Genomic DNA, 72,089 nt, shown 5'->3' on the forward strand with positions numbered 1-72,089 from the left:
ACGTCGAACTCATCACCTGTGATGGTTCTAACATTGTACTCACCGCCGATCATGGAGATTTGGGACGCCATGGATTTGGGAGGAGGGTTAGGATTAGTGGAACTAACGTAATGTGAAAGGACGGGATGACTAGGAGCGGTTTATCGATTATAAAAATGTCAAGTGGGGGGGCGTGCGAATGGCAGGGTAGTGGCTTGCCTGGTGGATAAATGGATTCATGCACAGTACTATGGGGGCCCAATTAGATGTCATGTCTACTCAACGCCCAATTAAATGGCTTTCGATGTCATGTCAAGCGTCGAGAAAATTACAGGTGATATGAAGCTTTCCATTCTCCCATGATACGGGCTTCCGAGAGCCCTTGGATCTGAGATCGAACGGTTGCATGGCGTGATTCTAGACCTATGGGTGAATATCCTATCCTGGAGGGTTATTCTGCAAATTTTCAGCAACTTAGTATGCGACCGTTCGATCTCAGATCCAAGGGCTGCCAGCAGCCCCTATCATGGTCGCGCCTACCACGGCCGTCGCCTCGCTCGCGCGGCCGCACCCTTGGAGATTTAACACGCTGCATTGTCCAGCGTTCAAAGGCCTACAAGGTTCATGATGGAGAGCTCTACAAGAAAAGCGCCACTGGAGTCCTTCAACGATGTATATCCGAGGAAGAGGGGCGGCAGCTCTTGGCTGAAATTCATGCCGGACTCGGCGGTCACCATGCCGCAGCTCGGGCCCTTGTTAGCAAGGCCTTCCGTATAGGGTTTTATTGGCTGACGGCCCGAGCAGATGGACAGGACCTTGTCCAACGTTGCCTCGGATGCCAACTCTTTGCCAACCAAAGCCATATGCCCCCCACCGCCTTACAAGCAATCCCCATCACTTGGACTTTTGCGGTCTGGGGACTCGATATGGTTGGACCCCTTAAAGGGGGAAGCCATAAGAAAAAATATCTGCTGGTTATGGTGGACAAATTCACTAAGTGGATAGAGGCTAAGCTGGTCAAAACGGCTGAGTCCGACCCAGTGATAGACTTCATATCCGGTGTTGTGCACCATTATGGTGTCCCACACATCATCATCACTGACAACCGCTCCAATTTCATAGCCGATGAGGTAAAATCCTGGTGTACTAATCTGGGTATTAAACTCGATTACACATCCTCTACCACCCACAAACCAACGGTCAAGTCGAACGAGCCAACGGTCTTATTATGAGCGGCATCAAGCCCAGACTAGTGCGGTCTTTGAAAGAATCACACAAGCACTGGGTTGAGGAGCTCGACTCTGTACAATGGGGGCTGCGGACCACGCCCAACTGTACTACCGGATACACACCTTTCTTCATGGTGTATGGCGCAGGGGCCGTATTGCCCTGCGATATTATTCATGACTCACCTCGAGTGCGTATGTACGAAGAGAGAGAAGCCGAGCTTGATCGGCAGGACAGCCTAGATGCCTTGGAGGAGGAACGCGATGTCGCAAAAGCTTGTTCAACATTTTACCAATGGCAGGCTCGAAGATATCAAAGCAGAGAAGTACGGGCCAAGACTTACAACGTTGGCGAACTCATTCTATGCCTGCCGGCGAAGAAAAAGGACAAACTCAAGCCCAAATGGGAGGGTTCCTTCATAATTGATGAAGTTCTCACCAGAGGAGCGTACCGTCTTCGCGATGCATCAGACAATCGCCCTGAGCCGACCCCTGGAACGCGGCCAGACTCCGAAGATTCTATGCCTAGCGCCAAACCCCTTGTTCGTTTCCTCCTCCCCTGTAGTTTCCATTATTTTTTCTCTCTTTTTCGATTACTTTCTTATTTCTCGCTTTAAAGCTTTGGTACGGCTAGACCGCACACCATTGACACATACATCTTTAAATATGTACGCCACTTGTACCTGGGGGCTTCTTGGACGGAGGTTGTTGTCATTCCTTGAGCATCAAGCTCCTCACATATGAGTTTTTCCATATGTACCTTTTCTTTGCCACTATATGCATCGATATGACTTAAGTTTTGGCCAAGCTGGGTTGCCTGGCTCCTGTGCTTATGCCCTACGTTCCCGTTAGTTTGGCTAGGGCATAAAGGGAGCACCTCTGCGATTTTTACTGCCGAGTCATCCGGATGTGTACCTCAGACTGGGTGAAGCCAAAAGCTAGCGTTCTTAAGGGAATATTCGGTTGGTGAATTAAAAATGTTTTTTAAACTCACTCCATTGTGCACCCCCAGAAGTTATACAAGCTGTGGTGCTCACATCACAATTCGTACATGTGCATTAAATGCATGCACACCGAGGGAAAGGAACCCTTAACGGAACTATTCTCTCTGGAAGATGTTTCTTACGATATCAATGTAATATAACATAGCTAGCTGGATACAACTTGTCTGTTCAAGCAACTATGACCCCTACGCCTAGTTTTCCAGGCATACCCTGGCCTACTCGGCCGCGACGGTATTCAGAAACACTCCGCACCTTAGGGTCCGGAGGTTGAAACGAAAAGGTCTGCCATGACAAATGATATACAATTCAGCTAGATGAGGAAAGTACATAGTCACTTGGACTTGAACACCTCTTCCTCTACACCTTCCAACAGGCAGTCTAACTTACAATCCTGTTGGGAATATTTGGTGGCCACCTCTACTCGATCATATACTAAACTAACGGGAATTTCTTCCCCATTTGACCCTAATGGTCCAACCCGGGCCATGTGATTTGGATCCAGCTTGGTATATCGCGTTTTCACCATGGCCCAGGCCTCTCGCGCGCCCTCTCGGCAGGCCGATATCTTCCATAGTCGGATATGCCGCCGCGCTCCCTTGAAAATCTCTACAAGCTCCTCCATACTTCCTGGAGGGGAGGCGGATGGCCATAATGCCTTGGCAATGCTCCCCATGGCCAGCCGGGCATGCTCGTACACTTGCGATAGTCTTTGCAGCAAATCACTCAATGATCCGGACACCTCCTCTTCAGGATAGCCTGTCAATATACCTGCAAACATGACTATATCAGTCCCATTTATCTCTGAACTACTTTAACAATAGTTCGGACACATACTGAATATGCCGCCCCGCAGCTTCTTGTTCTCCTTCACGGAATCGGCTAGCTGGACTCAAACATCTTTCAATTCTTCACCCAATGTAGTGTTGGAATCCTGTAGCTTGTTTTCTCGTCTCTAATGCGGGTCAGCACACGCTCGCCTGCGGCGTGTTGCCTTTTCGCCTCTTTTTCTCCCTCTTGGGCGATCTTCAACTTCTCTTCAAGTTGATCAGACGACCCTATTATGCGATCACCAGCAGAATTAGCACAGTTGGTATACAATTATTGTTCCTCAGTGGAGGGGAACATTACCAGAAGACGACTTCTTGACGTTTTCCAGTTCAGCAGTAGCAGCATTTAGCTGCACCCGACACTGCTCCAACTCTTGGGCTAGCAAGCAATTCTTCTCTGTAAGGACCTGGTTGTACAACGATCCTTAAATCAGTTGTGCCAACTGCATTCAGTCTCGAGGGCTACGGGCATATGGTTATCCTTTTTTGACAAAGAAAATTTACCTGCACATCTGTCAGATATTGCTTCGTGGCTCTTCTAAGCCCATGTCGAGCAGCTCGGATGTATGCGTTGCCCGAGCTAAAGGCATTAAAAGCCTCCTCCAAGAACTTGGGGTCTCGCAAGACAGCCCTGCAGCGTCGATGGTTCATGGCGCTCTCTACCTACGAGTTGGTGATAGACATATTTTCCGAACCCTCGGCCGAAGGGCAGCCCGGCGCTATTCCTGCACCAGCCCCAGTCTCCCCGATTGGATTTAAATCTCGGTTGTTGGGAACACCACCGACCGGATCCCCGGACACAGTTCGGCGAACCTTCTTCCTGTAACCAAACAAACACACGAGTCACGGTCGAATGCGACTGCTGAAAAACATGTTTATCCGTACCTCCTCAATGAAGGCATGGATGTGTCTTCACCCGCCTTCCTCTTCGAAGGCTTGCCCGGCGCAGGAGCCGATCTCTTGGAAATCGCCAAATGTCTCCCCTGTGAAGCACGATACAGTGCGGTGGGTGAGGCAGAATAAGAGCACTCTTTTAGAGAAGGTGTTTCTTAATTATTTACATGTGAAGCAGGAAGAAGGCCAGGGTAGTCGGTGGTGATGTCCACTTCTGTGCCATCATAGCTTGTCTGGTAAAACACTCCCCCTGATGTCTACTACACAACCTTCTTCTTGTAGAAGTTGTTGGGCCTCCAAGTGCAGAGGTTTGTAGGACAGTAGAAAATTTCCCTCAAGTGGATGACCTAAGGTTTATCAATCCGTAGGAGGCGTAGGATGAAGATGGTCTCTCTCAAGCAACCCTGCAACCAAATAACAAAGAGTCTCTTATGTCCCCAACACACCCAATACAATGGTAAATTGTATAGGTGCACTAGTTCGGCGAAGAGATGGTGATACAAGTGGTATATGGATGGTAGACAAGGTTTTTGTAATCTGAAAATATAAAAACAGCAAGGTAAGTAATGATAAAAGTGAGCGTAAACGGTATTGCAATGTGTTGAAACAAGGCCTAGGGTTCATACTTTCGCTAGTGCAAGTTCCCTCAACAATAATAACATGATTGGATCACATAACTATCCCTCAACATGCAACAAAGAGTCACTCCAAAGTCACTAATAGCGGAGAACAAACGAAGAGATTATGGTAGGGTACGAAACCACCTCAAAGTTATTCTTTCCAATCAATCTGTTGGGCTATTCCTATAAGTGTCACAAACAGCCCTAGAGTTCGTACTAGAATAACACCTTAAGACACAAATCAACCAACACCCTAATGTCACCTAGATACCCAATGTCACCTCAAGTATCCGTGGGTATGATTATACGATATGCGTCACACAATCTCAGATTCATCTATTCAACCAACACATAGGACCTCAAAGAGTGTCCCAAAGTTTCTACCGGAGAATCACGACGAAAACGTGTGCCAACCCATATGCATAGGTTCATGGGCGGAACCCGTAAGTTGATCACCAAAACATACATCAAGTGAATCACGTGGTATCCCATTGTCACCACAGATACGCACCGCAAGGCATATATCAAGTGTTCTCAAATCTTTAAAGACTCAATCCGATAAGATAACTTCAAAGGGGAAACTCAATCCATTACAAGAGAGTAGAGGGGGGAAGAAACATCATAGGATCCAAATATAATAGCAAAGCTCGCGATACATCAAGATCGTATCACCTCAAGAACACGAGAGAGAGAGAGAGAGATCAAACACATAGCTACTGGTACGTACCCTCAGCCCCGAGGGAGAACTACTCCCTCCTCGTCATGGAGAGCACCAGGATGATGAAGATGGCCACCGGAGAGGGATTCCCCCTCCAGCAGGGTGCCGGAACGGGTCTAGATTGGCTTTCGGTGGCTACGGAGGCTTCTGGCGACAGAAATCCCGATCTATTGTGCTCTGGAAGTTTTAGGGTATATGGAGATATATAGGCGGAAGAAGTACGTCAGGGGGGCCACGAGGGGCCCACGAGGGTGGAGGGCGCACCCTAGGGGGGTGGGCACGCCCCCCTACCTCATGGCCTCCTCGAAGCATCCCTTACGTGCACTTCAAGTCTTATGGGCTTCTTTCCTTCCAAAAATGAGTTCCGTGAAGTTTCAGGTCAATTGGACTCCGTTTGATTTTCCTTTTCTTCGAAACCCTAAAACAAGGTAAAAACAGAAACTGGCACTGGGCTCTGGGTTAATAGGTTAGTCCCAAAAATGATATAAAAGTGTATAATAAAGTCCATAAACATCCAAAATAGTAGATAATATAGCATGGAGCAATCAAAAATTATAGATACGTTGGAGACGTATCAGCATCCCCAAGCTTATTTCCTGCTCGTCCTCGAGTAGGTAAATGATAAAAACAGAATTTTTGATGCGGAGTGCTACTTGGCCTAATTTCAATGTAATTCTTATTAATTGTGGCATGAATATTCAGATCCATAAGATTCAAGACAAAAGTTTAATATTGACATAAAAATAATAATACTTCAAGCATACTAACTAAGCAATCATGTCTTCTCAAAATAACATGGCCAAAGAAAGTTATCCCTACAAAATCATATAGTCTGGCTATGCTCCATATTCACCACACAAAATATTTAAATCATTCACAACCCCGATGACAAGCCAAGTAATTGTTTCATACTTTTGATGTTCTCAAACTTTTTCAATCTTCACGCGATATATGAGCATGAGCCATGGATATAGCACTATAGGTGGAATAGAATGGTGGTTGTGGAGAAGACAAAAAGGAGAAGATAGTATCACATCAACTAGGCATATCAACGGGCTATGGAGATGCCCATCAATGGATATCAATGTGAGTGAGTAGGGATTGCCATGCAACGGATGCACTGGAGCTATAAGTGTATGAAAGCTCAAAAAGAAACTAAGTGGGTGTGCATCCAACTTGCTTGCTCATGAAGACCTAGGGCATTTTGAGGAAGCCCATCATCGGAATATACAAGCCAAGTTCTATAATGAAAAATTCCCACTAGTAAATGAAAGTGATAACATGAGAGACTCTATACTATGAAGATCATGGTGCTACTTTGAAGCACAAGTATGGTAAAAGGATAGTAACATTGTCCCTTCTCTATTTTTCTCTCATTTTTTTCCTTTTTTTCTTTGGGCCTTTTCTATTTTTTATGGCCTCTTTTCTTTCTCTCTTTTTTTTATTTTTTTTATTTTTCATCCGGAGCCTCATCCCGACTTGTTGGGGAATCATAGTCTCCATCATCCTTTCCTCACTGGGACAATGCTCTAATAATGATGATCATCACACTTTTATTTTTCTTACAACTCAACAATTACAACTCGATACTTAGAACAAGATATGACTCTATATGAATGCCTCCGGCGGTGTACCGGGATATGCAATGACTCATGAGTGACAATTATGAAAGAATTATGAACGGTGTCTTTGCCACAAATTCTATGTCAACTACATGATCATGCTAAGCAATATGACAATGATGGAGTGTGTCATAGTAAACGGAACGGTGGAAAGTTGCATGGAAATATAACTTGGAATGGCTATGGAAATGCCATAATAGGTAGGTATGGTGGCTGTTTTGAGGAAGGTATAAGGTGGGTGTATGATACCGGCGAAAGGTGCGCGATATTAGAGAGGCTAGCAAAGGTGGAAGGGTGAGAGTGCGTATAATCCATGGACTCAACATTAGTCATAAAGAACTCATATACTTATTGCAAAAATCTAGAAGTTATCAAAGCAAAGTATTACGTGCATGCTTCTAGTGGGATAGATTGGTAGGAAAAGACCATCGCTCGTCCCCGACCGCCACTCATAAGGAAGACAATCAATAAATAAATCATGCTCTGACTTCATCACATAACGGTTCACCATACGTGCATGCTACGGGAATCACAAGCTTCAACACAAGTATTTCTCAAATTCACAACTACTCAACTAGCATGACTTTAATATCACCACCTCCATATCTCAAAACAATTATCAAGTATCAAACTTCTCATAGTATTCAACATACTCATAAGAGAATTTTTATTATTAATCTTGCATACCAATCATATTAGGATTTTAAGCAAATTACCATGTTATTTAAGACTCTCAAAATAATCTAAGTGAAGCATGAGAGTTCATCTATTTCTTCAGAATAAAACCACCACCGTGCTCTAAAAAGATATAAGTGAAGCACTAGAGCAAATGACAAACTACTCCAAAAGATATAAGTGAAGATCAATGAGTAGTCGAATAATTATGCAACTATGTGAAGACTCTCTAACATTTAATAATTTCAGATCTTGGTATTTTATTCAAACATCAAGAAAAATTAAATAAAATAACATGACACTCCAAGCAAAACACATATCATGTGGCGAATAAAAATATAGCCCCAAGTAAAGTTACCGATGAACGAAGACGAAAGAGGGGATGCCTTCCGGGGCATCCCCAAGCTTAGGCTCTTGGATATCCTTGAATATTACCTTGGGGTGTCTTGGGCATCCCCAAGCTTAGGCTCTTGCCACTCCTTATTCCATAGTCCATCGAATCCTTACCCAAAACTTGAAAAGTTCACAACACAAAACTTAACAGAAAACTCGTAAGCTCTGTTAGTATAAGAAAATAAATCACCACTTCAAGGTACTGTAATGAACTCATTCTTTATTTATATTGGTGTTAAACCTACTGTATTCCAACTTCTCTATGGTTTATAAACTCTTTTACTAGCCATAGATTCATCAAAATAAGTAAACAACACATGAAAAACATAATCTGTCAAAAACAGAACCGTCTATAGTAATCTGGATCAAACATATACTTCTGGAACCCATAAAATTCTCAAATAAATTGCTGGACCTGAGGAATTTATCTATTAATCATCTGCAAAATAATTAACTAAATATCACTCTCCAAATAAAAATGGCAGCATTTCTCGTGAGCGCTAAAGTTTCTGTTTTCTACAGCATGATCGCAAAGACTTTCCCCAAGTCTTCCCAAAGGTTCTACTTGGTACAAACACTAATTAAAGACATAAAACCACATATAAACAGAGGCTAGATGAATTATTTATTACTAAACAGGAGAAAAAAACAAGGAATAAAAATAAAGTTGGATTGCCTCCCAACAAGCGCTATCGTTTAACGCCCCTAGCTAGGCATGATGATTTCAACGATACTCATATAAAAGATAAGAATTGAAATATAAAGAGAGAATCATGAAGAATATGACTAGCACATTTAAGTTTAACCCACTTCCTATGCATAGGGATTTTGTGAGCAAGCAACTTATGGGAACAAGAATCAACTTGCATAGGAAGGTAAAACAAGCATAACTTCAAAATTTTAAGCACATAGAGAGGAAACTTGATATTGTTGCAATTCCTACAAGCATATATTCCTCCCTCATAATAATTTTCAGTAGCATCATGAATGAATTCAACAATATAACTAGCACCTAAAGCATTCTTTTCATGATCTTCAAGCATAAAAAGTTTACTACTCTCCACAGAAGCAAAATTATTCTCATTAATAGTAGTGGGAGCAAACTCAACTGAGTAATTATCATGGGATTGAAAATTGAAATCAAGATGACAAGTTTCATTGTTATTATTATTCTTTAAAGCATACGTGTCATCACAATAATCATCATAGATAGGAGCCATGCTTTCATCATAATAAATTTGCTCATCAAAACTTGGGGGACAAAAAATATCATCTTCATCAAACATAGCTTCCCCAAGCTTGTGGCTTTGCATATCATTAGCATCATGGATATTCAAGGAATTCATACTAACAACATTGCAATCATGCTCATCATTCCAATATTTAGTGCCAAACATTTTATAGATTTCTTCTTCTAGCACTTGAGCACAATTATCCTTTCCATCATACTCACGAAAGATATTAAAAAGGTGAACCGTATGAGAAAAACTCAATTCCATTTTTTTTAATTTTCTTTTATAAACTAAACTAGTGATAAAACAAGAAACTAAAAGACTCGATTGCAAGATCTAAAAATATACCTTCAAGCACTCACCTCCCCGGCAACGGCGCCAGAAAAGAGCTTGATGTCTACTACACAACCTTCTTCTTGTAGACGTTGTTGGGCTCCAAGTGCAGAGGTTTGTAGGATAGTGGCAAATTTCCCTCAAGTGGATGACCTAAGGTTTATCAATCCATAGGAGGCGTAGGATGAAGATGGTCTCTCTCAAGCAACCCTGCAACCAAATAACAAAGAGTCTCTTGTGTCCCCAACACACCCAATACAATGGTAAATTGTATAGGTGCACTAGTTCGGCGAAGAGATGGTGATACAAGTGGTATATGGATGGTAGATGAAGGTTTTTGTAATCTAAAAAAATAAAAACAGCAACGTAACTAATGATAAAAGTGAGCGTAAACGGTATTGCAATGTGTTGAAACAAGGCCTAGGGTTCATACTTTCGCTAGTGCAAGTTCCCTCAACAATAATAACATGATTGGATCACATAACTATCCCTCAACATGCAACAAAGAGTCACTCCAAAGTCACTAATAGCGGAGAACAAACGAAGAGATTATGGTAGGGTACGAAACCACCTCAAAGTTATTCTTTCCAATCAATCTGTTGGGCTATTCCTATAAGTGTCACAAACAGCCCTAGAGTTCGTACTAGAATAACACCTTAAGACACAAATCAACCAAAACCCTAATGTCACCTAGATACTCCAATGTCACCTCAAGTATCCGTGGGTATGATTATACGATATGCGTCACACAATCTCAGATTCATCTATTCAACCAACACATAGGACCTCAAAGAGTGTCCCAAAGTTTCTACCGGAGAATCACGACGAAAATGTGTGCCAACCCATATGCATAGGTTCATGGGCGGAACCCGCAAGTTGATCACCAAAACATACATCAAGTGAATCACGTGGTATCCCATTGTCACCACAGATACGCACGGCAAGGCATACATCAAGTGTTCTCAAATCTTTAAAGACTCAATCCGATAAGATAACTTCAAAGGGGAAACTCAATCCATTACAAGAGAGTAGAGGGGGGAAGAAACATCATAGGATCCAAATATAATAGCAAATCTCGCGATACATCAAGATCGTATCACCTCAAGAACACGAGAGAGAGAGAGAGAGATCAAACACATAGCTACTGGTACGTACCCTCAACCCCGAGGGAGAACTACTCCCTCCTCGTCATGGAGAGCACCGGGATGATGAAGATGGCCACCGGAGAGGGATTCCCCCTCCAGCAGGGTGCCGGAACGGGTCTAGATTGGCTTTCGGTGGCTACGGAGACTTCTGGCGGCGGAACTCCCGATCTATTGTGCTCTCTGGAAGTTTTAGGGTATATGGAGATATATAGGCAGAAGAAGTATGTCAGGGGGGGCACGAGGGGCCCACGAGGGTGGAGGGCGCGCCCCCTACCTCGTGGCCTCCTCGAAGCATCCCTTACGTGCACTTCAAGTCTTATGGGCTTCTTTCCTTCCAAAAATGAGTTCCGTGAAGTTTCAGGTCAATTGGACTCCGTTTGATTTTCCTTTTCTTCGAAACCCTAAAACAAGGTAAAAACAGAAACTGGCAGTGGGCTCTGGGTTAATAGGTTAGTCCCAAAAATGATATAAAAGTGTATAGTAAAGCCCATAAACATCCAAAACAGTAGATAATATAGCATGGAGCAATAAAAAATTATAGATACGTTGGAGACGTATCACCCCCCACAAGCACCATGAATATATCCGGATCCTCTTCAAACCCAGGATCTAGCTCCCGATTGTGGATCTCCGGCTGTGGGGCAGGACTATGAAGTCCTTCGGTGACCTTCCGCCAGTGCTGTCATAACAAACAGACTTGAAATTTATCAAAAGTAATACAAAAGGGGAATGCGTGGAATAGAGAGGTCGAAGCTTACCCAACTGGGAGGATCATACATGGAATACCCATCTCTGCACTTAATGCGAAGAAACTCCTCTTCCTCCCCTTTAAACAGCTCGACCAATATTTTGGCCAGGGCGGCGGGGGTATCCGGACCCTTCCGGCCATAGCGGGAGGCATCATCCTCTCTATTGTAGTGCCACATGGGCAGCCCTCTGTATTGTAGCGGCTGAACCCCTCGCACTATGGAGGTCGCCATTCCCCCGATTATTGTGAGTCCGGACTGAGCGAGCGTCTTTATCTTGCTCATAAGCTGGCAAACTTCTGCGTTGTCATCCTCTTCAAGACTCCGGGGACGCCAACTGTGGTGTTTCTTCAGCGGAACGCTCGCAAATTCAGGAAGACCCTTTCGAACTGGGTCGGGGAGCGCGACGTCCTTAATATAGAACCATTCGGAAGGCCATTCTTCGGATGCCTTCCTTGCAGTGCTGGACAGATATCCAGTATCGGTGATACGCCATACTTCGGCTCCGCCCACTTCAAATATTGACCCCTCGTGATTACATGGGACAAGATAGAACAACTTCCTCCACAGCTTGAAATGAGCCTCGATACCCAGGAATAGTTCGCATAAAGCGATGTAACCCGCAATGTACAGAATGGAGGCATGGGTGAAGTTGTGTAGCTGGAGGCCATAGTATTCCAAGAGCCCTCAGAGGAACAGATGAATGGGAAACCCAACGCCCCTTAGGAGGTAGGGGACGAAACATACTCGCTCTCCCCCGGATGGATTGGGGAAGTCCTCTGCCTGAGTCTCACCGTCGAAGGAATCTAGCCCCGCTCGAACAAAAACTAGATCTGCGGGGGGAAGAAATCCCATGCGTCTGCAGCTTCGTCAATTGACTGTGGGACACTGAACACCTCTCCCACTGGCCTTTCTCTGGGCCGAAATGGGTGGAGGAGCTGGGGGCACTAGCCATGCTGGAATGGTTTCTCCTAAGCAGTTTCCGGGGATTTCCTCTGTGTGGTGCCGAATGGATCTAGGATCCAATCTCTTTAATAGGTGCTCTTCCTTGCATGGACGGGGTGTTATCTGCAAAAATACACTGACCTTCCACCTTCGCTTGACACGTGGGAGGTGAAGTTATTTAATGCGCAGAAGCCGAGGGGAGCGACATTGAACAGATGGCCGAATACATCACTTGGAGATCATTAAAGGAGGAACCCGCCTTGCAATGCCGAAGACAATTTGTGTGCCGAACACCTTGCTATTGAAGACTGGTTCGGGGGCTACTGAGGGAGTCCTGGACTAAGGGGTCCTCGAGCGTCCGGCCTGTTATCCATGGGCCGGACTGATGGGCTGTGAAGACATGAAGGCCGAAGACTGTATCCGTGTCTGGATTGGACTCTTCTTGGCATGGAAGGCAAGCTTGGCGATCGACTATGAAGATTCCTTCTTATGTAACCGACTCTATGTAAACCCTAGATCCTCCATGTGTCTATATAAACCGGAGTGGTTAGTCCGGAAAGGATATACTCATTACCATAGTCATACAGGTTAGACTTCTAGGGTTTAGCCATTACGATCTCAAGGTAGATCAACTCTTGTAACACTCATATTCATCAAGATCAATCAAGCAGGACGTAGGGTATTACCTCCATAGAGAGGGCCCGAACCTGGGTAAACATCGTGTCCCCCGTCTCCTATTACCATCGATCCTAGACGCATAGTTCGGGACCCCCTACCCGAGATCCGCCGGTTTTGACACCGATAGGGATCTCCGAGCGTTGCGAGCTCGGTGATGAGACCTTGCAGCAGATAGGCGAAGCCATTGACTTGTTCACCGGCCTTGAACCGGATCTCCTCGTACTGGAGGTGCAAGGTCTGGGCCTTTGACTCCCGTACGCGCTCCACGCCGATGTGCAGAGTCTTGATGGTGTCCCATGCTTCCTTGGCCGTCTTCTTGGCGCTAAGGGTGAGCACCATCTCCGGTGGGACGGAGCGCAAGATCGCCTCCATCGCCATCCGGTCCTCCTCATACTCGACATTGCTGGTTTCCGCGGCTTTCTACATATGTCGCGCCTCCATGATGACTTTCATCAGGACGGACCAACTGGGGTAGTTGGTCCGCGTGAGGAGAGGGGAGGAGGCACTGGACATGCCCACGTCTCGCACAGAGCGTGGCGCACCCAACTCACCTCCTAGCCTGCCTCACAGCGCGAGCGCGTCGGCTGCACGGGCCTCCTCAGCCGAGCTCTGCTCGGCAGTCTTGGAACCATCATCGGCGATACCTCCTTTCGGCATATGCTTCGGCATAACCTTGGGTTCTGATGCCAATTGTTAGACCAAACTATTAGTAAATAGCTCTCACTTGTACACTTAACAGAGGAGAACTAGCTAGATGTTTCAGTTACACACAAGCTGCTTCCGCACACACACATGAAGTGAGGAGCTCACATACTAGCACTAGTAGATGAAACTGGCTTGTTGTTTTGCTATTGCTCGAAGGAGTGATATACAACGGAGGTGCATATGCCCTTTTATAGGGATGCTTGCAAACTTGAGGTTGTACTACACGAGCTGTAGTACTAGTTCAGCTCAGCCTTTTTGACTAGATAAATTCTAATACTAGTTCTCCACCTTAGGCTTTTGACTGGAGAAAGACTACTACTACTCATCGTCCACTACTCAGCTCCTTTCTAAACAGAGAAAGCCTAGTATTACTTAGCTACTTTCCATGCAACCATGCATGCGTTGAAGACGGGGTGAAGCCCACATCCGCTTGTAAGGTTGAACTTTGGTTAAGGAGCTTCCAGGCAGCGGCAAGAACAACAACACCATCTGAATCCCTTGCAATAGCTCCCCAGCCTCCTCCTCCATCACCAGTATTGTAGGCTGCATCCATGTTTATTTTTATAAACTCGCGGAGCGGCGCCGACCACCTGGGATTGGGCTTTGTTTGATTTGCCGTTTTTGTACCCAAGAACTCTTGCCATTCAACAACCGGAATACCAACATGCGCCTGGAAAGAAACACCTCATAGTCTCGTTTTCTTATGATTCATTTTGTTCCTCTCCGACCACCAAGACCACAAGGTGCACAAGACCCGCAACTTCTTTCCTTCTGGAAGCTTAAATATGGCCTAAAGCATTTCCAATGGTGATTGGCATATGAGAAGCTGTTGGCGGATCTACTCCAAACCCCCACATCTCCATACTTTTTTAACCTCCTTGCATCGCAGAAACAAATGAGCACCATCTTCTGGTAAGCGTTGGCAGATCACACACTTAGTATCCAAATCAACACCCATACGCTCCACATTCCGCGGGAGGGGATGACTATTATGTGCAAGACGCCACAAGAACCGATACACTCTACCAGGACACTGAATCGCCCATAAACTCTTCTAGAAACTCGCCACTTCTTCAGAGCCCGATGAGGTAGCCCCCCTTTGCTGCACACGTTGTCTTGACTGCATATCCACGTACAGCCGATAAGCAGATCGTACAGAAAACAATCCCTTTGGGTCGAAGTACCAGGCCATGAAATCATCATCGTGTTCATAAATTGGGATACTTAAAATGGTTGCTGCATCCACCCAACAGAAAGTCTGATGAACAAGCTGGCCATCCCATGTATTTGTAATAGGATCCAGTGAAGGAAATATGCCCTAGAGGCAATAATAAAGTTATTATTTATTTCCTTATATCATGATAAATTTTTATTATTCATGCTAGAATTGTATTAACTGGAAACATAATACATGTGTGAATACATAGACAAACAGAGTGTCACTAGTATGCCTCTACTTGACTAGCTCGTTAATCGAAGATGGTTATGTTTCCTAACCATGAACAAAAGAGTTGTTATTTGATTAACGGGATCACATCATTAGGAGAATGATGTGATTGACATGACCCATTCCATTAGCTTAGCACCCGATCATTTAGTATGTTGCTATTGCTTTCTTCATGACTTATACATGTTCCTATGACTATGAGATTATGCAACTCCCGTTTGCCGGAGGAACACTTTGTGTGCTACCAAACGTCACAACGTAACTGGGTGATTATAAAGGAGCTCTACAGGTGTCTCCAAAGGTACATGTTGGGTTGGCGTATTTCGAGATTAGGATTTGTCACTCCGATTGTCGGAGAGGTATCTCTGGGCCCTCTCGGTAATGCACATCACATAAGCCTTGCAAGCATTGCAACTAATGAGTTAGTTGCGAGATGATGTATTACGAAACGAGTAAAGAGACTTGCCGGTAACGAGATTGAACTAGGTATTGAGATACCGACGATCGAATCTCGGGCAAGTAACATACCGATGACAAAGGGAACAAAGTATGTTGTTATGCGGTCTGACCGATAAAGATCTTCGTAGAATATGTGGGAGCCAATATGAGCATCCAGGTTCCGCTATTGGTTATTGACCGGAGACATGTCTCGGTCATGTCTAGATTGTTCTCGAACCCGTAGGGTCCGCACGCTTAACGTTACAATGACAGTTTCATTATGAGTTTATATATTTTGATGTACCGAAGTTTGTTCAGAGTCCCGGATGTGATCACGGACATGACGAGGAGTCTCGAAATGGTCGAGACATAAAGATTGATATATTGGACGGCTATATTCGGACACCGGAAGTGTTCCGGGTGATTTCGGAGAAAACCGGAGTGCCGGAGGGTTACCGGAACCCCCCCCCCCCCCCCGGGAAGAAGTAATGGGCCTTATGGGCCCTAGTGGAGAGAGAGGGGCGGCCAGGGTGGGCCGTGCGCCCCCTCCCCCTCTGGTCCGAATTGGACTAGGAGAGGGAGGGCAGCGCCCCCCTTTCCTTCTCCCTCTCCCCCTTCCTTTCCCCCTCCTACTAGGAGTAGGAAAGAGGGGAGTCCTACTCCTACTAGGAGGAGGACTCCTCCTCCTTGGCGCGCCCTAGGGCCGGCCGGCCTCCCCCCTTGCTCCTTTATATACGGGGGCAAGGGGGCACCTCTAGACACACAAGTTGATCCTCGTGATCATTTTCTTAGCCGTGTGCGGTGCCCCCTTCCACATACTCCTCGATAATTTTGTAGCGGTGCTTAGGCGAAGCCCTGCGACGGTAGAACATCAAGATCGTCACCACGCCGTCGTGCTGACGGAACTCTTCCCCGACACTTTGCTGGATCGGAGTCCGGGGATCGTCATCGAGCTGAACGTGTGCTAAAACTCGGAGGTGCCGTAGTTTCGGTGCTTGATCGGTTGGGCCGTGAAAACGTACGACTACATCAACCGCGTTGTCATAACGCTTCCGCTGTCGGTCTACGAGGGTACGTAGATTACACTCTTCCCTCTCATTGCTATGCATCACCATGATCTTGCGTGTGCGTAGGAAATTTTTTGAAATTACTACACTTCCCAACATCCAGAAGCCTAGACACCTTTGTCAGAATATTGGCACCTTGCAATGTCCTAGGCAGCCGTGTGTCATTGGAAGGCAGCCAAGGGTCCGACCGGATATTGATATGCTCACCCGAGCCCACCCTCCATATCATGCCTGGCCGGACAACCTCTACTCCTTGAAGCAGACTTCTCCATACGTAACTCATGCTGGGCTGGCTTGTAGCCTTTAGGACATCACCCTCTGGAAAATATTTGGCTTGTAAGACACGTGCACAAAGTGAGTTCGGAACTTGGATGATATGCCAAATCTGACGACGATCTGCTCTCTGCTCGACCGATGTTAATAGTACGTACTTCTATGTCGCATGTTGTTAACTTTGAGCATATGGCGAACCAACTTGTGGTTGGATGTTGGTTAGAGGGACAATGGTATCCCAGAGTTCAAGTCCTGGTGTTCGCATTATTCCTAAATTTATTTTAGGATTTCCGGCGATGAGCTTTTAGTGGGAGGAGACGTCCCCGTCGACGACGAGGCGCTCATGGTAACTTCGTAAATCTTAAGATGCTATGCCGGCGGGGTGGTTACCACTCGATTGAGATGGGATATTCGTGAACACTTTGGGACCAAAACTTCTATATGTTTTTTCAAGAAGGTTTTTCTTCTAAATTCCTTTTTTCATTTAAAAAATTCCAAAAATCATGATTTCTTACACCTTTGAAAAAACGATAATCCCTATTTTTAAGAGAGGATTTTTTTTCTAACTTGCCATGTGCATTGTTTATTTATAGGTAGGATAACATTTTATTTATTTTCATTATTGTATGTATTGTATCATTTTTATTATAGGTCACATGGAAGTTTTATTATCATTAAGAGATTGGCATTTTAGTACTCCCTTCGTATCAAAATATAAGACGTTTTTTGACACTTATTATATTTTGCTACAGAGGGAGTAAGTATTAAGATGACATTTTTTATCATCAAGAGTATAACAGTTTATTATTAAGAGCAGAACCTTTTTATTATAATAACATGACATTTTTCTTGTTAGAAAGATGGCATAGTTATTATTAACTGGACAACAACTTTATTACTAGGGGCATGATATTTTCATTATTTGTTGTCAAGGCATTTTTATTCTTAGGAGGATGTCAGATTAATTATTAATAGAATGGCAATTTTATTATATAGGGCGTGGCATTTTTATTATGTTGACATGACATTTTTATTATTAGGAGGGTGGTAGTTTAATTATTAACAGGATGTCAGTTTTATTATATAGAGCATGACATTTTCATTATTGTTCACATGGCATTTTTATTATTGGGAGGGTGGCAGTTTTATTTTATTGGCATGGCAAAAGAAATTATATTGACATGGCATTTGTTATGTGAATTATTGCACGGTGGAGCAACTCAAGCAAAAAAAATACATCATGGCATTTTGTGTTTCGGTCCATGGCAGTTTTTACAAAGCAGCAGGACATTTTATAAATTTATGCGTATTTTTTTGTTCATGGCAACTTTTATCTAGAAGATAGCAGTTTAAAGTTCATGGCATTATTTATTTGGACGATGGCAATTTTAAAGTTTAAGATGGAAATTTTTGAACCAAAAAATGTTTCTTTTGACCGGTAAAAAAAAGTTAACTGAGCCTTTTGGATTAGTCGGGGGGTCGCTCTGGCCTACCCCTTGCGGACGACCAGTATCCGTCGCTAGGAGACTGTTCACCCTGGCGACTGATTTCGTTCTATTGGCCCTGCATAACATATTTGATGCTCGTGTCAAAACGATGTGGCTTCACTGAAACTCTGTGAGCACTATATTTGAACACAGGTCGTTTCGATAGTGCATAGAGTCGCTAGCCACTGCGCCACAGTTGACTTCGTCTTTACATACGAGGCGCATGCTACTTGAGGTAAAAGACCTCAATTTTTTTTCTCCGTTCTTTTCCCTTTTCCCTTTTTTCGTTTCTTTGGTTCTTTGTTTGGTTTTCATTTTGTTCTCTGGTTTCCTTTTTTTCGTCATTATACTTCGTTTTTTCTGTTGTTTTTATTTCCGTTTCTCTTTGTTTTCTTTTCATGGTTTTTATCATTTTTCTTTCCTTTTTCTTTTCCTTCTTCTATTCTCAAGTTTTATCATTTATCATTTTTTTTGTTTTGCTTTTTTTCTTGTTTTTTCATTATACATTTTTTTCGTATATGTCAACAACATTTTTCTAATACATATTCAACATTTTTCCATTACAAATTTAACTTTTTTAATACATAATAAAAAAATTATATACAAAATTAAAAAAAATCAAATGCTTAATTAACATTTTCAAATACAAGATTAACATTTTTAATGCATAATCAACATTTTTATTATCAACACTTTGTTTTTTTTCAAATGCTGGATTAAAATATTAAATACAAGATTAACATTAATACATGGTCGAAATTTTTTCTATGAATATTTTAAAAAAATAAATGCTTTATCAACATTTTTTTAAATGCAAAATTAAGAGTTTTTTGAATGAATGGTCAACTTTTTTTCTATACACGTTTAACATTTTTCAAATGCTTGATTAACATTTTCGAAACCCTGCTCAACATCTATTTCAAATGCTTGATTACAACTTTTATATACAATGATCAATTTTGTTTACTTTTTTAATGCATGGTCAACATTTTCTCTATACACATTTAATATTTCCCAATGCTTGGTTAACATTTGTGAAATACTTGTTCAACATTCTTGTGAGAGCCTGACTTAGCAGGAATGATATACTACTCACATCAAAAAGGAATTACTTCTTTGCCGGGAGCCCATTTGAAAATTCTAGAATGGGTGACCGATCGAAAAGTTGGCAATATTTTTATTTACATTATCAACATATTTCATCATTATTTTCATACATGATCAACTTTTTTTATACGCATTCAACATTTTTAAATGCATGATTGACATTTTTCAAAACATTATGTAAAGTATATTATGGAAATATATATGTTAATAATATTTGAAATTTTAACAAAAGTAAAAAAAAGGAATAAAAACGAAATATAAAGAGAGAGAAATAGAAAACAAAATTAGGGAGTGTACTACCGCGAACTGGGCTGGCCCATATATTTGAGCGTCAGCTAGTCAGAAGCTCGACTCGCTGAACGCGAGACATAGCCGCGCCCCTGAATCTCGGCCTCTGGAGCCTCGTTCTGGGCCAACCCCCGGTCGCGAGGCTGCTTCTTCCCTTTTCTGTTTTTGTATTTCTATTTCTTATATCTTTTGTTTTATTTTTCTTTTTCCTTTTTTTCTTTCCTTTTTATGTTTTTTTTGTTTCTGTTTCTATTTATTTTCCATTTTTTCTTTTTCTTTCCTTTTTCATGTATTATACAAAGTTCATTGCATGTTTATATACCAAAATGGTCATCGTATATTTAAGGAAATATTCACCCCATACTAAAAACATGCTCAACATATTTCGAAGATGGTTGTTGTGTATTTTTATGTTGTGCAGCATATATCAAAAAAAATCAATGTGTATTTAAATATTATTCAGCATATATCACAAAATGTTGAATGTCTATTTAAATATAGTTCAGTGTATATCACAAAAAATGTTCTGTGTGCATTTTGAAAATAGTTCAGGGTATGTTTCCAAAATTTTCAGCATATATAAAAAATCAATAAATGTTTGGAATTTCAGAAAAAAAATGTTCATGTTTTTCAGTTTTTTGTTCACTTTTTTTAAAAAGAATCACGTTTAAAAGTTTGTTTGAATTCGAATTTTGTCCATGAGTTTTTAAACATTATTTATGATGTCCGTGAGCTTTCATGAAAGAATAGCATGGATTATTCAGAAAATTTCAAAATAAATTCAGTTCTGCCTCTGCAATTGGTACTTCAAGTCTAGCGCTGCGAATGAACCGCTAGAACTCATAAGGTCTAGTAGTTAGGAACACGTGATAACAAGCGGGACTTCGTCAGTTCGATCTCGCTCATGCAACACTTCGTGGTGATTTTTTTTCCGCGCCTCCAGTTCGTTAGCTTCAAATAGGCCACCCATTCGCGCACTATAAAAAATATGTCAACTTGTGACCACCACTATTGGTCACTGAATGGTCACAAATTTCTATTTGTGACCTTTTGTGACCAAAAACATAAGGTCAAAAGCTGGCCGTCATAAACTGACATTAGCGACCTTTCTTCTGGAATGGTCGTAAACGTTTACGACCAAAATACGTCTACTATGGCGTTTTGGTCACTAGCAACCTCCCCAGGCCACGTAGGCATCCAGCGTGGCAATCTGATGTGGCACAAGATTCAGCCCGGTCCGATTAGGTGTTTTACATGGGCCGAGCCCAATAATTCAACCTATTTGTGTTTTTTTCTATCAATTTTTGGTCAGATTCATGGGCCAAGCCCTACAATTCAGCCTTTTTTATTTTCTGGGCTTAGGCCATTTTGCATTCCGTTTCATTCAGGCTTTTGTTTTTGTTTTTCATAAATGCACAATATTCCAGTCCACTATTGTTTGGGCCATAGCCTTTTTAGAGCCCAAATATTATTTGATCCAATAGAACATTCAGTCTTTTTCAATCACAGATTTCAATTTTACACATTTCAATAGCAAACAATCAATAATTCTCAAAATGATCAAATCCAGAAATCACTCAATGAAACTCACAACAGCACATACACATCTGCACGATCCATCAAGTGTACATATAATCGGAAACAAATACACAGGCACCAAAACATGGTGGCAACATCAACTAAAACTACTGTGCACATCCCCAAGCATTGCTGATCCAGCACCAGCCCCAGCCCAAGGTGTACCGGCCCCAGGCAGTCGCATATTTTTGCTTGTCTGGTCATGGTCCTTCTCCTGCGCATCCAATTCAGAAGCACACTCATAGTAAGTTTGACATAGAAGTAGCAATTTGAATGAGAAGCAGCAACAACAATTTGATTTGAAGGAGGAGCAACAACAACGGCAAGTACTTTCTTCTCATTAGGATAGCAACAAGAGCAGTTTGGCATAGTAGGAGCAACAGCAGTTTGATGATAGCAGCAGTACCTGATATCAGCAAAAGTAGTTTGAAATATCCTTGGGCGGCCGAAGATGGTGAAATGATGATCTGATTGTTCTTAGACAATGGTATCAAAAGATAGGCTTTTAGAGTAAAAAAATTGGCTCCAATCAGCCTGCATACAACAAGTAATAAAATTATTAGGAGAGAGTATACAGTTACCAACAGCATGCATAAAACAACTTTGATGATGTAATTTTTACTAAAAATGACAGCCAGGTTTCAAGTATATCCCCATCATTAACATCATACAATTCTAAATGTAAACGAGATGGCATTTGTATAGACCTAGAATCTCATATGTTGCCAGAGCTAGAAAAAATGAGATATTCACTAGCAAATGAAAACAGGGACCTGCTGGAAACATCACACTACGAATGAGATATGGTGCATATTTTGCCAGACAGAGATGGCATATGTATAGACCTAGAATTAATCACAAGGGATAGGGAGGGAATTAGTCATGTATATTATTCCCTCATGTATATTTTTACTAGTACTGCTAGGTTGCTAGCTAGCTGCACGTATACATCTAGTAGTAAGCAGTCACAAGTCACAACACATATCTCATTCCCCTGTTCCACTTCAGGAACTAGTACAGCAACATAGGATGATATTGGATGGTACCATCTTATCTTACAACAAGAAAAACAACAACACATCTAGCAAGAATGGATTGACAATCAGCTAGTTGCTGGTCCATCATTTTATAGTATGGTGCAAGATGGCTATCATCAATTGAAAAAATCAAGATTGAAGAATTCAAATCGCATTGCGGTTCAAATTCCAAATTGTTTGGTTGCTACTAGGAGTTAATCAACCATCAACTAACACTTAACAGTACAACAATTTGACCTTAAACAGCAGCCAATATGAGTAGAATATTAGGATTATTAGGAAACGGCAAAAACATGCAGAGAAACTATGAATAGAAATGAGTTACAGAAGACAGTATGCATTACAACTTGCTGGTTTCTTGACTGAAACTACTGCTGTAGGGCTGCCATGTTGACTGATACATCAAAGTTCATAGCACCATTAAGAGCCGGTTGATTTGGATCCCTTCTCTGCAAGTGGGCATTCTGTTGTTGCAATAGCCGAAGTCTCATCAGGTGTTCCCTTGACTTCATCTAGTGCACCACAAAGAATTCCATAAATACAAAAGCATATACAATGAGCAGCACACGTGACTTGACATCCATTAAACTTGATACACAGAATGCAGATATCACATTCACATTTCATAGATACGAAAAAAATACAGTAGCATTCGCATCAGTAAATTACACATAGTATCCATGTTACGGCCTAATTAAGTGTAAGTGCACTTAGACAGCTAGTCACACTACAGGTCAGTTTTACTTTGCCAGATTATGTATGCCACATTCCACTTTAAAATAGTTAATGCATCCTGTAGGGGTTAATGCTCATTTAACAAAATATCAACACGAAGCACTCATTCAAGTGCACCAAATTAATAGTACCATAATCTGTATGGTTAATGTTCAAACACAGATAGGAAATCATATTGCCAAATGCATGCGCATATACCACTGATATCTTTGCAGCAGCATTTGCCTGCCATTTTACACATTAAATTTGATTAAGCATGTGAAGCAGTTAGACATGCTTCTCCATTTTCACAACACTGAGAATGGTAGCAGAAAACAAAATCGACCAGGTTACAGACAGGCAGCAAAGTAAGCAAGCGAGCAAGCAAAGTTTCTAGCGAATCCAGTGGCCGAATAGCCGAGCCAAGCAGCCAAAAGTACAAGATAAGAGCACGCAAACTTCTCTCTGGAAGAACACAAAAAACTTAGATCGGCGTCGACCACAACGGAAACCATGGGCGTCTAGCACCTAAGCGGCCACCGATAACTAGTGGACGCACGCAGGAGGAGAAGCGACGGGCATCCATCCACACGAGAACATCCCTGCTACGCGCTATAGTTTTGCACATATAAGTGAAGATAAAGAAAATCAATGCCTTCAGCGGCTTATCTGATTGAGCTTGCATGGATCATATATGGCGACTGCACATAGTATGCACAGACTACGCGCTATAGTATGCACAGACTACTGCTTTATGCAAAAAGCACCGGTCATAATGGCGACTGCACATATGTCAACTACTTTATGCAATGCCCCACGCCGTTTCTCAAATTGTACTTATCTAACAGCAATGCCCCATAGTCGTTTCAAACTCATCATACATAGTGATGCATGTGGGTATTCAGGAACAATCAGGAAGTGTAGCAATGATGGGCTACAACAGGTTCAGTTTGATAGTTCGTACATTCACTTTTGTTAACGACCTCCAAATTAATCTCAATCATGTCTGAATATGTGCAGTGCAGATGAACGTGCACTAACAGTGCAGAAGATACAGTCTAACAACGACACGATTTGGCTTCATACCTTTTTGTCCACCTAGGGGCCTGTGGATAGACTCTGCCCGACCTCGTCGGGGATGTATCCGGGCAACGGCGCACTCCACCTTGTGCCATATCAGTGCCAACTCCGGCTCTGCTGTTCGCCAGCAAGACCATACGAACCGGATCTAGGTGCTCATGGTTGTCGGCGAACTCCTCTCGTAGTGGGAACCTAGAAAAGGATGGCCTTGCCGGCGACCAAGCCCCGGAAGTTAGCATGGAAAACAAATGGTCAAATTAATTTGCAGATATGAGGGCACTAACCTGTAAATAGCATTGAGAAGGAACACCATGCCAGCATCATCCATTTTTCACCAACGACCTCCAGAACAGCACGAGCTCTGCCGCCGGAGATTTGAGGGCCCCGGATACATCCCCCTCCGCCCACGCACACGGCGACGGCGGCGGAGGAGCGCGAGCGCGGGAACTTCCACCCGGACCAGGCGCCTTCCTCGGGTGCTGCTGCTGCTCCCCCGTCGTCGTGGTCGTTGCCGTAGGCGCCATTGTGCTGATGTGCTCCCCCGTCGTCGTGGTCGTTGTCGTAGGCGCCAGCTACAGCTCCGTCCAGCCGCAACTCTGAGTCGCGGAACGGAGTAGAAGAGGACGGGGCTCGCGGGATCCGCGGTGGCGAACGGTTGCGGCTGGCTAGGGCTAGGCCGTAGATCCGGTCGAGGCCGCCTCTTCCATCGTTGGAGACGAAGTAGCTGCGTGGAAGGAGAGGTAGGGCGTGGCCGTCTGGGTGGAGAGGCAGGGGGCGAGGTGCGGGCGGTGGAACCCTAGGACGACGACGGCCTAGGTGGGTGGATGGATCCCGGAGCGAAACGGAGCGGAGCGGGTGGGGGCGGCCAGGGGCGAGGGGAGGGGGATGGCGGAGACGGGGGCGACGCGAGGTGGGCTGTGGTAGTCGATGGGATCTGAGATCGAGGGCGCCGTCGGTAGAGGGGATCTGAGATGGGGACGAGGGAGGAGGGGGACGAGGCCGTCGGTTGGGTGGGCAGCGACGTGGGCGAGCGGGGTGTGGATGGATGTGGGATCGAACGGATGGATGTGGATGGATGGATGTGGATCGAATGGATGGATGGATGGGCGCCATGTCATCGATCCGTGTCACAGCTAGTTCTACCAATAAGAATAAAGCACATGCAATTTTGTTTTCCTTCTTCATTTCTCAAGTGCAAAGTTGGGTCTTTTGTGGATAAACTACTAGATACTTGTTGCAAAAAGGCACAACCCCATTTTTCAAAAATATTAGACCACATTTTATGTGGAATTAACCAAATGGTTGTGTGCCAAAAGGTTTCGGTCCAGCTCTTATAAAAAGACAAATTTTCATCGATTCAATAGGAAATGAGTCAAATTTGAACTACACATGCCACATAGTTTACTCTTTAATTTTTCCAAAATTTATTTTTGGGTACATAAGTATCTATTTAATTAGAGAAACGCCAAAAGTTTTCCAAGATTCAACCACTAGCTTGGAACGGTCATGTCCGTCGTTTTGACTGCATTAACGGGCATGAATAATTCAAAAGAAAATTGAAAAATTGAAAAACCTTTGCATTGTGTCATTATATATTCATCTTGTAATGGAAAAACGATGTTGCCTAAGGTTTTTTTCATTTTCTTTGGACGAAAAAACTATTTTCCATTTTTCGAGTGCCCAAAAGGACGTTTTTTGTGAAGGGCCTCCCAAATAATTGTTGCAAAATTGGACCAAATCATTTTTCTAAAATACTATGCCATATTTAATGCACAATTGACCAAATCATTGGGTGTAAAAAGTTTTGATTCATCTCTCGTGAAAAAGACAAATTTACGCCGATTCAGCTGGAAGTGGGTCAAATTTGAACTGTAGCTGCCTCATAGTTTACTATTTATTTTTTCCAAAAATCATTTCTAGGTACATAAGTATCTATTTAATCAGAGAAACACCAAAAAAATCCATGATTCAACCACTAGCTAGGAACGGTCATTCCCGTCGTTTTGACCGCATTTTGAAACGGGCATAAAAATTCAAAAAAAATCAAAAAATTTGGAAACCTTCGCATTGTGTCATCATATGTGGCCAAGTTCCCAGGAAAAATAATAAACTTGTAATATGGCAATTATTTTTAAAAAGTGTTCTCAGAAACGAGTTATCACGTGTGGAGATCGATGACTTTCAAGCCAAATGATCAATCTTATGGCCACATTCATGGCATAGTTTTTTCAAATGATCTCATATTGCTTACAAGGGTGCATATTGGAATGGAAAACAATGTTGCCTAAGGAAGTTTTCATTTTCTTTGGACGGAAAAACCATTTTCCATTTTTCGAGTGCCCGAAAGGAGGTTTTTTTGTGAAGGACCTCCCAAATAATTGTTGCAAAATTGGACCAAATCATTTTTATAAAATACTAGGCCATATTTAATGCACAATTGACCAAATGGTTGGGTGTAAAAAATTTTGATCCACCTCTCGTGAAAAAGACAAATTCCTGCCGATTCAGTAGGAAGCGGGTCAAATTTGAACTGCAGCTGCCTCATAGTTTGCTCTTTATTTTTTCCAAAAATCATTTCCAGGTACATAAGTATCTATTTAATCAGAGAAACACCAAAAAAAATTCAAGATTCAACCACTAGCTAGGAACGGTCATTCCCGTCGTTTTGACCACATTTTGAAACGGGCATAAAAAGTTCAAAAAATTCAAAAAATTGGGAAACCTTCGCATTGTGTCATTATATATGGCCAAGTTCCCAGGAAAAATAATAAACTTGTAATATGGCAATTCTTTTAAAAAAGTGTTCTCAGAAATGAGCTATCATGCGTGAAGATTCATGGCTTTCAAGCCAAATGATCAATCTTATGGCCACATTCATGGCATAGTTTGTTCAAATGATCTCATATTGTGCACAAGGGTGCATCTTGGAATTCCAAACAATGTTGCCTAAGGAAGTTTTCATTTTCTTTGCACGAAAAATTCATTTTCCATTTTTCTGAGTGCCCAAAATGAGTTTTTTTGTGAAGGACCTACCATATATTTGTTGCAAAATTGGACCTATCAATTTTATAAAATACTAGGCCATATATAATGCACAATTGACAAAATGGTTGAGTGTCAAAAGTTTTGATCCACCTCTGGTGAAAAAGACAAATTCCCGCCGATTCAGTAGGAAGCGGGTCAAATTTGAACTGCAGCTGCCTCATAATTTGCTATTTATTTTGTCCAAAAATCATTTCTAGTTACATAATTACCTATTTAATCATAAATACATGGTTTGGTGGCGATACGTCGAGGTTTGGGCGGTGGCCGAGGCCCCCAACTCTAGAGCACGTAAACTCGCATGCCCGCCGCGTGGTCACCGCGTGACCGTGGCGTTGCCATGTGTTCTGGGCAGCCTAGGCATGTCTAGTTGGTTGGGCACTCCCCAGGTAGGTGATAGGAAGAAAATCACAACATAATATTCTCACGAGGAGACCAATCGATGCTCAAACATGAATAAGCAGCCAAGTGTTTGATTAGCGGTACGGGAAATGTACATGGCCAATGGGCGTGAGTTTTGGCTGATAATGATCATCTACTAAGGAGAATGTATTCACAAATTTTTAGCTCAAAAGGAGTATCCTAGGTGGTACTTGCTTTGCAAAGTACCACACTGGACAAAAATATGAATATTGAAGATGGGCTCAAAATAATGAATGGATTGAGCTGAAATTTAGTGGAGCATGGTTATTTGGGCATAGGAAAGCATTGTAGAAAATTGATACCATTTGAACATGCCAAAGTAGTACTTCCTTCACAATGCTCTTCTATGGACAAAAACTTGGGAAAACTAGTGAGATAGATTGGATGAATTAAATGAGCTAAAAATTGGTGTAGGTAAGTTACATAGGTATGGTCATGCGCTAGTAAATTTTCAGATCATTTGGGTAAGCCTAGCTAGTACTTACTTCATAAAGCTTCTCTCGAGGTAGAAACTTTGAAAATTTCCTGAGAAAGATTTACTAGGAAAATTGAGCTGAATATTATCATGTGGCAATGATTTTGGTATGGAAGCGTGCCCGAAAAGTTTGAGGGTAATAGGAGGGGTCTATATAACACTTGCTTTGCAACGTGCCAATTTGGCCATAAAATATAAATTGAACCTGGGCTCACATAGATGATTTGACTGAGCTGCAATTTGGAGGAGGGTGATAATTTGGGCATATGAAGGAACTGTATAAATTTCATGTCATTTCGAGATATAAAAAAGGTACTTCCTTCACAATGCTTCTAGGTGGACAAAAACTTTGGAAATTTGCCGAGGAAGATTTGCTAGGCAAATGGAGCTGAATTTTTTCATGCGGTAATGATTTGGATAGAAAAGAGTGCCCAAAAATTCCTAGGGCAATCAAGAATATATAAATAGCACTTCCTTCATAAAGTGTTGTTGTGAACAGAATAGGAAAATGAATATTGTTGAATTAGTTTTGAACTAGGAAAGGAAGGACTTTTACATATTTGATGAATATATGACCCAAAGAATTTATGAGATTTTTTGGGAATTTTGGGAATGACAGAAATATAGGTTGCTTCACAACCTAGGGCAAAAACTGCCACATGGACATGAAACATAGGCAAAACTGATGAGGTGGCGCCTAGTCATAGCAACCCACCACAATTTATAAGGTTATGACCATCTATATTGGTCATGATCAGCTAGAAATAAGGCATCGGACTAGTGTTGTCTGCTTTATGACCATTTTGTGTAAGGAAATTACAACCTTTCTGACCAAAATGGTCGCAATGGTTTAGGGTTTGGAGCCCCCCGAACAACTTTTGACCAATTGATCTAAAATGGTCATAGATTTATGACCAATTCTTCCAGGGTCACTGACAGAAGGTCATAAGTTGACATATTTTTTATAATGACGGCTGCCTTCAGCGAAGGCTCGACAATTTGCCACCTGCGGGCGGTAAATAGAAGGTCTTCCTGGCGATCAAACGCAAGTTATCGGGGTCCAAAATTTGGTAGATTTTTGGCTGTCAGTTAAAAGTGGTAGTTCTGGAAACACAAACCACCTCGAGCACCTTTTGAGTCCAGCGACCAATTTGCGCGCAATGGACAAGTAAATGACCACATATGACTTCTACTCTTAACGAATCGCACAATGTTGTTTGTATACACGCTCATAGACTAACCCTGAACACATCACAATGTTGTTTGACCTAGTGATATGCAAGTTCTATTCTTTTGTGCGAGAAGTGCAAGTGATCTCAGAGGACTTGCAGAGATGCGGCAATGTGAACACGCTGGAGGATTACGGAGGTACATAGTTGCACGCCAATTTAAAATCTCAAATGGTAAGTGCCACGCGTGTGACACCAAGTAATCCCACCCTAATGTTTTTTACAACTAAAGTTGTCATCTGAAAAGAAAAAAAACAAACCGCAAAAAAAACCTAAAACTCGCCATCCGAAAAGAAAGTTGCCATGCCAACTAATTTGCCATCCTCGCATCATTAAACTTGTCATAAAAAATGTTAGTTGTCATGTGTTTGTGCCACACATGTGGCACTTATCAAGGTCATAAAATCTCAAATGAACGCTACTAGTAGCTTATAACTGTTGGAGATGCCATGGTTTGACTACTGCCATGCACGCCATGAACGCTATCTATATATATGCACGCCATATAAGTATTGTTGTTTGTACGCTCATACCCTAACGCTGAACTGTCCTTAACCTCCATTAGCGACCTTGTGATGTGCAAGTTCCGTTGTTTTGTGCGAGAAGTGCATGCGATCTCATAGTTGACTTGAAGAGATATGGCAACGTGAACAAGCTGGAGGATTACGGAGGTACAGAGTCGCGAGCCAATTTAAAAATTATCGCTGCCAGTAATCTATTCCACCGTCCGAGGCTAGTTCCACCTCCATGCACGCCATGAACGCAACACTATCGTAAAACTGCTGGAGATGTCCTGCCATGGTTGACAGTTGCCTGGTTTGAGTTAGTATAACTGACAGCGCAGCGAGGACGTCTGTACGCGTTGCATGTTGAGGCTTCCCCACCCCACCTCTCTCTCCGTATATATACTACCGTAGGAGCGACCGCTCCGTAGTAGGAGTACGTGGCTAGCGAGTAGTCAGAATGGGCTCTTGTGGTGGGATGGTGGTCTCTCGTGGATGGCCTTGCGTCCTGCTCCTGCTGGCTTGTTGCTGGCTGTGCGAGGCCGGCGCGGGGTTGGCCCCGGCGCTATACGTGCTCGGCGATTCGCAGGCGGACGCCGGGACCAACAACCACCTGGTGACGGTGCTCAGGGCGGACCACCCGCACAACGGCGTCGACTACCCGGGCTGCAAGGCCACCGGCAGGTTCAGCAACGGCAAGAACTTCGTCGACTTCCTCGGTGCGTACATATGCCTTCCACTGTTGATGTCAAGTCTCTTTTTTCTTCAGACTTCTAAACTGAGCATTGCTTCGAGGAGAGTGAACCTGTAACTTTTGCATTTTTTATGGGCATCGGCCAGCCGGCGAGATGATCATGAAGTGGTGAGGGTAGTCGTGCGTGGATGATCTTTAATGTTGTACTCCCTGTCCCTCAACATGGCATTGCTGATTAGTTGACCAAAGTTAATTTTATACTAGTACTTGAATTTGTTGAAATATATTGCCCATCTTTCTTCATCAGTTTGGATTTTTAAATAAGTTAGTTGAAGCATGAATTTAATATGGTATTGAAGTTAAGAGGTCTTGACTTCAAGACCTTGCCAATGCAGTATTAAATAAAACGATTCTGCTGCCTACATCAATCCCACATCTAAAGACTAAAATAGTCTAGACATGAGGGGGGTGTTGAAATATATTGCTCATCTTCCTCCATCAGTTCGGACTTTTGGATGAGTTAGTTGGAGCATGAATTCAATAGAATTAATTAAAACGACGATTCTCTCAACTAGCACTGACCAAGATGTTAAAAGGAGGGTTTCCTGATATTTTCTGATAGCAGAATAATGCCTTGTTATGCCATAATACAATGCAATACAATACTCAGTTATTTGTTCGATGCATACATGTATCCTCTTCCAGCAAAAAGAAAAAGCATATACTTAGACCCTGTTCGGAAACCCATCCACTCCGGAAATCTTGGGAGCGAGGAAAGTGCAGCTCTCCGATTTTCAACTACAGCTCTGTCCGATCCGGGAGCTGAGTTGCAGAGGGGAGCGATTCCGAACACCGCCTTACTAGACATGTATGCACTCTGTTTTTCTTGATTATGCTATGCTTACTATTCCTGCCATTGCAGCTGAACATCTGAAGCTACCGAGCAGCCCTCCTCCATACCTGTCCATCTGCAACACCCCAAGCAGCAATTCCATATATCTGACTGGTGTCAACTTCGCTTCAGGAGGTGCAGGGGTATTAAATCAAACAAATCAGGTAAAATGGAGATACTACGTCGTACGCACTAGCACTACTGGATGACTAATTGCGCTGATTTTAACACTTTAACTTCTTCCATATGTCATGTTTCTTAATTATATATGCATGCCATGCATGCGTCTACGTACATACAGGGTCAGTGCATCAGCTTCGACCACCAAATCGATCACCAATTCTCCAAGGTGAATGCATCACTGGTGCAGCAGCTCGGCCAGGCTCAGGCTTCGGCACACCTGAGCAGATCGATCTTCGCCGTTGCAATCGGTGGCAACGACATACTCAATTACGTCCGTCCAAGTCTTGTGAACCAGGTGCTAAGCCCTTGTCCTCCAACTCAGTCTCCTGATGAGTTCGTCTCCTCGTTGGCTCTCTCGCTGAAAGACCAGCTGCAGGTATGGAAGCTTTTTGGTTCATCTATATCTATATCTATATCTATATCTATTAATAAAGTAAGGTATGTTTCTTCAAATTTTTCATCCGTTCACCGTCGAAATATATTAGAAGTTCTTTCTATTCAAGGTGGTACTAAATTTTGAGGCGTTCGACCGCTAGAAAATAAAAAGTGCTTCCATCTAAAATTTCGTCGCTTGGGCCAGAGGCCCATAGCTTGCGCACAGCCTTTCTGAGGAAAAGGAAAAATTAATGCTATGGTGCTATCGAACTCACGACCTCATGGGTACGTACCGTATGACGGAATTTTCTATTTGCCGCTCTTTGCGGCAAGTAGTCGACCGGACGCACAGACAGATTGACGAGCGCGTTAGGATGGGCTGGTCCGTTCAAACGTTAAAGCGAACGGTTTTGGGAATCTTCTAGGTAGTTCCCAGCCGGTTTTTCTGGTTTTGGGAATCTTTTAGAAGGTTCATGAACCGGTTTTTCTATTTCCCCCTTTACCCCTTTTTGTTTCTTTTCTTTTACTGTTTCTTTTTCTTTTTCGTTTTAATGTTCTTTTTTCTTTTTCTGTTTTCTTTTTATCTTTTTTCGTTTTTTATGTTTCTTTTTTCCTGTTTTCTGTTTTTTTTTATTTTTTCTCTTTTCAAAGTTATATTATTTTTTTTCAATTTTTTTGTGTTGCTCACCCCTTTACCCCTTTTTGTTTCTTTTCTTTTACTGTTTCTTTTTCTTTTTCGTTTTAATGTTCTTTTTTCTTTTTCTGTTTTCTTTTTATCTTTTTTCGTTTTTTATGTTTCTTTTTTCCTGTTTTCTGTTTCTTTTTCATTTTTTTCTCTTTTCAAAGTTATATTATTATTTTTCAATTTTTTTGTGTTGCTCACCCCTTTATCCCTTTTTGTTTCTTTTCTTTTACTGTTTCTTTTTCTTTTTTGTTTTAATGTTCTTTTTTATTTTTATTTTTTCTTTTTATCTTTTTTCGTTTTTTATGTTTCTTTTTTTCCTGTTTTCTGTTTCTTTTTCATTTTTTGTTTTTCTCTTTTCAAAGTTATATTATTTTTTTTCATTTTTTTTTGTGTTGCTCACAATTGTTCAAAACTTCACAAAATGTTCTCATTTTTCAAATTTTGTTCATGCTTTCAAAAAATTGTTCAAAACTTCACAAAATGTTCTTATTTTCAAATTTTGTTCATCCTTTCAAAAAAATTGTTCAAAACTTCACAAAATGTTCTCCTTTTCAATTTTTGTTCCTGACTTGAAAAAATGTTCATGCTTTCAAAAAATTATTCAAAGTTAAATAAATGTTCTCATCTTCAAATTTTGTTTCTCTTTTCTTTTTTTAGTTTCTTTTTCTTTTTTCTGTTTTTTCACAATTTCACAACTTTGCAAAATTTGTTCGCAAATTAAGAAAAATGTTCGTTTTTTCAATTTTTGTTCCTGAGTTTCAGTAAATGTTCCTTTTCAAATTTTGTTTGCATTTTTTCAGAAAATGTTCGTGTTTGAAATTTTTGTCCGTGAGTTTCGTAAAATGTTCCCATTTCAAAAATTTGTTCACATATTTCAAATTTTGTTCGGGAGTTTTAAAGAATGTTCACATATTTCATACGAACTTAACTTTTTCTCTCAAACATAACGTTCGCGTACAAAATTTTGTTCTCTAAATTCAAAAAATGTTCGGGATTTTAAAAAGTGTTCATTTTATCAAAACTTTGTTCAAGTTTTTAGTTGTTCTTCTAGCATTCAGCAAACGTGAACAATTTTTGAATTTTTAAATTTTTTGAACATATCCAATGTTTAAGGTTTCTAGGTGGGGGTGTTAGATATGTAGTAGATGATCTTTTAAAGTACCCGCGTTACATATGACCGAAGGAGGTAGTTAGCTCGCCTGGTTAGCGACAAGAGTATACTAGCTCCAGATGCAGGGGTCGACCCCCCACTCCGCGTTATAATTTTATAGGTGATCATTTTGTTGTTTCATCGCGACGATGGGCCGGCCCATTCGGGGGGCTGTACCTGTGCGGCGCGTGCGAATCGGACGCAAAGAGCGGCGCATAGGAGATCCCCCGTATGACCAAGCCAACTGCGCTAGCTTTGTCCTATGTCCAAAAAAGAAGCAGGCCATCCTCTTTATTTCTGCCCAATCCGTCTAGCCCAGTTGGGCCTCCACGTGCGCACCAGCCCCCAATCAAATTATTTTTTGTCGGTCTATTCAAATCAATTAATAAAGGATAATTTGTTTTGTTGGGATTTTCTCAAAAAAAAATCGTCCGTCCATCATCAAGTGATAAATAAGATTTGTTTTTATGGGCCTTTTTTCGGACAGAACGGGGTGTTCATGGGCCACCCATGGAGCACTAAAATAATGGTTGTGTGAGAATTAAACTCACGATCTTCCCTGTTGTACAGATAGCTGCAACCAACTAGGCTAACATATGGATATTAATTTGTCCCACCTCGCGGCTTTAAAGTGATTGAATTTCTATCAATTTATATACTTTGTAAGTTACATGAAATATCGGCAAGATGAGAACTGGTGAAAAGGAATTGCAGGTCCTCTTGGAGGCATTAAAAGAAGGATGTATTTTGGCAATTAAAAGAAATTATGTAGGCTGCCTTGGTGGGGGTGTATTAAAGGAAACATGAATAATTAAAAGGATTTTTTTTGCGGAATAACATAAAAGGAATTGGGTGGCCTTCTTAGGAAGGAAGGATGGATTTCAAGGACATTCACATGGCAAGGATTGGACGTGTTGGTGGGGTGTATTATAAAGGAAGGATCAACAGTTAAAAGGAATTGGTTGGGTGTATTAAAGGAAGGATCAACAATTATAAAAAGGAAAGCTCACAAAAAATAATAATAATAAAGAATTATGTGGGGATGGATTCACGTGACAGGAATTGGAGGATCCGGCTTGCCTGCTCCCTCCCCATGCTCCCATCCGTGCTCCCACTTCATCCTACGGCTGTCTTTTTTTTCTTTTTTCTGCCGAATCTAATCATCTCCCCCCTGATTTTAAGAGGGTGGGGCCGGGCCTTACTTTATTCCAATAAAATCAAGCCACATAGACGGGAGCATGGATGGGCACACGACGGGGGAGCAGGCAAGTCTCGTCCGGAATTGGACATGCTCAGGAGTTTCTTAAAAAACGTGCATGATATGGCTAAAGGAAATGTGAAAGGAAGGATGACAACGATGGGAGGAATCCCACGAGAACATGCACGTTCAGCTTCATTGTAATTGCAATTGTAGCAGCCCAGCCCATGTAAGTGGGCTAGGATGACCAAGGTTAACCAAGGATGCCCAGCAAAAAAAGTTTATAACAATATAAAACACATCTTCGTTTTCAAAAAAACGAAAATCCAACAAATTTTGTCGACACAGGCACTATGATCGATCCATCTTCTCTTGAGTGCACTTGCATGTTTTCTTAAGAAAAAAGGTGCGCTTGCATGTTGGCATGTTTTTTTTGCGGGGAGTGCGTGTTGGCATGTTGGCCATCTCCTACGTTTCTTTGTCGTGTACTTAGCAACCATGGGACAACTCTTATTTCTTTTGTTTTTGGTTTTTCTTACCTTTTTTTGCATGATGTTTAGTTATCCAACATATTTAATCACTTCGACTCATAGCTCGCTCCCCCTCTTGTCACTCCTACTGCATGGATTTGCTCTTGCCTCCCTTTTCTTGTGAGGAAATAAATCACGTCTAGGGTTCCTGTCTGCCAACACCAACACTCCTTCCCGCCGTCTGCCGCCTTCCGCAACGAAGTGCTGGAACCGTGACGTGCACATACATATGAACGAGGTGTGCCTGCAACTATCATATTCTATATTTGAATTATAGGTGATCATTTTGTTGTTTCGTCGCGACGATGGGCCGGCCCATTCGGGGGGCTGTACCTGTGCGGCGCGTGCAAATCGGACGCAAAGAGCGGCACATAGGAGATCCCCCGTATGACCAAGCCAACTGCGCTAGCTTTGTCCTATGTCCAAAAAAGAAGCAGGCCATCCTCTTTATTTCTGCTCAATCCGTCTAGCCCAGTTGGGCCTCCACGTGCGCACCAGCCCCCAATCAAATTATTTTTTCGTCGGTCTATTCAATTCAATTAATAAAGGATAATTTGTTTTGTTGGGATTTTCTCAAAAAAAAATCGTCCGTCCATCATCAAGTGATAAATAAGATTTGTTTTTATGGGCCTTTTTTCGGACAAAACGGGGTGTTCATGGGCCACCCATGGAGCACTAAAAAAATGGTTGTGTGAGAATTAAACTCACGATCTTCCCTGTTGTACAGATAGCTGCAACCAACTAGGCTAACATATGGATATTAATTTGTCCCACCTCGCGGCTTTAAAGTGATTGAATTTCTATCAATTTATATACTTTGTAAGTTACATGAAATATCGGCAAGATGAGAACTGGTGAAAAGGAATTGCAGGTCCTCTTGGAGGCATTAAAGGAAGGATGTATTTTGGCAATTAAAAGAAATTATGTAGGCTGCCTTGGTGGGGGTGTATTAAAGGAAACATGAATAATTAAAAGGATTTTTTTTGCGGAATAACATAAAAGGAATTGGGTGGCCTTCTTAGGAAGGAAGGATGGATTTCAAGGACATTCACATGGCAAGGATTGGACGTGTTGGTGGGGTGTATTATAAAGGAAGGATCAACAGTTAAAAGAAATTGGTTGGGTGTATTAAAGGAAGGATCAACAATTATAAAAAGGTAAGCTCACAAAAAATAATAATTATAAAGAATTATGTGGGGATGGATTCACGTGACAGGAATTGGAGGATCCGGCTTGCCTGCTCCCTCCCCATGCTCCCATCCGTGCTCCCACTTCATCCTACGGCTGTCTTTTTTTTCTTTTTTCTGCCGAATCTAATCATCTCCCCCCTGATTTTAAGAGGGTGGGGCCGGGCCTTACTTTATTCCAATAAAATCAAGCCACATAGACGGGAGCATGGATGGGCACACGACGGGGGAGCAGGCAAGTCTCGTCCGAAATTGGACATGCTCAGGAGTTTCTTAAAAAACGTGCATGATATGGCTAAAGGAAATGTGAAAGGAAGGATGACAACGATGGGAGGAATCCCACGAGAACATGCACGTCCAGCTTCATTGTAATTGCAATTGTAGCAGCCCAGCCCATGTAAGTGGGCTAGGATGACCAAGGTTAACCAAGGATGCCCAGCAAAAAAAGTTTATAACAATATAAAACACATCTTCGTTTTCAAAAAAACGAAAATCCAACAAATTTTGTCGACACAGGCACTGTGATCGATCCATCTTCTCTTGAGTGCACTTGCATGTTTTCTTAAGAAAAAAGGTGCGCTTGCATGTTGGCATGTTTTTTTTTGCGGGGAGTGCGTGTTGGCATGTTGGCCATCTCCTACGTTTCTTTGTCGTGTACTTAGCAACCATGGGACAACTCTTATTTCTTTTGTTTTTGGTTTTTCTTACCTTTTTTTGCATGATGTTTAGTTATCCAACATATTTAATCACTTCGACTCATAGCTCGCTCCCCCTCTTGTCACTCCTACTGCATGGATTTGCTCTTGCCTCCCTTTTCTTGCGAGGAAATAAATCACGTCTAGGGTTCCTGTCTGCCAACACCAACACTCCTTCCCGCCGTCTGCCGCCTTCCGCAACGAAGTGCTGGAACCGTGACGTGCGCATACATATGAACGAGGTGTGCCTGCAACTATCATATTCTATATTTGAATTATACGCCAATTCAAATGTGAAGGAGACAGGTACTATGTGAGGACCCAAACTTTGAACTTTAGATCGATTGAGAGAGGAAAAACAATGCACAAGTGGCCTTCGTTTAAAACGATGTGGTCGAAAGCAACGTGCGACTTGAAGGACGTGATCGATTGAAGATTTTGCTATCAGTCTATGGATAATATGGGGTCATAGAAGTATGAAATTCTTGAAAACCAGAAGACCAAGTTTTTTGATGCGGAATTGACACTTAAGAAGAGAAGGCCCGACAACTGATAACATCCATCGCAGACGCATCAAATGTTACATTTGCAAAGATGCAACAAAGAAAGAAACAAGCGGGACAAGCACGTATTGCATTCTCTATACTAAGGGTGTGTTTGGTTCGGGAACGAAGTGGAATGTAATGTCATGGTTCCGTACCACCGGAACGGGTTGGTTCTATTCCGGTGTTTGGTGAAGGGAATTAGGAGAAATGGAATGGTTCCATCTCAGCGTTTGGTTGCATAGCACGGAATAGATTCTTTCACGTAATGCATTTGGTTTATCTCAAATCTTTGCATAGAAATGGTGGGACTCTCACATATGTATATACATTGTCACAATTATAGCTCTTTACATTTTGTCATTTTCTGTCAAGTACATGTAAAAAATTGGTCAAAAGACAAAATGCAATCAATCAGGGAAGAAAAGCATTGACAAAATGCATTTGGTTTATCTCAAATCTACAGGCATGAACAAAATAAAAAAATTCTCACTGCAAGCATCAGGAACAGGTTGAGTTTGGCATGAACGCATCTAGCAGAACTGAACGCATCCATTAATACTGAACGCCGTCTGCTCCTTTCCTCTCTGGGCGCTGCCCAGGCAAGCTGATGCTGCCGCCGACCAGGTGTGGCTGCTGCTGGCTGGCTTCTAATACTCGCGCCGAAGTAGCCTGGCTCGCCGCCCAGCTTCAAGACCGTCGCCCCGCAGCCGCTCGTCCGCCGCCCCGCAGCTGATTGAGGAGAAGACGAGGGAGAGGGTGGCGTGGAGGAAGGACAGTCAGCGGTGCAGATGAAGGAGAGGAGCTTCCGGTGGCGCGGATCGACGAAGGAGAGAGACGAGGGGGAGGCGGCGCACCAGAGAGAGAGGAGAGGGCGAGAGGGGATGTGGTTGCGGGAGAGAGACGAGGGGGAGACGGTTCCGCGTCGTACGCTCGAATTCGAGGTCTCGCCTCGTTCCGGATCTGAGCCGAATATTCGGTTCGCTGGAACGAGTGGGTCACCGTTCCATGCACATATTAAACGCGAGAATCAAGTCCAGGAACGGGTCCGATCTGTGATATTCCGATCCATGACAAAAACCAAACACACCCTAAGCTTTGCAAAAAAGATAAACACCTACTTTGGGACACCTTTTGTTTCAAGCACCTTTTGTTTCAACTTGACACAATAAAGCAGGCAAGTGGGCCTTTTGTTTCAACTTGACACAGTGAAGCTGGCAAGTGGGGATATAATGGGCCACCGTGTTAAAATAGAGAACGTGGCTCTGAGGAAGGGAGGTGTTGAGGCATGTCTACTAGACTAGGACATGTGATTTTCTCCTCCCATTGCAACGCACGGGCATGCTTGCTAGTCCTTACTTACATCACATAAGCTTGTTCTTGATATGTGCTTCATTCGTTCCATAATATAAAATTATTTTTACACTAGTGTAGTGCCAAAAATGCTTGTATATAATGAGACGAAAGGGAGTACATCTTTCCTCTTGCATTAATTTGCACCGACGCATGAGCACATGAGTATGTAATCTGGATTACAACCTACATGAATGATGAATTGCAGAGGCTGTACAAACTCGGGATGCGCAGGATGTTCATCATCGGGGCAGCGCCACTGGGGTGCTGCCCGGTGCTGCGGGGGAAGGACGAGTGCGACGCACTAGCAAACTACATGTCAGCTCAATACAACATCAAGGTGGCTTCCCTCCTGCGCGACAAGTACCCAGATATGCTCTACTCCTTGTTCGACCCATCCATTGCATTGCTCGATTACTTCCAGCGACCAGAAGCAAACGGTACAACAGATCCACGACCCACTGGCCACTAATCTGGCAACTGCTAATCATTCACCTATTAATTTGATATGTACTGTAGCTTAATTTGATGTTACGGTGATATATACTGTAGGTTACGCTGTGGTGGATGCAGCGTGCTGCGGGCTAGGAGGGAAGAAAAACGCCATGTTTAGCTGCACTCCGGCCAGCTCCCTCTGCAACAACCGGACCAACCATGTTTTCTGGGACTTTGTGCACCCCACGGAGATCACCGCGCAGAAGCTCACGGCAATTGCCTTCCACGGATCAGCACCCTTCGTGACCCCCAGAAATGTTGGGCAGCTATGTCCTATGTGACACTGCCATGTAGGCAATGCTGCACCGATTGCACAGTCACTGTTGTTTTATGCAAACTACTGGGTTGCGACCTGCTATTATGTTCCTAGTAAATTTTCTTATCTTTTCAACTACAAATATGCTAGTTTAGAAGATTTATAATATATGTATAACCCTTTATGGTAATGGTTGTGTGCATCATTTAATGCAGAGCCAGGGGTAAACCCTCGTTTTCCAAAGAAAAATTAACTCTTCATGCTTCTGTTCACTATATACATACATGGGATAGATTAGTACGTTACGAGGAGCCTAGGTTACATAACAGAATACTACGACACTACTTGATGTTGGGCAAATAAGTCGCGGCGGCGAGCCGGTCGAGTCCGACGCGTGTATGGGCGCGTGCTGGGCATGACGGGCGCGTCGGATCCGCGAGTGTGCGTAGGTGTGTAGTGCGTGTGTGTTCTGTTGGCGGGATCGGGGGAGCGTCGGAGTCGGTCATGCATGAGCGGGCGCTCACGACCAGGGCATGTACGTGCATGCGTGGGGCGTGGATGGCGCGGGCTGGAACGGCCGCTGGGCGTGGACTGGGACGTGGCTACATGCCCGGCGAGTCCCAGGGTATAATACCCCGTGCGTTGTAACAGATGGATGAACGAGTTTGTTGCTCGAGGGAATAGAATACAAGGCCGTACGTGCGGCTGCAGCGTTCGTGCGCCGGGAAGAAATTCTGTTGTGTCTCCCTGCTCCTTCTTCTTCTATACTCCTCTTCGTCTACCTCCAGTCCGGTGAGCTGAGTGAGAGAGAGCTCCGGTGAGTGCTAGGGCAAGAGCTGCGCCAACATTTGGTATTCAAAGCCTCGTTGCGAAGGTGATCGCCGGCGATGTCGCTCATCCCGTACGTCGGCGGATCGGGCAGCTCACTGCCGCAGCTGGTGCCGATGCTCACCGGTGAGAACTACACCGCATGGGTAATCAAAATCGAGGCCAATCTCGATGCGGCTGGGCTGTGGAAGGCGGTGGTGGTGCCGGAGGACGCGGCGGCGGCGGTGATCGCCAAGAAGGACAAGCCGGCGCGGGCTTACCTACTCGGGGCGCTCGCGGAGGATCTGCTGCTCCAGGTGGCGTCGAAGAAGACGGCGACGGAGGTGTGGAGCAGCCTCAAGGCGAGGTTCGTCGGGGCGGACCGAGTCCGGGCGGCGCGGCTGGGCACTCTCCGAGGGGAGTTTGAGATGCTGCGCATGGCGGAGGGCGACACGCTGGATGGGTTCGCCGGCAAGCTCGGCGGCATGGCGGCGCACTACGCGGGACTCGGGTCGACGCTGGACGACGCCATGATGGTGAAGAAGCTCCTTGATTCTGTGCCGGATCGCTTGTACGCGGCGGTGGCCGGAATCGAGCAGTTTTGCGACGTCTCCATCATGCCGTTCGAGGACACGCTCGGTCGCCTGAAGGCCTTCGACGAGCGGCTGCGACGACGTGGACAGGCGGGCGGCAAGCGGGCGGACAGCCAGCTCATGTACACGGCGGCGCAGTGGCGAGCACGGGAGCGGCAGCGCGGTGGTCCTCGGGACGACGACGACAGGCGGAGCATGGCGTCGGGCTACGGTGGCAACAGGCGCGGCCGCTGCTACAAGTGCGGCGAGCGCGGCCACTTCAAGCGAGAATGCCCCCAGCTTTGGAAGGCGCCAGCGGAGGAGCATGCGATGATGGCGGACGCCGGCGTCGAGGACGGTGGCCTGCTCTGAGCCGCGTCTTAGGTGAAGAGTGTTGGGTAAATAAGTCGCGGCGGCGAGCCGGTCGAGTCCGGCGCGTGTATGGGCGCGTGCTGGGCATGACAGGCGCGTCGGGTCCGCCAGTGTGCGTAGGTGTGTAGTGCGTGTGTGTTCTGTTGGCGGGATCGGGGAAGCGCCGGAGTCGGTCATGCATGAGCGGGCGCGCACGACCAGGACATGTACGTGCATGCGTGGGCGTGGATGGCGCGCGGGCTGGAACGGCCGCTGGGCGTGGACTGGGACGTGGCTACATGCCCAGCGAGTCCCAGGGTATAATACCCCGTGCGTTGTAACAGATGGATGAACGAGTTTGTTGCTCCAGGGAATAGAATACAAGGCCGTACGTGCGGCTGCAGCGTTCGTGCGCTGGAAAGAAATTCTGTTGTGTCTCCCTGCTCCTTCTTCTTCTGTACTCCTCTTCGTCTACCTCCAGTCCGGTGAGCTGAGTGAGAGAGAGAGCTCCGGTGAGTGCTAGGGCAAGAGCTGCGCCAACACTCGAGCGATGGACGTGGAGACGCCATACGAAGCGTGCGGCACAGTGGGCGCTCTTCATCCTGACGAGATAGTCCGGTAGGTTGAGACGCACGAGAGGACGTGTTCCAACAGCCCCACAAACTCGAGGGCTGGACAGGGACTCGAGGAAGACTGTTGTAAGCAGTACCTTGGTGAAAATGTTGGCGTGCTGAGAATAGAAGAAACGTTAAGCACTCTGACATTGCATTGACCAAGCAAACCTGCTGATGGACAAAATGGAGACTGATGTACAGTGCTTCGGGCATTGATGGTGTACCGTTGGAGGAAAGGTATGTAGCGATGACATTGTCGCATTAGACAATGATGACGCAGAAGCGGGGATCACTACTAGAAAAACGACCTAATGTCCATCTTATTAGTCTCGGTTCAGTTACAGACTGGCACTAATGATACTATTAGTCCCAGTTCAAATGGCTATGCATTAGTCCCGGTTCATTTGTGATCTAAAGGGGTGGTGGCAATCTGACGTCAGGCCGGGGCCCCAAGAGCCCCTTTAGTCCCAGTTTGTGACACAAACCGGGATTATAGGTTAGACCTTTAGTCCGGGTTGGAGTCAGCCACCAACCAGGACTAAAGGGGTTTTGCAATTTTCAAACTCTATCCCCCCCTATCTCCTTTTCAGTTTTGAAAAAAAAGAAAATGATAAAAACTTGAAAAATTAAATTCCTTGGAGATGTAGTTATGTTATTACATCTACTAGTGAGGGAAATTTAAAAACATAAATTTCGACATGTTTTGCAAAAAAAGTATTATGAAAAAGTAAAACGACCATAATTTTTGCATAAGATGTCGGAAAAACGTATAATATATCAAAATGTTCAGCACAAAAAGCCAATTCTGATTCCGTATGACGTTTTGCAAATTTTTAGAATCCTCAAATTCTGCAAGGAAAAAAAAGTTATGTTCAAATTTTAGTTTATTTGAATTTTGGTCAAACTATGGTCAAACTACTTATTTAAGAAATATTAGTGTTAATAAATAATAATTGTTTTTTACAATAATAGTTTCAAACTCAAACGGTGAAACGTGTGACTTCATGCTCAAGCTAAACTCCTAAGGGTTAATAGGATTGACAACTTACTATGGAGAATATAACTCAAAAGTTAAGCGTGCTCAGGCTGGAGTAGTGAGAGGGATGGGTGACCGGTCGGGAAGTTAGACGATTTGGAATGAGTGCTCCACACTTGAGCAGTGATGAGGGGTGATTAGAGATTAAATTGTTAAAATATTCAGAAATTTGAAAATCGAAAAAAAAAAATCAAAAAAATTCCTTTAGTCCCGGTTGGTGTTACCAACTGGGACTAAAGGTCCCCCAACCCCCGGCGCGGGCTCGTGCCACGTGGTGGGCCTTTGGTCCCGGGTCGTGTTGAACCGGGACTAAAAGGGGATCTTTAGTCCCCACCCTTTAGTGTCGGTTGCAGAACCGGAACTAAAGGTCCTTTCGAACCAGGACTAAAGCCCGACTCTGCACTAGTGGATGATGTTGGGGAACGTAGGATGCAATTTCAAAAATTTTCCTACGATCATGCAAGATCTATCTAGGAGATGCATAGCAACGAGAGGAGGAGAGTGTGTCCACGTACCCTCGTAGACCAAAAGCGAAAGCGTTTACTGAACGCGATTGATGTAGTCGAACGTCTTCTCGATTCAACCGATCAAGTACCGAATGTACGACACCTCTGAGTTCTGCACACGTTCAGCTCGATGACGTCCCACGGACTCTTGATCCAGCAAAGTGTCGAGGGAGAGTTTCGTCAGCACGACGGCGTGGTGACGGTGATGGTGAAGTGATTCGCGCATGGCTTTGCCTAAGCACTACGACAATAAGACCGGAGGAGTAAACGATGGAGGGGGCGCCGCACACGGCTTGGAACAATTGATGTGTGTTAGAGGCGCCCCTGCCCCCATATATAAAGGAGGGAGAGGGGAGGAGGCCGGCCTAGGGGCGCCCCAAGTGGGAGGAGTCCCACTTGGGCTCCTAGTCCAATTCGGCCCCCTTCCTTTTATTGGAGGGGGAAAGGGGGAAGGAGAGGAGAAGGAGAAGGAAAGGGGGATGTCGCCCCCTCCCCTAGTCCAATTCGGATTCCTCCCTTGGGTGGGGGGCACGAGCCACCCCTTATGGGCTGGCCTGCCTTCCTCCTATGGCCCGTATGGCCCATATCTTCCCCCGGGGGTTCCGGTCACCCGCCCCCGATACTCCGATACGTACCTGATACATTCTGAAACACTTCTAGTGTCCGAATATTATAGTTCAATATATCAATCTTTACCTCTCGACCATTTTGAGACTCCTCGTCATGTCCGTGATCTCATCTGGGACTCCGAACACTCTTCGGTCACCAAAACACATAACTCATAATACAAATCATCATCGAACGTTAAGCATGCGGACCCTACGGGTTCGAGAACTATGTAGACATGACCAAGACACCTCTCTGGTCAATAACCAATAGTGGAACCTGGATGCTCATATTGGTTCCCACATATTCTACGAAGATCTTTATCGGTCAAACCGTAATGACAACATACGTCATTCCCTTTGTCATCGGTATGTTACTTGCCCTAGATTCGACCGTCGGTATCTTCATACCTAGTTCAATCTCGTTACCGGCAAGTCTCTTTACTCGTTACATAATGCATCATCTCGCAACTAACTCATTAGTCACATTGCTTCCAAGGCTTATCATGATGTGCATTACCAAGAGGGCCTAGAGATACCTCTCCGATACTCGGAGTGACAAACCCTAATCTCGATCTATGCCAAACCAATAAAAACCTTCGGAGATACCTGTAGAGCATCTTTATAATCACACAGTTACGTTGTGACGTTTGATAGCACACAAGGTATTCCTCCGGTATGAGGGAGTCACATAATCTCATAGTGAAAGGAATATGTATAAGTCATGAAGAAAGCAATAGCAATAGAACTTAACGATCATTATGCTAAGCTAACGGATGGGTCTTGTACATCAAATCATTCTCCTAATGATGTGATCCCGTTCATCAAATGACAACACATGTCTATGGTTAGGAAACTTAACCATCTTTGATTAACGAGCTAGTCTAGTAGAGGCATACTAGGGACACTATGTTTTGTCTATGTATTCACACATGTATCTAGTTTCCGGTTGAGACATTTCTAGCATGAATAATAAACATTTATCATGATATAAAGAAATATAAATAAAAACTTTATTATTGCCTCTAGGTCATATTTCCTTCAGTCTCCCACTTGCACTAGAGTCAATAATCTAGATTACATTGTAATGATTCTAACACCCATGGAGTCTTGGTGCTTATCATGTTTTGCTCGTGGAAGAGGTTTAGTCAACGGGTCTGCTACATTCAGATCTGTATGTATTTTGCAAATCTCAATGTCTCCCTCCTTGACTTGATCACTGATGGAGTTGAAGCGTCTCTTGATGTGTTTGGTTCTCTTGTGAAATCTGGATTCCTTCGCTAAGGCAATTGCTCCAGTATTGTCACAAAAGATTTTCATTGGACTCGATGCACTAGGTATTACACCTAGATCGGATATGAACTCCTTCATCCATACTCCTTCATTCGCTACTTCCGAAGCAGCTATGTACTCCGTTTCACATGTAGATCCCACCACGACGCTCTGCTTGGAATTGCACCAACTGGTAGCTCCACCATTCTATATAAATACGTATCCAGTTTGTGACTTATAGTCATCCGGATCAGTGTCAAAGCCAGCATCAACGTAACCATTTACGAGCTCTTTGTCACCCCCATAAACGAGAAACATATCCTTAGTCTTTTTCAGGTATTCCAGGATGTTCTTGACCGCTGTCCAGTGATCCACTCCTGGATTACTTTGGTACCTCCCTACTAAACTTATAGAAAGGCACACACCAGGTCTGGTACATAGCATTGCATACATGATAGAACCTATGTCTGAGGCATAGGGAATGACTTTCATTTTCTCTCTATCTTCTACAGTGGTCGGGCATTGAGTCTGACTCAACTTCACACCTGTAACACATGCAAGAACCCTTTCTTTGACTGATCCATTTTGAACTTCTTCAAAACTTTACCAAGGTATGTGCTTTGTGAAAGTCCAATTAAGCGTCTTGATCTATCTCTAGATCTTGATGCCCAATATATAAGCAGCTTCACCGATGTCTTTCATTGAAAAACTCTTATTCAAGTATCCTTTTATGCTATCCAGAAATTCTATATCATTTCCAATCAACAATATTTCATCCACATATACTATTAGAAATGCTACAGAGCTCCCACTCACTTTCTTGTAAATACTGGCTTATCCAAAAGTCTGTATAAAACCATATGCTTTGATCACCTCATCAAAGCGTATATTCCAACTCCGAGATGCTTGCACCAGTCTATAAATGGACCGCTGGAGCTTGCACACTTTTTTAGCACCTTTAGGATCGATAAAACCTTCTGGTTGCATCATATACAACTCTTCTTTAAGAAATCCATTCAGGAATGCAGTTTTGACGTCCATTTGCCAGATTTCATAATCATAAAATGCGGCAATTGCTAACATGTTTCATACAGACTTAAGCATCGCTACGAGTGAGAAGGTCTCATCGTAGTCAACTCTTTGAACTTGTCGAAAACCTTCTGCAACAAGTCAAGCTTTGTAGATAGTAACATTACCATCAGCGTCAGTCTTCTTCTTGAAGATCCATTTATTCTCTATCGCTTGCCGATCATTGGGCAAGTCAACCAAAGTCCACACTTTTTTCTCATAAATGGATCCCATCTTAGATTTCATGGCCTCAAGCCATTTCGCGGAATCTGGGCTCATCATTGCTTCCTCATAGTTCGTAGGTTCGTCATGGCCTAGTAACATGACTTCCAAAATAGGATTACTGTACCACTCTGGTGTGGAACGTATTCTGGTTGACCTATGAGGTTCGGTAGTAACTTGATCTGAAGTTTCATGATCATCATCATTAACTTCCTCACTAGTTGGTGTAGGCATCATGGGAACATTTTTCTGTGATGAGCTACTTTACAATTCGAGAGAAAGTACAATTACCTCATCAAGTTCTACTTTCCTCCCACTCACTTCTTTCGAGAGAAACTCCTTCTCTAAAAAGGATCCATTCTTAACAACAAAGATCTTACCTTCGGATCTATGACAGAAGGTGTTCCCAACAATTTCTTTTGGGTATCCTATGAAGACGCACTTCTCCGATTTGGGTTCGAACTTATCAGGCTGAAGCTTTTTCACATAAGCATCGCAATCCCAAACTTTAAGAAATGACAGCTTAGGTTTCTTCCCAAACCATAGTTCATACGGTGTCATCTCAACGGATTTAGATGGTGCCCTATTTAACATGAATGCAGGTGTCTATAATGCATAACCCCAAAACGATAGTGGTAAATCGGTAAGAGACATCATAGATCGCACCATATCTAATAAAGTACGGTTATGATGTTCGGACACACCATTACGCTGTGGTGTTCTGGGTGGCGTGAGTTGCGAAACTATTCCGCATTGTTTCAAATGAAGACCAAACTCGTAACTCAAATATTCTCCTCCATGATCAGATCGTAGAAACTTTATTTTCTTGTTACGATGATTTTCCACTTCACTCTGAAATTCTTTGAACTTTTCAAATGTTTCAGACTTGTGCTCATTAAGTAGATATACCCATATGTGTTCAAATCATCTGTGAAGGTCAAAAAATAATGGTACCCGCCGCGAGGCTCAACACTCATCAGACCGCATACATCGGTATGTATTATTTCCAATAAGTCCGCTCCATTGTTCCGGAGAACGGAGTCTTAGTCATCTTGCCCAATAGGCATGGTCCGCAAGCATCAAATGATTCATAATCAAGTGATTCCAAAAGTCCATCTGCATGGAGTTTCTTCACGCGCTTTACACCAATATGACCTAAACAGCAGTACCACAAATATGTTGCACTATCATTATCAACTTTGCATCTTTTGGCATCAATATTATGAATATGTGTATCTCCACGATCGAGATTGAAAAAAATAGACCACTCTTCAAGGGTGCATGACCATAAAATATATTACTCATATAAATAGAACAACCATTATTCTTTGATTTAAATGAATAACCGTCTGCATCAAACAAGATCCATATATAATGTTCATGCTTAATGCTGGCACCAAATAACAATTATTCAGGTCTAAAACTAATCCCGAAGGTAGATGTAGAGGTAGTGTGCTGACGGCGATCACATCAACCTTGGAACCATTCCCGACGTGCATCATCACCTCGTCCTTAGCCAATCTTCGTTTAATCCGTAGCCCCTATTTCGAGTTGCAAATATGAGCAACAGAACCAATATCAAATACCAGGAGCTACTATGAGCATTAGTAAGGTACACATCAATAACATGTATATCAAATATACCTTTGTTCATTTTTCCATCCTTCTTATCCGCCAAATACTTGGGGCAGTTCTGCTTCCAGTGACCAGTTCCTTTGCAGTAGAAGCACTCAGTTTCAGGCTTGGGTCCAGACTTGGGCTTCTTCCTGGGAGTGACAACTTGCTTGCCATTCTTCTTGAAGTTTCCCTTCTTTCCCTTGCCCTTTTTCTTGAAACTAGTGGTCTTGTTAACCATCAACACTTGATGCTCTTTCTTGATTTCTACCTCCGCAGCTTTGAGCATAGCGAAGAGCTCGGGAATTGTCTTATCCATCCCTTGCATATTATAGTTCATCACGAAGCCTTTACAGTGATTGAAGAACTCTGTCAATAACACTATCATCTGGAAGATTAACTCCCAGTTGAGTCAAGTGGTTATGGTACCCCGACATTCTGAGTATGTGTTCACTGACAGAACTATTCTCCTCCATCTTGCAGCTACAGAACTTGCTGGAGACTTCATATCTCTCAACTCGGGCATTTGCTTGAAATATTGACTTCAACTCCTGGAACATCTCATATGGTCCATGACGTGCAAAACGTCTTTGAAGTCCCGATTCTAAGCCGTAAAGCATGGCACACTGAACTATAGAGTTGTCATCAGAGCACGTCTGCCAGACGTTCAAAGCGTCTACATTAGCGGGAGGGGGCTTGTCACCTAGCGGTGCATCAAGGACATAATTCTTCTATGCAACAATGAGGATAATCCTCAAGTTATGGACCCAGTTCGTGTAGTTGCTACCATCATCTTTCAGTTTAGCTTTCTCTAGAAATGCATTAAAATTCAAGGGAACGGTAGCACGGGCCATTGATCTACAACATAGATATGCAAAATATATCAGGACTAAGTTCATTATATATTAAGTTAAATTAATCATATTACTTTAGAACTCCCACTTAGATAGACATCCCTGAGTCGTCTAAATGATCATGTGATCCATATCAACTAAACCATGTCTGATCATCACGTGAGATGGAGTAGTTTTCAATGGTGAACATCTCTATGTTGATCAAATCTACTATTTGATTCATGTTCGACCTTTCGGTCTCTAGTGTTCCGAGGCCATGTCTGTACATGCTAGGCTCGTCAAGTTTAACCCGAGTATTCCGCACATGCAAAACCGTCTTGCACCCGTTGTATATGAACGTAGAGCTTATCGCACTTGATCATCACGTGGTGTCTCGACACGACGAACTGTCGCAATGGTGCATACTCAGGGAGAACACTTATACCTTGAAATTTTTAGTGAGGGATCATCTTATAATGCTACCGCCGTACTAAGCAAAATAATATGCATAAAAATATGAACATCACATGCAATCAAAATATGTGACATGATATGGCCATCATCATCTTATGCCTTTGATCTCCATCTCCAAAGCACCGTCATGATTTCCATCGTCACCAGCTTGACACCTTGATCTCCATCATAGCGTCGTTGTCGTCTCGCCAACGATTGCTTCTACAACTATCACTAACGCATAGTGATAAAGTATAGTAATTACATGGCGATTGCATTTTATACAATAAAGCGACAACCATAAGGCTCATGCCAGTTGCCGATAAATTTTACAAAACATGATCATCTCATACAACAATGTATATCACATCATGTCTTGACCATATCACATCACAACATGCCCTGCAAAAACAAGTTAGACATCCTCTACTTTGTTGTTGCAAGTTTTACGTGGCTGCTACAGGCTTCTAGTAAGAACCGTTCTTACATACGCATCAAAACCACAATGGTGTTTCATCAAGTTTGCTGTTTTAACCTTCAACAAGGACTGGCCGTAGTCAAATTCGATTCAACTAAAGTTGGAGAAACAGATACCTGCCAGCCACCTTTATGCAAAACAATTTGCATGTCTGTCGGTGGAACCGGTCTCATGAACGTGGTCATGTAAGGTTGGTCCAGGCCGCTTCATCCAACAATACCGCCAAATCAAAATAAGATGTTTGTGGTAAGTAGTATGACTATCATCGCCCACAACTCTTTGTGTTCTAATCGTGCATATCATCTACGCATAGACCTGGCTCAGATGCCACTGTTGGGGAATGTAGCATGCAATTTCAAAAAAATTCCTACGATCACGCAAGATCTATCTAGGAGATGCATAGCAATGAGAGGAGGAGAGTGTGTCCATGTACCCTCGTAGACTGAAAGCGAAAGCATTTACTTAACGTGGTTGATGCAGTCGAACGTCTTCTCAATTCAACTGATCAAGTACCGAACGTACGACACCTTCAAGTTCTGCACGCGTTCAGCTCGATGAAGTCCCTCAAACTCTTGATCTAGCAAAGTGTCGAGGGAGAGTTTCGTCAGCACGACGGCGTGGTGAGGGTGATGGTGAAGTGACCCGCACAAGGCTTCGCCTAAGCACTACGACAATATGACCGGAGGAGTAAACGGTGGAGGAGGGCGCCACACATGGCTTGGAACAATTGATATGTGTTAGAGGTGTCCCCTGCCCCCGTATATAAAGGAGGGGAGGGGAGGAGGCCGGCCTAGGGGCGCCCCAAGTGGGAGGAGTTCCACTTGGGCTCCTAGTCCAATTCGGCCCCCCTTCCTTTTATCAGAGGGGGAAAAGGGGAAGGAGAGGAGAAGGAGAAGGAAAGGGGGGTGCCGCCCCCTCCCCTAATCCAATTCAGACTCCTCCCTTGGAGGGGGGCGCGCCACCCCTTGTGGGTTTGTCACGCCCAATATGCGACTCTACCCTAAAGGAACTCGAAGGTCCCACCAAGGATAGAAGCGCATACCGGAGACACTTTTGCAAGGTGGATATCATTACATCGTACCATTACATAATAGTTGGGATACCTACAAAAGGCAAACAATTTCCGCATGAATACATCAACATCATACATGAGAACAACATTCGACTACGGATGAAACACAAATAGAAAATCAAATGACATCCACCCTGCTAGCCCAGGCTGCCGACCAGGAACCTAACCCAAGATCGGCGAAGAAGAAGAACTCCAAGACAAGCAAACATCGCTCTCACATCATGACCATCGCATTACCTGTACCTGCAATTGTTGTTGTAGTAATCTGTGAGCCACGAGGACTCAGCAATCCCATTACCATGGGTATCAAGACTAGCAAAGCTTAAGGGGTATGGAAATGGGGTAAGGTGGTGAGATTGCATCAGCGACTAAGCATTATATGGTGGATAACTTACGAGTACAAGAGTAAGATGAGAAACTATGCAAACAGTCGCAAACTAGAAATGATCAATAAGTGATCCTGAACTACTTACGTTCAAACATAACCCAACCGTGTTCTCTTCTTGAACGCACCCGAAAAGAGACAGTCACGGTTACGCACACGGTTGGTGTATTTTATTTGAGTTTACTTCAAGTCCTCTACAACCGGATATTAACAAATTCCCATCTGCCACATAACCACGTGCATGGCTCTCGAAAGTTTAAACCATGCAGGGGTGTCCCAACTTAGCCCATGACAAGCTCACGATCCGCGGAGACAATCCTCCATTGCGGGACCCTCCGATCAGACTCGAAATCCCGGTGCACAAGACATTTCGACAATGGTAAAACAAGTCCAGCAAGACCTCCCGATGCACCGACCTAGCCTCATAGGAGTTGCGCGTATCTCGTTCTCGGGGTACACTGGATGGGAAGAGCTACGAGTAAAACCAGCCCTCGAGTTTCCCCGAGGTGGCCCCGCAGGCTGCCCGTTTGGGACCAACACCATCAACACCGCCCCCTGCTATGTAGAAAATCCTCGGGTTCATGACACCCTATGCCAATTAATTATTAGGTTCAAGTATTATTATGGCAAATGTTAAAACCAATGTTGGGCCTTATTGGAAGAGTTTTATTCAAAGCGAACTGTCAAGATGGCCCCATAACCCTCACCATGTTAGGGACGCAAAATCAAGGAACATAACACCGGTATGACGGAAACTAGGGCGGCAAGAGTGGAACAAAACACCAGGCATAAGGCCGAGCCTTCCACCCTTTACCAAGTATATAGATGCATTAATTAAATAAGAGATATTGTGATATCCTGATACGTCTCCAATGTATCTATAATTTTTGATTGTTCTATGCTATTATATTACCCATCTAGGATGTTTTATATGCATTTATATGCTATTTTATATGATTTTTGGGGCTAACCTATTAACCTAGAGCCAAGTGCCAGTTTCTGTTTTTTCCTTGTTTTTGAGTTTTACAGAAAAGGAATACCAAACGGAGTCCAATGGACGTGCCAATTTTTGACGATTTTTTATGGACCAAAAGAAGCCCCCGGAGTAAAAGAGTTGGGCCAGAAGAGTCCCGGGCCATCCACGAGGCTGGGGGGCACGCCCTACCCCCCGGGCGCGCCGCCCTATCTCGTGGACGATTCGGGGACCCCCTGACTTGTTCCCGATGCAAAAAATTCCTATAAATACAGAAACCTCCAGAAAATAATCGAGATCGGGAGTTCCGCCGCCGCAAGCCTCTATAGCGACCGAAAACCAATCTAGACCCGTTCTGGTACCCTGCCGGAGGGGGGAATCCCTCTCCGGTGGTCATCTTCATCATCCCGGCTCTCTCCATGACGAGGAGGGAGTAGTTCACCCTTGGGGCTGAGGGTATGTACCAGTAGCTATGTGTTTGATCTCTCTCTCTCTCTCTCTCTCTCTCTCTCTTTCTCTCTCTCTCTCTCTCTCGTGTTCTTGATTCGGCACGATCTTGATGTATCGCCAGCTTTTCTATTATAGTTGGATCTTATGATGTTTCTCCCCCTCTACTCTCTTGTAATGGATTGAGTTTTCCCTTTGAAGTTATCTTATTGGATTGAGTCTTTAAGGATTTGAGAACACTTGATGTATGTCTTGCATGTGCTTATCTGTGGTGACAATGGGATATTCACGTGATCCACTTGATGTATGTTTTGGTGATCAACTTGTGAGTTCCGTGACCTCGCGAACTTATGCATAGGGGTTGACACACGTTTTCATCTTGATTCTCCAGTAGAAACTTTGGGGCACTCTTTGAAGTTCTTTGTGTTGGTTGAATAGATGAATCTGAGATTGTGTGATGCATATCATATAATCATACCCACGGATACTTGAGGTGACATTGGAGTATCTAGGTGACATTAGGGTTTTGGTTGATTTGTGTCTTAAGGTGTTATTCTAGTACGAACTCTAGGATAGATTGAACGTAAATAATAGCTTCGTGTTATTTTACTACGGACTCTTGAATAGATCGATCAGAAAGGATAACTTTGAGGTGGTTTCGTACCCTACAATAATCTCTTCGTTTGTTCTCCGCTATTAGTGACTTTGGAGTGACTCTTTGTTGCATGTTGAGGGCTTGTTATATGATCCAATTATGTTATTATTGTTGAGAGAACTTGTACTATTGAAAGTATGAATCCTAGGCCTTGTTTCTTAGCATTTCTATACCATTTTCGCTCACTTTTATCATTAGTTACCTTGCTGTTTTTATATTTTTAGATTACAAAAAATTATATCTACCATCCATATTGCACTTGTATCACCATCTCTTCGCCAAACTAGTGCACCTATACAATTTACCATTGTATTGGGTATGTTGGGGACACAAGAGACTCTTTGTTATTTGGTTGCAGGGTTGTTTGAGAGAGACCCTCTTCATCCTACGCCTCCCACGGATTGATAAACCTTAGGTCATCCACTTGAGGGAAATTTGCTACTGTCCTACAAACCTCTGCCTTTGGAGGCCCAACAACGTCTACAAGAAGAAGGTTGTGTAGTAGACATCAATCTCTTTTCTGGCGCCGTTGCCGAGGAGGTTAGTGCTTGATGGTATATCTTTAGATATTGCAATCAAATCTTTTAGTTTCTTGTTTTATCACTAGTTTAGTCTATAAAAGAAAACTACAAAAAATGGAATTGAGGTTGCCTCATATGCTTCATCTTTTTAATATCTTTCGTGAAAATAAGGATTCTGATAATTGTGCCAAAGTGTTAGAAGAAGAATGCATTAAAATGTTTGGCACTAAATCTTTGAATGATGAGCATGATTTCAATGTTGTTAGTACGAACTCTTTGAATATCCATAGTACTAATGATGATTGTACTAGTCATGATGAAAATGTCTCTTATAAGCATGTCAATTTTTGTGGAGTGCATAGAGTTTGCAAGTACTCACCAAATAGGGAAGATAGATTTTGCAAGAGGCATAAGTATTTAGAAACTAAATGGTTGCAAGAAAGGCTAGATGTTTGTGCTGAAAATTTAAATTTTCTTAGCCATCCTTGTGAACTTTGCAATGAACGTGATCATTTAAGTATCCAATGCAAATTGTTTCATGATCGAATCGTGTCCAAAAATTGTGATGACTTGATTTCCCGTGCGCATCATAATGAACTTAGGTTGCTTGTGGGTTATGAAGAAATGAAACATATAACTAAGGATATTCCAGGATTTGCCCTTGATAAAGTTCTTGATTTTGATATAGAGGAAATTTATATGTATTGTGCGGCGAATTGCATTGAAAATCCTTATATTGCCAATTACATAAAGACAAGAAAACAAAAGAAGATCAAGAGAATACTAATGAAAGGGAAGAGACTTCCCAATATCCTCCTATTATTTCTTATGATGAATCAGGTAACGAGTAGGAGCCTTCTATTCAACCAATCTCATTAATAAGGAGCTCCAAAAGAGGATTAAACCCACACATAATGTGAAGAAGAAAAAGAAAAGACGGAGAAGCAAAGGTAAAAAGGTATCCCTCCCAAATGATGTTGCTCCTATTACTTGTTGTGACGATGATAATTGCTATACTATTGGTACTATCCATACTATTAATGATGAGAGTGATTATGCTTATGATATGAAAAGGCCCAAGCTTGGGGATGCTATGTATGATGAGAATGACATGTTTGAGAATTTGTTTGCTACGATTAATGTTTGTCCCAAGCTTGGGGATGCTATGTTTCATGAAAATGATATATTTAACCTCCCAAGTTTTGATATGCAAATTTATTATGATGATAGCATGCCTCCTATTTATGATGGTTATATTGATGAAAGTGGGTTTGGAAGAGTGTCAACTTTAGGAAGTAATGATCCCACTACTTTGGAGGGTGTTGAATCTTATTGTGACAATTATGAAAGTGGATTTGAAGAGGTCATGACTTTATTTAGTAATGATTCCACTATCTTGGAAGAGGTTTCAATTGATTATGATGAGAACAAAGTTGTTACTTATGAAGATTATTGTGATGACACTTTGTAGGATCGAAAGTATGTCTAGAGGGGGGGGTGATTAGACTACTTGACCAAATAAAAACTTAGCCTTTTCCCAATTTTAGTTCTTGGCAGATTTTAGCTATTGTAGGACAAGTCAAGCAATCATCACACAATTCAAGCAAGCATGCAAAGAGTATATTGGCAGCGGAAAGTAAAGCATGCAACTTGCAAGAATGTAAAGGGAAGGGTTTGGAGAATTCAAACACAATTGGAGACACGGATGTTTTTCCCATGGTTCGGATAGGTGGTGCTATCCTACATCCACGTTGATGGAGACTTCAACCCACGAAGGGTAACGGTTGCGCGAGTCCACGGAGGGCTCCACCCACAAAGGGTAACGGTTGCGCGAGTCCACGGAGGGCTCCACCCACGAAGGGTCCACGAAGAAGCAACCACCCACAAAGGGTCCACGAAGAAGCAACCTTGTCTATCCCACCATGGCCGTCGCCCACGAAGGACTTGCCTCACTAGCGGTAGATCTTCACGAAGTAGGCGATCTCCTTGCCCTTACAAACTCCTTGGTTCAACTCCACAATCTTGTCGGAGGCTCCCAAGTGACACCTAGCCAATCTAGGAGACACCACTCTCCAAGAAGTAACAAATGGTGTGTAGGTAATGAACTCCTTGCTCTTGTGCTTCAAATGATAGTCTCCCCAACACTCAACTCTCTCTCATAGGATTTGGATCTGGTGGAAAGAAGATTTGAGTGGAAAGCAACTTGGGGAAGGCTAGAGATCAAGATTCATGTGATAGGAATGGAATATCTTGGTCTCAACACATGAGTAGGTGGTTCTCTCTCAGAACATATGAGTTGGAATTGTGTATGTGTTCTGATGGCTCTCTCCACGAATGAAGAGGAGGTGGAGGGGTATATATAGCCTCCACACAAAATCCAACCGTTACACACAGTTTTCCAATCTCGGTGGGACCGAATCAACAAACTCGGTCGGACCGAAAAGGTAAACCTAGTGACCGTTAGAGATTTTCGGTGGGACTGACATGCAACTCGGTAGGACCGATATGGTTAGGGTTTGGGCATAACGTAATCTCGGTGAGACCGATTACACAAACTCGGTGAGACCGATTTTGGTAATTAGCTAACCAGAGAGTTGGTCAGGCAAACTCGGTGGGACCGATTTGCTCTTTCGGTGAGACCGAAAAGTTACAAAAAGGAAACACTGAATTTACATTGCTATCTCGGTGGGACCGATTCGCTCTTTCAGTGAGACCGAAAAGTTACGAAAGGGAAACAGAGAGTTTGCAATCCCATCTCGGTGAGACCGAGATCCCTATCGGTAGAACCGAATTGCTAGGGTTTGGCAGTGGCTTATGACAAGTGAAACTCGGTGGCGCCGGATAGAAAGAATCGGTATGACCGAGTTTGGCTTAGGGTTTAGGTCATATGTGGATATGGGAAAGTAGTTGAGGGTTTTGGAGCATATCACTAAGCACATGAAGCAAGAGGCTCATTAAGCAACACCTCATCCCTTCTTGATAGTATTGGCTTTTCCTAAAGACTCAATGTGATCTTGGATCACTAAAATATAAAATGAAGAGTCTTGAGCTTTTGAGCTTGAGCCAATCCTTTGTCCTTAGCATTTTGAGGGTTCCACTTTCACATCCATGCCATGCCAATCATTGAGCTTTCCTGAAATAGTCATCTTGGAAAAACATTAGCTCAATGAGCTATATGTTGTTATGAATTACCAAAACCACCTAGGGATAGTTGCACTTTCAATCTCCCCCTTTTTGGTAATTGATGACAACATATAGATCAAAGCTTCGACAAATGATAATAAGCATGAAATATATCGTCGCTTTGAGAAGTATGTGATAAGTAAGAGCTCCCCCTAAATTTTTGCATATTTAAAATTTGCTTTGGACTGCAAATGCACAAAGAGTTAGAGTCATGGGTTACTCTTCCATGTCACATACATCTTGGTGGAGCACTTAAAATGATAAGAATGAAATACATGCACTCATCACCAAGAAAAGTGAATGATCACATAAGATAGATACGATAATAGCATTAAGGAAACATTAAGTGTAGCTTATGATCAAACACATGATCATCAATGTCTCACGAGCAATGACATATGTCTCACGAGCAATGACATAGTATCTCAAGCACTCAAAAGCAAACAAAGTTCGAAAAACCACCAAATAAAGCAAGAGAGAAAAAAGCAACACTCTCTCTCTCTCGAAGCCTATGATCTATACATTTTCTCCCCCTTTGGCAACAAGTTACCAAAAAGTTCCTAGAAAATGCATAGTGCTAGATCGACGCTCAGGCTTGATCTTCAGGTGGTGGTGGAGTCCGGAGCACTCCAAGGACGAAGCCTTCTGCAGACGTGGTTGGAGTTGAGGCTGAAGTAGATGCTGGAGCTGGTGGAACTGAGGCTGTAGCTGGTGCAGAAGTGGTGGCTCTGGTGTCAGCAACTGGCACTGCAGACGACCTCGGACCTCGTGGCACTCTGGCAAAGGCATCAGTTGTAGTCCTGCCTCTCCTCTCATGCATGTCATCTTGGAGCTGCTCCACTGCAGTCTGAATCTCTGTCACCTTGACATCCAAGTCATAGAACTTTTGTTCCATGATCCTCTCTAAGCTTGCCTGGTTCTGAGTTAGGGTGGCTAGTCCTTGCTCAATCCGCAGGGTGGATGCAATCAAGTAACCAAGCTGCTCTTGTTTGGTTTTCAAGAAATACTCAGATGCCTCCTCTTGAGTTGGCATCTTGGCAGCTTTCTCCTTCCTTGCCTTCTCCTTCTTTGCTTGTGCTTGGGCAGATGATGGTTCATTCTCAGTCATAACAACTTGATTATCTTCAAAATCTGGACGGATGGGCAGGTGTTCCTTGTCTAACAAGTATATGCCCATGCCCATCTTGGAGTTAATGAGCTCCTGAATTTGTGGGGCATACCCACAGCTCCTCTTCTGATCTGCTGCAGTCCTCTTGATAGTTTCTACTATGAGGCTCATGACCTTAAATTTCTGAGGCACATCAAATACATGAAGCAAATTGATTGCATGGCCTCTGATCATCTTGTGATCACCTGACTTGGGCAAGAGAGTGTGCCTCAAAATCCAATTAATTGTTGGCAGCCCTGACAGAAGATAATGCACAGACCCAAACTTGAAAGTATCAAGTGCTTCATTTGGAATCTCCTTGTACATATTGGACATAGAGTTGTGGTCCATCTTCTTATTGGCATAAATGTCCAAATCATCTGCTTGCTCCTCTGGGGCATTAATTAGCTGAGCCCATTCAGCAACTGTGGACTGGTACCTCGTACCCTCTGACATCCAAATTATCCTACCATCTGGATAAAAGTGGGCTGTGGAGCAGAACTGCATGATGAGTTCCTCGTTCCACTTTGTGAGCTTCTGCCCAACAAAGTCTGCTACTCCACAAGCATTGAAGCTGTCATACACTCCAGGGTAGTACTCTTCGTTGTCCTTGATGTACTCCCAATCAACCCATCTCATGTCACAAACTATGGGCTTCTTATCAAGCAGCACTGTCTCATAGAAATCTTGCTGTTCCTTGGTGTGAAACCTATAATCCACAGCAGTTCTTTTCCTTGAAGCATACGGGTCTTCTTCTCTCCACTTCCTCAGCCCTAAGTCTCTCCTAAGCTTCATATCCTCAGCCACAGGATGAGCATCGTTGTGGTCTGGGATCTTGGGCTTGAGTTTTCTGAGAACTTGCTCTTCATCATATTCTTCAGTAGCTTCAGGCACTGGGGCCTTGTTCTTTTCAGTTGCAGGTATGCTCCTCGTATTCCTCTTTGGTGCAGACTTGGGCTTGGAGGCAGCTTTGGGTGCTTCTTTGGGCTTAGATGTGGCAGCCCCTGATCTTATGTAACATCCCAAATTTTCAATTTGGAATGTTATACACTAGATCATATGCATATCATATTTTCTTGCATTTTGGTTGATCCTAGAAATTTCACGCAACTCAAGGACCCTCGGAGAGAGTTGGAGATTTCGTTATTTTCATATTTGAGAGTTTTCTCGAATTTTGAAAATAGGATCATTTGATTTATTTATTTTATCTTCAATAATTTTTCCGGTGTCAAAATATATGAGAGAGGGAATAATATGACTTTCCCAAATTTAGGAAAAAATGAAGATATAATAAATAGATCAATTTTTGTTTTCCGGTGTTTATTTGCAGTTTATTTCGATAGGGAAAAATGCGTGTTTTCGAAAATTGCATTTTAGGTCCGGAGAAAAGTTCATTTTGTTCGGCTCATTTTTAGGAGTCGGGGAAAATTTACTTTAGATTTTTCGGAGTTCGTTTAGATCTCTTTTTGTTTTTTTTCTTCTGCGCGAGAACCAGTTAAAAAAAAATCAAAGTCCAGCGCCTTGGGCCAAAGGCCCAGCCGGCCAAGGCTACGGCCAAGGCCACCGCCCCCAGGGAGCCGCGCGTGCCTAGCGCTGGCGCAGGAGGCCGCCGCCTCGCCTCTTGCTCTAAACCGAATCCTAGTAGGACTTTTGTCCTACTTCCGTATATTCCTTTTCTATTTCTAGATCTTTTCCTTTCCTTTTTTCTATTCCTATTCCTAGTCTAATTCTTGTCCCCTACCCCAAGTAAACCTCCTCCTCTCCCCAATATAAATACCCAAGCACCCCCCCTCTAAATCATCAAACCCAAAGCCTAGAGCTCCACCACACCCCGCGCCGCGCCGCCACCCCTCACCCGCGCGCTGCCCTAAGCCGCCGCCCGCGCCCTGCGTCACCGCCACCGCCGCACCTTGCCCACGCCGCCGCCCCACGCCCACGCCGCCGGAGCCCCTCGCCGGAGACCTCGCCGGAGGTTGCCCCGCGTCTCTTTTTCTCGGATCGTTTTCTTCTAATCGTTCCGATTCTTTTCTTCTCTAAACCGTTCCGGTTTTCTAGATCGGTTTTTCGTTCGGTTTTCTTCTCCGAAACCCTAGATCGGATTCGTTTTCTTCTCCGATTTAGTTGCCTTTGGACCGTTCGCCGGACCGTTCGTCCTAACGAACGTGATCACCGGATTCTTCTAGGTTAACGACGTCCGTTCGTTTAACCGTTCTTCTTTTTCTTTTCGTCGGATTTATTCCGCGATCGCGATCTCAGATCCGATCTTCTTTCTAGTCTTTCTTTTCGCTCGTTTATCGGAATCAGGTGATTCAAGCGCCTGGTGTTTCGTCTCGAAACCGCCGTTCCGTCTAACCAACTTGAACAAGCTTTTGCTACAGTAAAATTTTGACCTAGATTCAACTTTCTAGAACCGAGTTGTTTTCTTCCGCCGTTTGTTTTTCGTTCTTTCTTTGCAACCGGAGTTCTTAAGTTGAACTACTTGGTTCGATCTCTTGTTCGAGTTTTACCTGTGCATTAGATGAGTACTTATTGTATGCTTCTTGTTTGTCTGCGATAGATTACCCGGATTGCGCCGCTTGTTACTTCGAAACCCTAGGACTCGCGGATCATCAGCAAGGCAAGTAACACTTTGATCATACCTTTTCTACAACCCATGTTTTATTGCATTAGATCAATCCTCACACATTGCATGATTAGGATCTAACTAAATTGTGGGATGGGAAGTAGATGAGGTAGTACCTATTACCTGTATTATTATGAAACCTTTGGGAGTTACTCTACGTTTGCTTATTATGCCATGCTATGCTAGTAGACGTGGATTGGGTGAGTGATATCCATGACAGATGTGAGATTGATAATTTTAATGGTTTATCTAAGGTGGCAACTTAAACACACATCTGGGTGGATTGAGGCACCTGATGTCTATCAGGACTTGCCTGTTTTTTTTGGACCGCCACCCAGGCTCAAAGGGATCATAAGATCTTTCATGCTAGAAACTTCCGTGTGCAGCCACATGCTACTATGGGCTCTGGCATAGTTGACTAAGTTGTGCGAACTCTTACGGGGTGGACTAGCAGATGTAGGGGATGTAGGTGTACCGGTCTACCCCACATGTAAGGTGCTAGTGCTTCTGAAAGACTATGTCTCGGTCATCCATTTCTCAAACACCATGTAGTGCGAGAAAACAAACGGAGGCGATTGAGTCATGTGGGGAAAAGTGCGCAAACCTCTGCAGAGTGTACAAACTAATCATGATTAGCCGTGTCCCCGGTTATGGACAACTTGAGTATCTAGTACTTGAATATCATGTGAATCTCAACATGTTACTCTAATTAATGTTGTTGGGTTTTAATTGTACTTTTAATTGGGATTGAGAATGCTGTCAACCATTCTCAATGTTTCACAACCACCATGATAGTTAAATAAACTTATTCCTTTGCAGTAGGGAAAAACTGGCTTTACGCAAAACTGTAACCATAGAGCTTTCCACCAGCCATATATGCATATAGTATAGCTGTTTCATTCCATTACTCTCTATGTGTTACTTTGCTAGCATATTCCATGTGCTGACCCGTTCTCGGGCTGCAACGTTAATGTTGCAGACTTTTCAGACGACGATTGAGGTGTTTAGGTCGTGGCCCTATACTCAGTGATGCCGCTGGAGTTGATGGACCCATTTATCTTCCGAGTCTTCCGCTGTTATCAATATTAGATGGCCTTCAGCCATATTTATTGTAATAAGTTCTTTTTGAGCCATCGATGTAATAAGCGTGTGATTGCAACTCTGCTATAAAACCTCGATGTACTGTGTGGTGTCAGCATTACTGATCCAGGGATGACACCGTAGCACAGTAGACGTGATCCATTCGGGTCAGGTCGCTACATCTTATAGCATCACCCATAAGCTTAGGTGCCTTAGGTGCTGGTGCAGCAACCTCTTCTTCCTCTTCTTCCATGATGGAAGCCTTTCCAAGCACTCTGGCTACGGTCTTCTTGACCCTTTCCTTCCTTTTCTTTCCTTCAGCAGCAACTGGCTCTTTGGGTGCAGGCTTTTCAGTTGAAGCTCTGGCCTTTGACATAGGCTGCCTGCCTGCTGGCCTTTTGATTTTCAAGCCTGGCTTTGTGCCCTGTGCTAGCTCAACTCTCTTTGATGTGGCTTCCTCTTCCTCTGCCACATAATCTTCATCCTCAGAATCTGAAGTTCTCTTCTTCCTCTGTCTGGTGGCAGCTTTTGGCAGATTGCTAGGAGTACTCCTGCTGCCTTCATCAGAAGAACTGGAGGGACTAGTGCCCTCACTCATCTGCACTTGTTGTTCTGACATATTCTGGCTGTCACTCTGATCTGACATGATGAACAAGCTGTCTGCTGACCCTGTGAATAGTTTATAGATGAGGTAGAATAGATGAGCATCACAAAATGCAGAGATTTTTGCAAAAGAATGATCCAAAAACTTAGTTTTAGTTTCCCACTGAAATCATCTCGGATCTACCGATTTTTAAACTCGGTGATACCGAAGCAGTTTTGGAACCTAAACTAGTGAACTCGGTTGGACCGAGTCACAGTTCGGTGGCACCGAGACTGCTAGGGTTTCACAAAGTTCCAAAATCGGTCACACCGATAAGTAATTCTCGGTCAGACCGAGTCTCACTTGTGCAATGGCATAAGCCAAATCGGTGGGACCGAGTTTTTCAACTCAGTGGGTCCGAGATGGTTTCGGCGGAAACCTAACCCTAAAATTTTTGAATCAAACCTAATCTACGAGCGCATTGAATGGATAGGAGTGTTTCAATCGTGGCAAGAATCATGAAGAACACAATGTGCTAGGAATCGGACGGGGAATAGCACTGTGATCGAGTCCATACCCTAGTTTGGCGGAGACTCGCTACGGCGGCAACGGCGGGGTAGAATTCCGTTGACGGTGATGGAGACCAGCGACTGGAGGCGGCTGGCGGCGAGGAGACGATCCGGAGACCATGTTGGCAGAGCAGGCTATCGCGCGGGCGAAGGGGTTCGGAGAAATTTCCAAATTTTTGCCCGTGACTATATATAGCCCGACCCTGTCGGTGTGACCGAGTGGAACAACTCGGTGGCACAGAGATTCATAACTGCAAGCAGTTACTGAAACTCGGTGTGACCGAAAGGTTCAAATCGGTTGCACCGAGATCGAAAACCTAGATCAACTTAATGATCTTGGTAGGACCGGAAGTGGAGTATCGGTCAGACCGAGAATCATAAAGAGGTTTTGGAAGTTTAAGTCTATGACGAATCGGGGACTCCGAGCGCTCCTCACACAGAGTGGTTCGAATCTGACTTGATCAAATTTTGTGATGTAGCATGAATAGAGTTTGAGACGAGAAAAGCATAGATAGCTAGAGGAGGTGCTTAGGCACTCTTGTCCATCCACTTGGCAAAAGGAAATAAAACCAAACAATCAAAACAACAAGTGGATGTCCTCGAATGAGTAAAATATGCAACCAGCATGCTCACACAATAAGATGGCAAATGAAATATGTGACAAGGCATGCACAACCAATTCTAGCACCTATCAAGCAATTTGCGATGACAAGGTCATCTATATATGAGTATATTGACTTTGGAGTCAAGTGAGAACACTTGATCATAGGTCATACTCATCGTTTAAGCTCAAGTGGGGTTACCACTTTTACATAAAGCATTGTTGTGTTCACATCTTTAGAGTTGCTTTAGCTCAAGTCTTAGAGTAAAGCTCCCCCTAGATGTGATATCCCCCCTTAGAGGGATGAACTAACCTCGGGTTTTGTCGATGATGACTTCATGTAGATGTTGAAGATGTGGATGCTCAATGTTGATGTAGATCACTTGGAGCTATCCATTTGAGTGAGTTGCACTTTCAATACCTACATGGGTTAGTCCCACAAGGAACAAACAAGGATATCCGTAGACATAGAGTGATGCACACACAAGATGATGTCCATGAAAACTTTTAGGTTACCTTGTCCCTTGTCTTACCAACAAGAGGGTTTGTGACTCCTTGAACTAGTGCAAGATGTGGAAGTTGATTGCACTTGTTCTTGCCAAAATGATAAGAGTGAAGTATGTTGGCGGAGTCACCCTCAAGAACTCTCTAGTTCTTCTTCTTTTGGATCCACACCATCTTGATGGGAATCCTTGGAGTTGTAGTCGTACTTGATGAAGTGGAACTTGAAGTAGTCTTGGGAATCCACTTGACTAAGGTCTTAGGAGCTTCTTCAACTGCATCAATTTCCTCTTGAAGCTTGTCCTTGCCTTTTTGCTGGTAGTCTTGTGGTGGAAGATCATCTTGAGCTTGTGTCCCCTTGAAAGAAGTATCATACTTCTCTTGTTGAGGAACACACTTTGTCTTGGGGTATTGATCTTCTTCCCACTCAACTCCATTGGCATTGAACTTTCGTTCAAAACCAACACCTTGATTCTTCTGGTGCATTCCTTGCTTGCGCACAATTTCCTCGAATTGCTTACTCCCGGCAAGGCTTTTGTACACTCCTTTCTCTATAATTCCCTTCAATAAGCTATTTTCTTGCTCAAGTGTAACTTGGCTAAGAGAATCATTAGTGGAATCAAGAGAACTACTAGAAGCAACAATATTGGATTTAGCATGATCATTGTTACTGCTAGAGGAAGAATCTTTCTTGTTCTTGTTACTAGACTTGACTTGAGGCATGTAAGTGGATAAGAGTAAATGCTTGGCAATGTAAGAAGAACTTTTCTTGCGGAGATCATCATTGATTGCTTTTAAGAACTCATGCTCTTGCTCAAGATTGAGCTTTTTAAAGCGTAATTTCTCATGAGCTCTTAAAAGTTCTTGATGATCTTCGAAGATAGTTTCATGAGCTAACTTAAGAGTGTTTAGTTCTTTAGTTAGAGCCTCAATCTTCTCCTTATCATTGTCATTCGTTTTATCTTGATTAGCATGATTAATTGACGTTTCATCATAGTATTCATCACTAGAGTTGTCAACAAGCAAATCATCACCTAACAAGTCATCTTCATCACTATTGAAATCAACATACTCGGGGTGTGTTACCTTAGGACCTTTGGTCATGAAGCATCTTCCAATTCCTTCATTTAGTGAGTCAAATATGTCATAGGAGTTGGTTGACACAAGTGCTAGACCGGCAACACCTTCATCTTGAGTATCTTCAGAGTCGGAGTGATAACTTCTCTTGGAGTGGCTGTCGGAGTTGGAGCCGGATACCCATTCACCAACATGAGCTTGATGTATTCGTTTTGTGTAGCTCCTTGATGATTTTTCCTTCCTTTCCGAATCCTTGCTTCTCCGTGAGTATCTTCGTTCATAACGATCATCTCTACTCCTTCTCTCTCTTGGTGGTGATTCTTTGCTTCTTCTTTTTGGAGAATCTTCTCTTCTCTTGTAGGGAGCCGTACACTCATTGGAATAGTGTCCGGGTCTTCCACAACTGTAGCAGTTCCGCTCTCGACTAGAAGATCTTTTGTCATTGTAGGACCTTGACTTGAAGCTTCTATCTTTGCTTCTACTCTTGTAGAACTTGTTGAAGTTCTTCACCATTAAGCTCAATTCTTCATTGAAGTTTTGTTTCTCACTTGATGATGTAGGGGCTTCACATGAGGCTTTGTAGGCACCACTTGATTTGTTGTGAAGTTCCTCTTTATCCTTAAGTGACATCTCATGAGCAACAATTCTTCCAATCACCTCCGTTGGCTTGAGATCTTTGTAATTGGGCATCATTTGGATCAATGTGCACACGGTATCATATTTTCCATCCAAGGCTCTTAGAATCTTCTTGATGATGAATCTATCGGTCATCTCTTCACTTCCTAAGCCGGCAATCTCATTTGTGATGAGAGCAAGCCTAGAGTACATTTCAGCGACACCTTCACCATCCTTCATTTTGAACTTGTCAAGTTGACTTTGAAGCACATCCAACTTGGATTCCTTGACGGAGTCGGTACCTTCGTGCATATCAATCAAAGTGTCCCAAATTTCCTTTGCATTCTCAAGACGGCTGATTTTGTTGAATTCTTCGGGGCACAATCCGTTGAAGAGAATATCACAAGCTTGAGCATTGTATTGCAACATCTTCAATTCATCCGCGGTAGCTTCACGGTTTGGTTCTTTCCCATCAAAGAAGTCACCTTGCAAACCAACACACACAATAGCCCAAATGGCGGGGTTATGTCCAAGAATATGCATTTTCATTTTATGCTTCCAACTAGCAAAATTAGTACCATCAAAGTAAGGACCTCTATGGTGATAATTTCCCTCGCTAGACGCCATACTCTCCTAGGTTGTGAAACCAAGGCTATGACCACCAAAAGCTATGGAGATCAAAGCAAATGGAGACCAAAGCTCTGATACCACTTGTAGGATCGAAAGTATGTCTAGAGGGGGGGGGGGGTGATTAGACTACTTGACCAAATAAAAACTTAGCCTTTTCCCAATTTTAGTTCTTGGCAGATTTTAGCTATTGTAGGACAAGTCAAGCAATCATCACACAATTCAAGCAAGCATGCAAAGAGTATATTGGCAGCGGAAAGTAAAGCATGAAACTTGCAAGAATGTAAAGGGAAGGGTTTGGAGAATTCAAACGCAATTGGAGACATGGATGTTTTTCCCGTGGTTCGGATAGGTGGTGCTATCCTACATCCACGTTGATGGAGACTTCAACCCACGAAGGGTAACGGTTGCGCAAGTCCACGGAGGGCTCCACCCACAAAGGGTAACGGTTGCGCGAGTCCACGGAGGGCTCCACCCACGAAGGGTCCACGAAGAAGCAACCACCCACAAAGGGTCCACGAAGAAGCAACCTTGTCTATCCCACCATGGCCATCGCCCACGAAGGACTTGCCGCACTAGCGGTAGATCTTCACGAAGTAGGCGATCTCCTTTCCCTTACAAACTTCTTGGTTCAACTCCACAATCTTGTCGGAGGCTCCCAAGTGACACCTAGCAATCTAGGAGACACCACTCTCCAAGAAGTAACAAATGGTGTGTAGGTAATGAACTCCTTGCTCTTGTGCTTCAAATGATAGTCTCCCCAACACTCAAATCTCTCTCATAGGATTTGGATCTGGTGGAAAGAAGATTTGAGTGGAAAGCAACTTGGGGAAGGCTAGAGATCAAGATTCATGTGATAGGAATGGAATATCTTGGTCTCAACACATGAGTAGGTGGTTCTCTCTCAGAACATATGAGTTGGAATTGTGTATGTGTTCTGATGGCTCTCTCCACGAATGAAGAGGAGGTGGAGGGGTATATATAGCCTCCACACAAAATCCAACCGTTACACACAGTTTTCCAATCTCGGTGGGACCGAATCAACAAACTCGGTCGGACCGAAAAGGTAAACCTAGTGACCGTTAGAGATTTTCGGTGGGACTGACATGCAACTCGGTAGGACCGATATGGTTAGGGTTTGGGCATAACGTAATCTCGGTGAGACCGATTACACAAACTCGGTGAGACCGATTTTGGTAATTAGCTAACCAGAGAGTTGGTCAGGCAAACTCGGTGGGACCGATTTGCTCTTTCGGTGAGACCGAAAAGTTACAAAAAGGAAACACTGAATTTACATTGCTATCTCGGTGGGACCGATTCGCTCTTTCAGTGAGACCGAAAAGTTACGAAAGGGAAACAGAGAGTTTGCAATCCCATCTCGGTGAGACCGAGATCCCTATCGGTAGAACCGAATTGCTAGGGTTTGGCAGTGGCTTATGACAAGTGAAACTCGATGGCGCCGGATAGAAAGAATCGGTATGACCGAGTTTGGCTTAGGGTTTAGGTCATATGTGGATATGGGAAAGTATTTGAGGGTTTTGGAGCATATCACTAAGCACATGAAGCAAGAGGCTCATTAAGCAACACCTCATCCCTTCTTGATAGTATTGGCTTTTCCTAAAGACTCAATGTGATCTTGGATCACTAAAATATAAAATGAAGAGTCTTGAGCTTTTGAGCTTGAGCCAATCCTTTGTCCTTAGCATTTTGAGGGTTCCACTTTCACATCCATGCCATGCCAATCATTGAGCTTTCCTGAAATAGTCATCTTGGAAAAACATTAGCTCAATGAGCTATATGTTGTTATGAATTACCAAAACCACCTAGGGGTAGTTGCACTTTCACACTTATGCTATAAAAAGTAGTGATGATTATATTGATAAAACTTGTCATGATTATGATTACCCTTTTTCTGAACATTACTCTTTTAATGTGGAAAAAATTTATAGTATTCGAGTTTCTTATGATACTCCCACTATTCCGAATGAGAAGAATCTCGCTTATGTGGAGAATAGTAAATTTTCTATGCGTGTAGATCATGAAAAGAATGTTTTATGTGATGGTTATATTGTTGAATTCATTCATGATGCTACTGAAATTTATTATGAGGGAGGAATATATGCTTGTAGGAATTGTAATAATATCAAGTTTCCTCTCTATGTGCTTAAAGTTTTAAAGTTATGCTTGTTTTGCCTTCCTATGTGGAGAATAGTAAATTTTATGCTTATGTGGAGAATAGTAAATTTTCAATGCTAGTTGATTATTGTTCCCATAAGTTGTTTGCTCACAAAATCCCTATGCATAGGAAGTGGGTTAGACATAAATTTGGTAGTCATATTCTTCATGATGCTCTCTTTATGTTTCAATTCTTATATTTTGTGTGAGCATCATTGAAATCATCATGCCTAGCTAGGGGCATTAAACAATAGCGCTTGTTGGGAGGGAACCCAATTTTATTTTCGCTCTTTGCTTTTTGTTCCTGTTTAGTAATAAATAATTCATCTAGCTTATGTTATGTTATGATTGTGTTTTTTATGTTTAATGAGTGTTTGTGCCAAGTAAAGCCTTTAGGATCTTCTTGGGTGATTGTTGTTTGATCTTGCTGATAAAAACAGAAAGTATGCGCTCACGAAAATATTTTTCTTTTTTACCAGAGAGCGATAAAATACCAATTCCAACTGCAGTAGATCAATATACAAATTATTTAGGTCGTTCTAATTTTTTAGAATCTTTGGAGTAACAGAAGTATTCGAAACCTCCAGATTGCTACAGACTGTTCTGTTTTTGACAGATTCTGTTTTCATTGTGTTGTTTTCTTATTTTGATGAATCTATGAGTAGTATCGGAGGGTACGAACCATAGGGAAGTTGGAATATAGTAGATATTACACCAATATGAGTTTAGAATGAGTTCACAACAGCACCAAAAGTGGTGATTTGTTTTCTTATATTGACGGAGCTTACGAGTTTTTTGTTGAGTTTTGTGTTGTGAAGTTTTCAAGTTTTGGGTAAAGATTCGATGGACTATGGAATAAGGAGTAGCAAGAGCCTAAGCTTGGGGATTACCAAGGCACCCCAAGGTAATATTCAAGGACAACCAAGAGCCTAAGCTTGGGGATGCCCCGAATGGCATCCCCTCTTTTGTCTTCGTTCATCGGTAACTTTACTTGGAGCTATATTTTTATTCACCACATGATATGTGTTTTGCTTGGAGCGTCATTTTTTTGCATGCTTTTTGAATAAAATACCAAGATCTGAAATTCTTAAATGTTAGAGAGTATTCACATAGTTGCTTAATTATTCAACTACTCATTGATCTTCACTTATATCTTTCGGAGTAGTTTGTCGTTTGCTCTAGTGCTTCACTTATATCTTTTAGAGAACGACAGTGGTTTTATTTTGAAGAAATTATTGATCTCTCATGCTTCACTTATATTATTTTGATAGTCTTTTAGAAAAGCATGGTAATTTGCTTTGATTACAAAATTAGTCCTAATATGATGGGCATCCAAGATGGGTACAATAAAAACTTTCATATAGAGTGCATTAAATACTATGAGAAGTTGGATACTTGATAATTGTTTTGAGATATAAAGATGGTAATATTAGAGTCGTGCTAGTTGATTAATTGTGAAATTGAGAAATACTTGTGTTGAGGTTTGAAGGTCCCGTAGCATGCACGTACGGTAACCGTTGTGTGACAAATTTGAAGCATGAGGTGTTCTTTGATTGCCTTCCTTATGAGTGGCGGTCGGGGACGAGCGAAGGTCTTTTCCTACCAATCTATCCCCCTAGGAGCATGCACGTAGTGCTTGGTTTTGAGGACGTGTAGATTTTTGCAATAAGTATGTGAGTTCTTTATGACTAATGTTGAGTCCATGGATTATACACACTCTCACCCTTCCATTATTGCTAGCCTCTTCGGTACCGTGCATTGCCCTTTCTCACCTCGAGAGTTGGTGCAAACTTCGCCAGTGCATCCAAACCCCGTGATATGATATGCTCTATCACACATAAGCCTCCTTATATCTTCCTCAAAACAGCCACCATACCTACCTATTATGGCATTTCCACAGCCATTCCGAGATATATTGCCATGCAACTTTCCACCGTTCTGTTTATTATGACATGCTCCATCATTGTCATATTGCTTTGCTTGATCATGAAGTTGACATCGTATTTGTGGCAAAGCCACCTTCATAATTCTTTCATACATGTCACTCTTGATTCATTGCACATCCCGGTACACCGCCGGAGGCATTCACATAGAGTCATATTTTGTTCTAAGTATCGAGTTGTAATTCTTGAGTTGTAAGTAAATAAAAGTGTGATGATTTTCATTATTAGAGCACCGTCCCATGTGAGGAAAGGATGATGGAGACTATGATTCCCCCACAAGTCGGGATGAGATTCTGGACAAAAAATAATTAAAAATAATATAAAAGAGGCCAAAGAAGCCCAAAAAAAGGGAGGCCATAAAAAAGAAAAAGGTCCAAAAATAAAAAAATGAGAGAAAAAGAGAGAAGGGACAATGTTACTATCCTTTTTCCACACCTGTGCTTCAAAGTAGCACCATGATCTTCATGATAGAGAGTCTCTTATTTTGTCACTTTCATATACTAGTGGGAATTTTCATTATAGAACTTGGCTTGTATATTCCAACAATGGGCTTCTTCAAATCCCCTAGGTCTTCATGAGCAAGCAAGTTGGATGCACACCCACTTAGTTTCTTCTGTTGAGCTTTCATACATTTTATAGCTCTAGTGCATCCGTTGCATGGCAATCCCTACTCCTCGCATTGACATCAATTGATGGGCATCTCCATAGCCCGTTGA

General features: G+C 43.1%; 2 protein-coding genes and 1 long non-coding RNA gene across 3 annotated transcripts; 2 read left to right on the forward strand and 1 right to left on the reverse strand.

Moving 5' to 3' along the window:
* Positions 1-21,591: 21,591 nt before the first annotated feature.
* On the reverse strand, positions 21,592-25,149 carry LOC125555836 (uncharacterized). The gene is made up of 4 exons (XR_007304895.2): positions 24,265-25,149; positions 22,809-22,976; positions 21,834-21,961; positions 21,592-21,641 (listed from the first exon to the last, which is right to left on the reverse strand). It is a non-coding gene; the product is annotated as an uncharacterized LOC125555836 (long non-coding RNA).
* A 5,161-nt stretch (positions 25,150-30,310) lies between these two features.
* Positions 30,311-40,375, forward strand: LOC125508464 (GDSL esterase/lipase At5g55050). The gene is made up of 5 exons (XM_048673181.2): positions 30,311-30,649; positions 31,547-31,680; positions 31,818-32,075; positions 39,623-39,854; positions 39,967-40,375. The coding sequence occupies exons 1-5, from the start codon at positions 30,391-30,393 to the stop codon at positions 40,188-40,190; spliced, it is 1,107 nt and encodes a 368-aa protein (XP_048529138.1). The 5' UTR covers positions 30,311-30,390; the 3' UTR covers positions 40,191-40,375.
* Positions 40,376-41,052: 677 nt separating this feature from the next.
* On the forward strand, positions 41,053-41,916 carry LOC125555991 (uncharacterized). The gene has a single exon (XM_048718794.2). It carries the CDS (start codon positions 41,053-41,055, stop codon positions 41,914-41,916), a length of 864 nt encoding a protein of 287 aa, XP_048574751.2.
* The last annotated feature ends 30,173 nt before the right edge of the window (positions 41,917-72,089 follow it).

Source organism: Triticum urartu, chromosome 5A, assembly GCF_056163025.1.
Source record: "Triticum urartu cultivar PI428250 chromosome 5A, HENAU_Tu73, whole genome shotgun sequence".
Lineage (NCBI taxonomy): Eukaryota > Viridiplantae > Streptophyta > Magnoliopsida > Poales > Poaceae > Triticum > Triticum urartu.

Excerpts from the sequence above, each read along its gene's own strand:
- LOC125555991 (XM_048718794.2), top strand. The coding sequence starts at position 41,053 with ATGTCGCTCATCCCGTACGTCGGCGGATCGGGCAGCTCACTGCCGCAG.
- LOC125508464 (XM_048673181.2), top strand. The coding sequence starts at position 30,391 with ATGGGCTCTTGTGGTGGGATGGTGGTCTCTCGTGGATGGCCTTGCGTC. Across the intron at positions 31,681-31,817 it reads TATTAAATCAAACAAATCAG|GGTCAGTGCATCAGCTTCGA; the intron begins GTAAAATGGAGA and ends ACGTACATACAG. Across the intron at positions 32,076-39,622 it reads CGCTGAAAGACCAGCTGCAG|AGGCTGTACAAACTCGGGAT; the intron begins GTATGGAAGCTT and ends GATGAATTGCAG.